The 50,629-nt window shown below is 50.0% G+C and overlaps 1 protein-coding gene across 1 annotated transcript; it reads right to left on the reverse strand.

The window, feature by feature from the left end:
• Positions 1 to 4,716: 4,716 nt before the first annotated feature.
• LOC140474391 (probable voltage-dependent R-type calcium channel subunit alpha-1E) lies at positions 4,717 to 42,725 on the reverse strand (the record flags this gene model as incomplete). The annotated part of the gene is made up of 5 exons (XM_072567691.1): positions 42,617 to 42,725; positions 40,314 to 40,418; positions 29,238 to 29,406; positions 15,000 to 15,193; positions 4,717 to 5,365 (listed from the first exon to the last, which is right to left on the reverse strand). Coding segments are annotated over exons 1-5 (1,180 nt in total), but the record flags the coding sequence as incomplete, so codon positions are not given.
• Positions 42,726 to 50,629: the final 7,904 nt, after the last annotated feature.

Consider the following 50,629-nt stretch of genomic DNA (forward strand, 5'->3'; position numbering starts at 1 on the left):
CTAACACTGACACCCCCTCTCCCCCTCCCCCAGTCTAACACTGACACCTCCTCTCCCCCTCTCCCCCTCCCCCAGTCTAACACTGACACCTCCTCTCCCCCTCTCCCCCTCCCCCAGTCTAACACTGACACCCCCCTCTCCCCTCTCCCCCGGTCTAACACTGACACCCCTCTCCCCCTCCCCCGGTCTAACAGTGACACCCCCTCTCCCCCTCCCCCGGTCTAACACTGACACCCCCCTCCCCCCCCTCCCCCGGTCTAACACTGACACCCCCTCTCCCCCTCCCCCGGTCTAACACTGACACCCCCTCTCCCCCTCCCCCCGGTCTAACACTGACACCCCCTCTCCCCCCTCCCCCGGTCTAACACTGACACCCCCTCTCCCCCTCCCCCCGGTCTAACACTGACACCCCCTCTCCCCTCTCCCCCGGTCTAACACTGACACCCCCTCTCCCCCTCCCCCGGTCTAACACTGACACCCCCTCTCCCCCTCCCCCGGTCTAACACTGACACCCCCTCTCCCCCTCCCCCAGTCTAACACCTGACACCCCCTCTCCCCCTCCCCCAGTCTAACACTGACACCCCCTCTCCCCCTCCCCCAGTCTAACACTGACACCCCCTCTCCCCCTCCCCCGGTCTAACACTGACACCCCCTCTCCCCCTCCCCCAGTCTAACACTGACCACCCCCTCTCCCCCTCCCCCAGTCTAACACTGACACCCCTCTCCCCCTCCCCCGGTCTAACACTGACACCCCCTCTCCCCCTCCCCCAGTCTAACACTGACACCTCCTCTCCCCCTCTCCCCCTCCCCCGGTCTAACACTGACACCCCCTCTCCCCCCCCTCCCCCCCCCAGTCTAACACCGACACCCCCTCTCCCCCTCCCCCAGTCTAACACTGACACCTCCTCTCCCCTCTCCCTCCCCCTCCCCCCGGTCTAACACTGACACCCCTCTCCCCCTCTCCCCCTCCCCCGGTCTAACACTGACACCCCCTCTCCCCCTCCCCCAGTCTAACACTGACACCTCCTCTCCCCCTCTCCCCCTCCCCCAGTCTAACACTGACACCCCCCTCTCCCCCTCCCCCGGTCTAACACTGACACCTCCTCTCCCCCTCCCCCGGTCTAACAGTGACACCCCTCTCCCCCCTCCCCCCGGTCTAACACTGACACCCCCTCTCCCCCTCCCCCAGTCTAACACTGACACCCCCTCTCCCCCTCCCCCGGTCTAACAGTGACACCTCCTCTCCCCCCTCTCCCCCTCCCCTGTCTAACACTGACACCTCCTCTCCCTCTCCCCTGGTCCTAACACTGACACCCCTCTCCCCCTCCCCCGGTCTAACAGTGACACCCCTCTCCCCCTCCCCCGGTCTAACAGTGACACCCCTCTCCCCCCTCCCCCCAGTCTAACACTGACACCCCCCTCTCCCCCTCCCCCGGTCTAACACTGACACCTCCTCTCCCTCTCCCCTGGTCTAACACTGACACCCCTCTCCCCCTCCCCCGGTCTAACAGTGACACCCCTCTCCCCCCTCCCCCGGTCTAACACTGACACCCCCTCTCCCCCCTCCCCCGGTCTAACACTGACACCCCCCTCTCCCCCTCCCCCGGTCTAACAGTGACACCCCCTCTCCCCCTCCCCCGGTCTAACACTGACACCTCCTCTCCCCCCTCCCCGGTCTAACACTGACACCCCCTCTCCCCCTCCCCCGGTCTACACCTGACACCCCCTCTCCCCCTCCCCCCGGTCTCCCACCCCCCCCCCCCCCCCCCCCCCCCCCGCCCCCCCCCCCCCCCCCCCCCCCCCCCCCCCCCTCTCCCCCTCCCCCGGTCTAACACTGACACCCCCTCTCCCCCTCCCCCGGTCTAACACCGACACCCCCCTCTCCCCCTCTCCCCCTCCCCCAGTCTAACACAGACACCCCCTCTCTCCCTCCCCCGGCCTAACAGTGACACCCCCTCTCCCCTCCCCCTCCCCCGGTCTAACACTGACACCCCCTCTCCCCCTCCCCCAGTCTAACACTGACACCCCCTCTCCCCCTCCCCCGGTCTAACAGTGACACCCCCTCTCCCCCTCCCCCAGTCTAACACTGACACCTCCTCTCCCCTCCCCCGGTCTAACAGTGACACCCCCTCTCCCCCTCCCCCAGTCTAACACTGACACCTCCTCTCCCCCTCTCCCCCTCCCCCGGTCTAACACTGACACCCCCTCTCCCCCCTCCCCCGGTCTAACACTGACACCCCCTCTCCCCCTCCCCCGGCCTAACAGTGACACCCCCTCTCCCCTCCCCCTCCCCCGGTCTAACACTGACACCCCCCTCTCCCCCTCCCCCGGCCTAACAGTGACACCCCCTCTCCCCCTCCCCCGGTCTAACACTGACACCTCCTCTCCCCCTCTCCCCCTCCCCCGGTCTAACACCGACACCCCCTCTCCCCCTCTCCCCCTCCCCCAGTCTAACACAGACACCCCCTCTCTCCCTCCCCCCCTCCCCCGGTCTAACACTGACACCCCCTCTGCCCTCCCCCTCCCCCGGTCTAACACTGACACCCCCCTCTCCCCCTCCCCCGGTCTAACAGTGACACCCCCTCTCCCCCTCCCCCGGCCTAACAGTGACACCCCCTCTCCCCCTCCCCCGGTCTAACACTGACACCTCCTCTCCCCCTCTCCCCCTCTCCCCCTCCCCCGGTCTAACACCGACACCCCCTCTCCCCCTCTCCCCCTCCCCCAGTCTAACACAGACACCCCCTCTCTCCCTCCCCCCCTCCCCGGTCTAACACTGACACCCCCTCTGCCCTCCCCCTCCCCCGGTCTAACACTGACACCCCCTCTCCCCCTCCCCCGGTCTAACAGTGACACCCCCTCTCCCCCTCCCCCGGTCTAACACTGACACCCCCTCTCCCCCTCCCCCAGTCTAACACTGACACCCCCTCTCCCCCTCCCCCGGTCTAACAGTGACACCCCCTCTCCCCTCCCCCCTCCCCCGGTCTAACACTGACACCCCCTCTCCCCCTCCCCCCCTCCCCCGGTCTAACACTGACACCCCCTCTCCCCCTCCCCCGGTCTAACAGTGACACCCCCTCTCCCCCTCCCCCGGTCTAACACTGACACCTCCTCTCCCCCTCTCTCCCTCCCCCGGTCTAACACTGACACCCCCTCTCCCCCTCCCCCGGTCTAACACTGACACCCCCTCTCCCCCTCCCCCGGTCTAACACTGACACCCCCTCTCCCCCTCCCCCGGTCTAACACTGACACCCCCTCTCCCCCTCCCCCGGTCTAACACTGACACCCCCTCTCCCCCGCCCCCGGTCTAACACCGACACCCCCTCTCCCCCTCCCCCGGTCTAACACTGACACCCCCTCTCCCCCTCCCCCGGTCTAACACTGACACCCCCTCTCCCCCTCCCCCGGTCTAACACTGACACCCCCTCTCCCCCGCCCCCGGTCTAACACCGACACCCCCTCTCCCCCTCCCCCGGTCTAACACCGACACCCCCCTCTCCCCCTCTCCCCCTCCCCCGGTCTAACACCGACACCCCCTCTCCCCCTCTCCCCCTCCCCCAGTCTAACACAGACACCCCCTCTCTCCGTCCCCCGGCCTAACAGTGACACCCCCTCTCCCCTCCCCCTCCCCCGGTCTAACACTGACACCCCCTCTCCCCCTCCCCCCCTCCCCCGGTCTAACACCGACACCCCCTCTCCCCCTCCCCCTGTCTAACACTGACAGCCCCTCTCCCCCTCCCCCGGTCTAACACTGACACCTCCTCTCCCCCTCCCCCCGGTCTAACACTGACACCCCCCTCTCCCCCTCCCCCGGTCTAACACTGACACCTCCTCTCCCCCTCCCCCGGTCTAACAGTGACACCCCCTCTCCCCCTCCCCCGGTCTAACACTGACACCTCCTCTCCCCCTCCCCCGGTCTAACAGTGACACCCCCTCTCCCCCTCCCCCGGTCTAACAGTGACACCCCCTCTCCCCCTCCCCCGGTCTAACACTGACACCTCCTCTCCCCCTCCCCCGGTCTAACACTGACACCTCCTCTCCCCCTCCCCCGGTCTAACACTGATACCCCCTCTCCCCCTCCCCCGGTCTAACAGTGACACCCCCTCTCCCCCTCCCCCGGTCTAACAGTGACACCCCCTCTCCCCCTCCCCTGGTCTAACACTGACACCTCCTCTCCCCCTCCCCCGGTCTAACAGTGACACCCCCTCTCCCCTCCCCCGGTCTAACACTGACACCCCCTCTCCCCCTCCCCGGTCTAACAGTGACACCCCCTCTCCCCCTCCCCCGGTCTAACAGTGACACCCCCCTCTCCCCCTCCCCTGGTCTAACACTGACACCCCCTCTCCCCCTCCCCCGGTCTAACAGTGACACCCCCTCTCCCCCTCCCCCGGTCTAACACTGACACCCCCTCTCCCCCTCCCCCGGTCTAACAGTGACACCCCCTCTCCCCCTCCCCCGGTCTAACACTGACACCCCCTCTCCCCCTCCCCCGGTCTAACACCGACACCTCCTCTCCCCCTCCCCCGGTCTAACACTGACACCTCCTCTCTCCCTGGACTAACACTGTGCCCCCTCCACTCCCCATATCTAACGCTGTCCCTCCTCTTGTTCCCGGTCATAGGCCTGCCCACCCCACCCTCTCTTCCTGGTCTAGCACTGCTCCCACCACCCCCCCCTTGCCCGACCTCCCAGTCAGAGACTGCACGCCCTCCCCCCCACTTCCCTTCCCAGTCTCACACTGCCCCGTCTCCTCTCCCCGGTCTCTAACACTGGTCGTCCTGGTCCTGCTCCTGGCCTTGGTCGGTGAGAGTGAGGGTGGTCCGATGCCGATGATCGTTGCCCCTGAGCCCGTGGCCCTTGGCCCGGCTGCCCCCACCCTGGCGCGGTAGCTGCCGTTGGGCAGCTGCCAGCTGTGGCGGAGTGGCGGTGCCGACGAGATGGTGTGCGAGCGGCCGAGGCTGGTGGCGACCGCGGCCTCGAAGGTGAGGGTCTCCTCCCTGGGGCCCTGCTCCTGGTCCAGGCTGCCCCCTTCCTCGTGCAGGCTCAGAGACGGCTCCGAGATGTAGCGCAGTGGCGTTGAGTGCTGGCTCTCGCTCTTGGTGCTCAGACCCGGCGACTCGCCCCACAGGGCCTTGCTGGGCCGCACTCTCAGGGACTGGTAGCGGCACTCGCCCTTGCCTCTCGGCGTGGCCTGCTCGCAGGAGGAGGACGGCGGCGGTGACCACGGCTCAGGCCGCTGGGCAACCGGAGAGTACGAGATGTGCGGCCGCGGTTTTGGGGGTGTCTGCGGGAGCTGCCGTCGCCCCTGTCTTGGCGTGTTGGTCCCAGACGTCGAAGGGATAGGGCTCTCACTGACTGGACTGCTGGCCTGCAAGAAACAAGATGGAGAAACATGACTGCCTGTTCCTCTCCTGGAGGTGGGATACGCAGGGGGAGGGAGGTTTAGAGGTGCAGAACCTCTCGGGTATGGGCATCACTGGCTGGCCAGCATTTATTGCCCACTCCGAGTTGCTCCTTCAAGGTGGGTGACGAGCTGACCCACAATACCATTAGGGAGGGAATTCCAGGAATTTGACCCAGTGAAGGAACGGTCATAACATTCCAAGTTAGGATGGTGAATGGCTTGGAGGGGAACCTGCAGGCGTTCCTGTGTATTTACTGCCCTTGTCCTTCTAGATGGGAGTGGTCGTGGGTTTGGAAGGTGCTGTCCGAGAATCTTTGATGAATTGCTGGAGTGCATTGAGATTCATGAAATGCAGCAGACCCCAGCTCTCCAAACGGCAGCATACAGCTTTTTGAGTGAGGATCATTGCACTGGGTGTGTCTATGTGTAAGTATGTGTTCTGCGTGTGTGTGTGTGTGTGTGTGTGTGTGTACACATATCTGTGAGAGAGGGAGAGTGTGAATCTGTGTGTGCCTCTGTGCACGTGACTGCGTGTGTGTCTATGTGTGAATTTGTGCATGAGTGTGTGTGTGTTGTGTATCTGTGAGTTGTATGGGTCTATCTTTTGTTTGTGTGTGTGTTTGGTGTGAATGTGATTGTGTGTGTGAATGCGTGCGACAGAGTGTGTGTATCTGTATGTGTGTATATGTGTGTCTGTGCAATTGTGAGTTGGTGTATAAGTGTCTTGGTGTGAGTGTGTGTCTGAGTGTGAATTTGACTGAGTGTGAATGTGAGTGAGTGTGAGAGAGAGTGTTGTGTGTCTGAGTTTGTGTTGTGGGTGTGCGTGTGAATGTGAGTGAATATGACAGCGTGTGTGTGTGTTGTATCTGCATGTGTGAGTCTGTGTGTTGTGTGCCTGTGTTGTACCTGTGTGTGAGTGTGAATGGAGTCCATGTGTCTGTGATGTGTGCATGCTGGAGCTGAATGAAGGAAGCTGGTACACACTGTCTGACCAGGACAATCAAATATTTTCCATCACCTTTCCATAGTAAGTCTGGGCTTTTATAAAGGGGATCTTATTTCTGTTTTCACTATCTTCCCCTTGCTACGTTTAAAAGACATGGAGCAATCGGTGAAGTTAGCAAATGTACAATGAAGGCCTTCGTTGTGTAATTGGTTCTGCTTCAATGAGCAAACTGTCCTGGTCGGACAGTGCATGCTGGCTTCCTTCATTCAGCTTCCAGCACCAATTTCTTCATCGCTGCCAAAGCCTTATTTATTTGACAGAGAATTGGAACAGTGAGCCCCATGCTCTACCAATTCTTTGATTGCATGAGCTCTGATGGAAGAGCTTGATTGCAGTGTTGGTGAATATTGAGGTGTTAGCTTGACAAAGATTCTCTGTTGTACTTTGATTCGTAAATGAGATGCTTCCTCTCAGCCACTCTTCTCATGTAATGTAATAGTTTTCGGGAAAATAGTGTGGTGCCATTCTCCAAGTGAAACAGTTTGTGGATGATTTCATGGCTTGAATTAGCAAGTGAATTTGAAGAATGATAAAACATACAAATAGTAAACAACAGGCACTGAGAATAAGTAAGGTAGTCCATGAGTGAAAATAGTCTTGAAGAGACATCAAAGCATATAATTATTTAGATTCGTAGAGTCATAGAGATGTACAGCATGGAAACAGACCCTTCGGTCCAACCCGTCCATGCCGACCAGATATCCCAACCCAATCTAGTCCCACCTGCCAGCACCCGGCCCATATCCCTCCAAACCCTTCCTATTCATATACCCATCCAGATGCCTTTTAAATGTTGTAATTGTACCAGCCTCCACCACATCCTCTGACAGCTCATTCCATACACACACCACCCTCTGTGTGAAAAAGTTGTCTGTTATGTCTCTTTTATATCTTTCCCCTCTCACCCTAAACCTATGCCCTCTAGTTCTGGACTCCCCCACCACAGGGAGAAGACCATGACTATTTACCCTATCCGCGCCCCTCATGATTTTATAAACCTCTATAAAGTCACCCCTCACCCTCCGAAACTCCAGGGAAAACAACTCTAGCCTATTCAATCTCTCTCTACAGCTCAAATCCTCCAACCTTGGCAACATCCTTATAAATCTATTCTGAATCTTTTCAAGTTTCACAACATCCTTCCGATAGGAGGGATACTGGAATTGCACGCAATATTCCAACAGTGTCCTGTACAGCAACAAAATGACCTCCCAACTCCAATAATCAATGCTCTGACCAATAAAGGAAAACATACCAAATGCCTTCTTCACTATCCTATCTACCTGTGACTCCACTTTCAAGGAGCTATGAACCTTCACTCCAAGGTCTCTTTGTTCAGCAACACCCCCAGGACTTTACCATTAAGTGTATAAGTTCTGCTAAGATTTGCTTTCCCAAAATGCAACACCTCATCTTTATCTAAATCAAATTCCATCTGTCACTCCTCAGCCCACTGGCCCATCTGGTCCAGATCCTGTTGTAATCTGAGGTAACCCTCTTCGCTGTCCATTACACCTCCAATTTTGGTGTCATCTGCAAACTTACTAACTGTATCTCTTATGCTCGCATCCAAATCATTTATGCAAATGACAAAAAGTACTGGACCCAGCACTGATCCTTGTGGCACTCCACTGGTCACAGGCCTCCAGTCTGAAAAACAACCCTCCACCACCACCCTCTGTCTTCTACCTTTGAGCCAGTTCTGTATCCAAATGGCTAGTTCTCCCTGTATTCCATGTGATCTAACCTTGCTAATCAGTCTCCCATGGGGAACTTTGTCGAACGCCTTACTAAAGTCCATATAAATCACATCTACTGCTCTGCCCTCATCAATCATCTTTGTTACTTCTTCAAAAAACTCAATCAAGTTTGTGAGACATGATTTCCCACGCACAAAACCATGTTGACCATCCCTAATCAGTCCTTGCCTTTCCAAATACATGTACATCCTGTCCCTCAGGATTCCCTCCAACAACTTGCCCACCACCGAGGTCAGGCTCACTGGTCTACAGTTCCCTGGCTTGTCCTTACACCCTTCTTAAACAGTGGCATCACGCTTGCCAACCTCCAGTCTTACGGCACCTCACCTGTGACTATTAATGATAGAAATATCTCAGGAAGGGGCACAGTAATCACTTCCCAAACTTCCCACAGCATTCCAGGGTGCACCTGATCAGGTCCTGGGGATTTTTCCACTTATATGCATTTCAAGACATCCAGCACTTCCTCGCCTGTAAATTGGACATTTTCCAAGATGTCACCATCTATTTCCCTACAGTCTATATCTTCCATATCCTTTTCCACAGTAAACACTGATGCAAAATATTCATTCAGTATCTCCCCCATTTCCTGCGGCTCCACACAAAGGCCACCTTGCTGATCTTTGAGGGGCACTATTCTCTCCCTAGTTACCCTTTTGTCCTTAATATATTTGTAAAAACCCTTTGGATTCTCCTTAATTCTATTTGCCAAAGCTATCTCATGTCCCCTTTTTGCCCTCCTGATTTCCCTCTTAAGTATACTCCTACTTCCTTTATACTCTTCTAAGGATTCACTCAATCTATCCTGTCTATACCTTACATATGCTTCCTTCTTTTTCTTAATCAAACCCCCAATTTCTTTAGTCATCCTCTGTACTTACCAGCCTGTCCTTTCACCCTGACAGGAATATACTTTCTCTGGATTCTTGTTCTCATTTCTGAAGGCTTCCCATTTTCCAGCCGTCCCTCTACCTGCAAACATCTGCCTCCAATCAGCTTTTGAAAGTTCTTGTCTAATATCATCAAAATTGGCCTTTCTCCAATTTAGAACTTCAACTTTTAGATCTGGTCTATCTTTATCCATCACTATTTTCAAACTAATAGAATTATGGTCGCTGGCCCCAAAGTGCTCCCCCACTGACACCTCAGTCACCTGCCCTGCCTTATTTCCCAAGAGTAGGTCAAGTTTTGCACCTTCTCTAGTAGGTACATCCAGATACTGAGTCAGAAAGTTGTCTTGTACTCACTTAAGAAATTCCTCTCCATCTAAACCTTTAACACTATGGCAGTCCCAGTTGATGTTTGGAAAGTTAAAATCCCCTACCATAACTACCCTATTATTCTTACTGATAACTGAAATCTCCTGACAAGTTTGTTTCTCAATTTCCCTCTGACTATTAGGGGGTCTATAGTTGGTCTACAATACCAGTAAGGTGATCATCCCCTTCTTATTTCCACCCAAATAACTTTCCTGGATGTATTTCCGGGAATGTCCTCCCTCAGCACAGCTGTAATGCTATCCCTTATCAAAAATGCCACTCCCCTTCCTCTCTTGCCTCCCTTTCTATCCTTCCTATACCATTTGTATCCTGGAACATTAAGCTTCCAGTCCTGCCCATCCCTGAGCCATATTTCTGTAATTGCTATGATATCGCAGTCCCATGTTCCTAACCACGCCCTGAGTTCATCTGCCTTCCTTGTTAGGCCCCTTGCATTGAAATAAATGCAGTTTAATTTATCAGTCCTACCTTGTCCCTGCCTGCCCTGACTGTTTGACTCACTTCTGTTCTCAGCTGTACCCGTCTCAGATTGATCTCTTTCCTCACTATCTCCCTGGGTCCCACCCAACCACCCACTCCGACCTTACTAGTTTAAACCCTCTCAAGCAGCTCTAGCAAATCTCCCTGCCAGTATATTAATCCCCTTCCGATTCAGGTGCAATGCATCATTCTTGTACAGGTCACTTCTACCCCAGAAGAGATTCCAAAAATGTGAATCCCTCTCCCATACACCAGCTCCTCAGCCATGCATTCATCTGCTCTATCCTCCTATTCCTATCCTTACTACTCTTGAGGACCTCCTTTTTAAATTCCTGCCTAACTCTCTGTAATCTCCCTTCAGAATCTCATTGTTTTCCTTTCCTATGTCGTTGGTTCCAATGTGGACAATGACCTCCTGCTGGCCCCTCTCCCCCGTGAGAACATTCTGCACCCTCTCTGGGACATCCTTGATCCTGGCACCAGGGAAGCAACACACCATTCTGATATTTCTCTGCTGGCCACAGAAACGTCTGTCTGTACCTCGGACTAGAGAATCCCCAACACATCGATCATTTGGAACTGACGTACCTCTTGTTATATTAGAGCCAGTTTCAATACCAGAAACTTGGCTGTTCATGTTACGTTTCCCAGAGAATCCATCACCCCCTACATGTTCCAAAACAGCATACCTGTTTTGAGCCGCAGAAGACTCCTGCACTATGTGCCTACCTCTCTTACCCTTTCTGGAGTTAACCCACCTATGTGACTGCATCTGCGACTTTTATCTCTTCCTGTAACTGCCATCCATCACACCCCCTTGCTCTTGTAAATGCCTCATTGCCTCTAACTGTCATTCTAACCGTTCCATTCGATCTGATATGATTTGCAACCAATGGCATTTATTGCAGATATAATCCTCAGTAACCCATAAACTCTCCCTAAACTCCCACATCCGACAAGAAGAGCATATCACTCGACTAAGGGCCATTTTTGCTTCTTCCAAACTGCAGACCCAGAAAATAGCCCCGTCTTATTCCTCTACAAAACACTGCTCCAGGCTAACTCAATACTTACGGCTTATATTTTTAAGTTTAGTCAAGAAGCATATCACAATAAGACATATAATCAAGAAAGAACCCACTCTACTCACTACTGCAGACTTACAGCAAGGCCCCAAGGCCGCACTTAAAACTATTCACTTATCTGTCTCTGGGCTGTGACCTCTCCCAAACAGATTTCTCCAAGATCATCATTGTTTGTTAATTTTCCTAGATGCACTCCGATATCCAGTGACACATGAATTCAACAGCAAAGGCAGTAATTGTGCAGGTTCACTACTGTGTCAGTTAGCAGTGTGGGTTAGCAGTTAGCAGTTCTCTCTCTCTCTCTCTCCCCTGCACTGACCTCACCTTGTGCTGCCTTTGGCTGTTCCTCTCCCTTTTAAAAGTGTCGTCGTTTTGCATTTTTTTCTCCCAAGTTCCAAAACAACGCAACAACATATAAAACAGTAACTGGTAGTTCAGAACTTGAGTATTGCTGAAAAAAAGAAAAGTTTTATCAAAACTTTTCATTTTTAATTTATCAGGACAATTTGCTGAGAAATACCAAGGCAAAGGGAAAAGTAACAGAATAACAGGAGAGTACTGATTGGTAGAGGTGTTGCCATAGGAAATGTGCCAGTTAATGCAGACTGACAGTTAACTGCCCAGGCTTTGTTTAAATATTAAACCTGGCACTTTGATTCTGAGCGTGGCCTTGCTCTGAGAAGTAAATCAGATCATAACTGTCACCTATTCTGCTCATTTGAAACAGCTGCAGTGCATGCACAATGGAAATGGCCATGTGTTTATCTAGGTAGCTTCAAGCCCGAGTGACAGCTTAACTCTTTGTACACTTGCTATTTAGCAAGTGTTTAATTGCATCCTCACATCTAATGCTGGACACTTTACGGTGAACTTTACAAACAGGCTGGTTTGTTATTGTCAGTACATTCCTTATTGATTATCTTGCAAATTGGCAATGCGGTATATAAATTATAGATGTTAGGTATGTCGCTGAAAATGTGTTGCTGGAAAAGCGCAGCAGGTCAGGCAGCATCCAAGGAGCAGGAGAATCGACGTTTCGGACATCAGCCCTTCTTCAGGATGGTAGGTGAGATATGGTTAGGTATGTTGGCCATATTTCCAAAGAACTATAGGATCAGATCAAATAGCATATTCTTTCAGTTGTCTACAATTGTGAATTGTTCTGGTGTGAACAGAAGATAAAAAGTGTTGAGAAAATTTGTCCTTTTTTCCAGCCACACTCAAGATATCAAAAGCATAGAGAGCCTGCAATTTTGACTCAATGTTAATGCCAGTTTGAGAAATAATTGTGAGAGAAGCATGATAGCTGGGCCATTTCCACTGGAGGAGAGAAGACTGGGAAGATATGCCAGGCCTTGAGAATTATTTAAGGTTTTGATCAAGTGAATAGAAAAAGACTGGGGAATTGCAGAGGAGTAGTACAATTTAGATTAAGTAACACTGGAGTTGCAGGTAGATAGGATAATGAAGAAGGTGCTTGGTATCTTGCCTTGGTCATTGAGTACAGGAGTTGGGAGGTCATGTTGTGGCTGTACAGGACGTTGGCTAGGCCACACGTGGAATATTGCACGCAATTCTGGTCTCCCTCCTATAGAAAGGATGTTGTGAAACTCGAAAGGGTGCAGAAAAGATTTACCAGGATGATGGCAGGGTTGGAGGGTTTGAGCTATAGGGAGAGGCTGAATTGACCGGGGCTGTTTTCCCTGGAGTGTCAGAGGCTGAGGGGTGACTTTGTAGAGGTTTATAAAATCATGAGGGGCATGTGTAGGATAAATAGACAAAGTCTTTTCCCTGGGGTGGGGGAGTCCAAAGGTTTAAGGTGAGAGGTCAGCGGCTCGCACTGCTGCCTCATAGCGCCAGGGACCCGGGTTCGGTTCCCGCCTCGGGTGATTGTCTGTGTGGAGTTTGCACATTCTCCCCGTGTCTACGTGGATTTCCTCCGGGTGCTCCGGTTTCCTCCCACAATCCAAAAATGTGCGGGTTAGGTAAATTAACCATGCTAAATTGACCATAGTGTTAGGTGCATTAGTCAGGGGGAAATATGGGGTCGGGGAATGGGTCTGGGTGGGTTACTCTTTGGTTGGGCTAAAGGATCTGTTTCCATATTGTAGGGAATCTAATCTCAGAGGGGCAAGATTTAAAAGGGACCTAAGGGAAACTTTTCAGGCAAAGGGTGGTACGTATATGGAATGAGCTGTCAGAGGAAGTGGTGGAGGCTGGTACAATTACAATAACTAAAAGGCATATAGATGGGTATATGAATAGGAAGGGTTTAGGGGGATATGGGCCAAATGCTGGCAAATGGGACTAGATTAATTTCGGATATTTGGTCGGCATGGACGAGTTGGACCGAAGGGTCTGTTTCCGGGCTGTACATCTCTGTGACTCCACGACTCCAAGTCATCGGCAATACTATGTTTGGGAAGTTCTGTAGCTGGGTGAAAGTGAGGACTGCAGATGCTGGAGATCAGAGTCGAAGATTGTGGCGCTGGAAACGCACAGCGGGGCAGGCAGCATCCGAGGAGCAGGAGAGTCGAAGTTTCGAGCATTCCTGATGACGGGCTTTTGCCCGAAACGTTGATTCTCCTGCTCCTCGGATGCTGCCTGACTGGCCGTCCACGACCTGTAGGGGGGAACATGAGATAAAAATACAAATGTTTGTACAATTCCACCCACAGGCTCACATCTGGATTTTCCTACCTTCTCCCATCACTGTGAGTTCCAATCACCTTCTGGCCTGTCCTGGCGTCAGACTGGAAGATGTCAGGCCACAAAACGTGGCAGCCCGAGGGAAACCATTCTGCCCATTGAGCTCTCGGCACCATTTAAATGAGATCATAGTTGATCTGATCATACTCGACTCCAGTCTCCTGCCTTTTCCCCATAACTCTTAACTCCCTTCCCAATTAAAAAATCAGTCTCAGCCTTGAATATACTTAATAGTCTAACCTCGACAGCCACTTGTGATAAAGAAATGCACAGATTCACTCCCCTCAGAGAAGGAATTTCTCCTCATCTCTACCTTAAACAGGAGCCCCCTTATTCTAAAAATCTGCCGTCTGGTTTTGAACTCTCCAACTGGAGGAAACAACCTTTCTGCAGCTGCTCTGTCAAGTCGCCTCAGAATAGAGTAGGTTTCAGTAAAGTCGCTTCACATTCCTCTATATTCCAGGCCCAACCTACTCAGCCTCTCCTCATAAGACAGTCTTTTCGTACCACAGATCAGCCTCCAATGTCAGTCTACCTCTCCTTGCAGAAGGGCCCCAAAACTGTCCACAGTATTCCAGCTGACTGGTGCCTTCTAGAGCTCTTACTTTCCAACACCTCCCTGTTTTTGTACTCAATTCCCTTTAAAATAAAATATTCCAGGTGTGGTCTGACTAGTGCTTTGCACAGTTTCACAAAACCTCCCTACTTTTATACTCCACTTCCTTTAGAATTTAGAATCAAGGAGAGATTAGGTTGAGGTGAACAGGATTATAATGGGTTTGGATAAGAGAGACAAGGAAAAACTGCTCCCATTGGCTGATGGTTCAGAGACGAGGGGACCTAGATTGAAGGTTTTTGGTCAGGCGATACAAGAAAGGCAGAGGAAGGGGTCATACGAGGAAGAACATTTCCTCACAGCGAGTGGTAATGACCTGGAACTTTGGATAAAGTGTGAATTTCTCTTTATCAACCAGCTCAGCCTCTGTGCTTCAATTTCCCACATTCTGAGCTCAGATCTGGTCTGACCGCAGCACATTGCATTTCAATGTTGAAATGAGGTATATTCCTTAGCTCACATCCAGATAGAATTCTACCCTTACCACCTACTCTTCTCAGTGAAAACCAGTAAGGTTTAATTCCTTGAAGTTTGACTAGTCGTAACTATTTAACACACTCGGACTCATTTGTTGAACTCTGCCCAATAAATATCAGCTCCCTCGTCTTCGTATTAAAGTACATACAGGAACCATCTGATATGTGTACAAGCCTGGGGCCTACCTGTCCCCGGTGGGAGTGAGACCTGCTGAGACTAGGGGACCGAGAGAGCCGCCCATCCCGGGGATGGTGCTGTGGATACTGAGCACGTTCCGCTGAGCTGCATAGGGATCGATCAGGTGACAGCAAGTGTTTCCTTTCCTTTGAACGGCCTCTGTCCAGGCTGTCTATATAAGGGATGTCCACTGTTCGCAGCCCTGTGAAAGCGAGACACATCTCTGAGAACATGCAACAAGCTCATTCCGTTCTTAAGACTGCGATTATAATAATAGTAAGTACATCAAGGCAAAGATAACTCAAAACAGTCCAAGCCAGCATGGATCAGAACGCTAAGCCCAGCTAAGGGAAGGAGTGTGGCGCAGAGGCCCAGCAATAATCGCATTAGTTGTCACAAAGCCTGGGGGAATTAAAACTGAAGCCTTTTTTTCTGGAGTGTTGGAGGCTGAGGGGGTGACCTTATAAAGGTTGATTAAATCATGGGGGACAAGGTAAGGTGAATAGCCAAGGTCTTTTTCCCAGTGGAGGGGAGTCTAAAACTCGAGGGCTAGCTTTAAGATGAGAGGAGAAAGATTTAAAAAGCACCTGAGGGATAACATTTTCACCTGGGGGGGGGGGATGGGGGAGGCAGTTCATGTATGGAATGAGTTGCCAGAGGAAGTGGTGGAGACAAGTACAATTGCAACAGTTAAAAAGCATCTGAATAAGTTGACGAAGGGTTTAGTGGGATATAGGCCAAATGCTGGCAAATGGAACAATATCAGATTGGAATGTCTGATTGGTGTGGATGAATTGGACCAAAGGGTCTGTTTCCATGCTGCATGATAGTATGCTCACCTTGTAAAGGCCTCGCATTTGTCAAAAGTATTCAGAGTAATACTTGGAACTGGCCTGATAATAGGCTCTGTTAGGTTTAACAACGTGTCAGAATGTTTTTCTCAAGCACATGCCTTTTGAATTTGTTTGAGATACCCTTGCCCTTTGTTCTCTCTTTAAGGACAAAAGGGTGAGGAGATCCTCTTTAGTGGTTACGTCTTTAAAAAACAACCAGCTGTGAGTTGTGTCATCCATGTCAAAGATTCATGGAACTGCAGTGAATGCATTCAGAGTCCTTCAGGTCCTGTGTAGTTGCTGACAGACCTCTTCAGATAAAGATTCCACCCATCTTGCTCCTGTGGGAGTACAACCCTCTGGATTGCCCTTATTATTCCTTCTTTGCTGTTAAAGTCTTTGAGGAAAGAGCCAGCAGCCATAGTCTTTGATTCCTCCATCATCCACGAATGATTTCCTGTGTTCTGCCAAAGTGCAAAATGAAGCTTTAGTGCAGGTTGGTTGAGAGAAAAATGACACTGAGTTTTCAAAATGGCCTTCAGCTCATCAATTCTCTTTGTCCGAAGCATGCTGGTCAAGGGAAAACTGTCCTTGAATTTAACGTGTACTGTTGTGCAGTGTCGTTCCAAATTCACCTTTTTACTTCTTGACACACCTTGGTGACACATCAGTCTTTTACAGTTGTGAACAGAATTCGCTTTCCCATTCTGTGTGGAGGTTGTAAATCTCTGATTTCCTTTCAGATGCTCCAGGTTCATCATTCATCATCGATAGCCAGGGACATGTTTTTATGTAGCTAAGATAAAGCCAAGGAAACACTAAGCCTAGAGCTGAGATCATATTTAGGATTAGAGACTTACATTATACGTGACAAACAAGCAAGAGCATAGGCTTTTTAACCAGCTGTTTAAACTAGTGATAGAGTCAGAGTCATACAGCACGGAAACACACCCTTCAGCCCAACATTTCCATGCTGAACAGGTATCCTAAACTGAACTCGTCCCATTTGGCCCCTTTGAACCTTTCCTATCCATGTACCTGTCCAAATGTCTTTTAAATATTGTACCGTACCAACCCCCACCCTTCCTCTGGCAGCTCCTTCACCACCCTCCGTGTGAAAAAGTGGCCCATCAAGTCCATTTCAATTCTCTCCCCGTCTCACCGGTTCTACCTCTGCTCCCTAGTTTTGGACCTTGGGGAAAGGACCTTGGCTATTACCTTATCTATGCCCTTCATCATTTTATAAAGCTGTCACCCCCTCAACCTCTTAACGTTCCCGAGGAAAATGTCCCGGTCTACCCAGCATCTCCACATAACTCGAACCCACCGGTCCTGGCGACATCCTTGCCAACCTTGTTTGCAGCCGTTCCAGTTCGACATGACGTTTCCTTTAACAAGCCAACCAGGATTGAACTCCAACAATAAATTTTGCACTTGCAGCCAACCATGACTATTTTTTTCAAAAAAAAAGGTCGAGAGGCTGCTTCCCCTTGTAGATTGTGCTGTCTCTCTGTTACTAGTCAGGCTGGAGGTAGGTACTTGGGTACACATCTCGTGAACACTGCTGACTACATTTACATGCGGAGGAACAGGAGCCAGTCACCATTGGTCAGTTTGTTTCCAGGTGAACTCATGTTGCTCAGATAATGGACGTGGAGTGCTGCAGCATTCCCAGTAGTTTTTCTTTGTTCTGCATGATGTTATGAAGTTGAACTACAGAATTAACTGTACCTTTAAGAGAGAGTGAATGCTGTTCGGCACGGAGAGCTTACAGAAGCAGTCTCAGAGTGTACTGGAAAACTGAAAATATGTAACATTTGGGTGTGAACTGGAAAGATGAGTTGGTTGCTGTTTTGACAACAGTTCGAATTTGACCAGTCCACATTATAGAGTACAGCACGGAAACAGACCCTTCGGTCCAACCCGTCCATGCCGACCAGATATCCCAACCCAACCTAGTCCCACCTGCCAGCACCCGGCCCATATCCCTCCAAACCCTTCCTATTCATATACCCATCAGATACTTTTTAAATAATGCAGGAGAAAACGAGGATGCTACAGATCTAAGTCGAGAGTGTGGTGCGGAAAAGCAGAGCTGTTCAGGTAAGCAGCCGAGGAGCAGGAGAATTGACGTTTCGGGTCCTGATGGAGGGTTTAGTACCCGAAATGTCGATTGTCCTGCTCCTCGAATGCTGCCTGACCTGCTGTGCTTTTCTAGCACCACCCTCTCAAGCTTAAATTATGCCCCAGGATATGAAAACCCAACTGAGTTTGAATTTATTGTTTTGCCAACATCGAACCAATGAGACAATTCGATGTTGGGGATATCAAAAAAGGTAGGGATTTTAAAAATCAGACAGAGCAACTACCATTAAGAGACAGAGACCCAAAACATTGAAACACTTTCTATTTTCTTTTTAGGTTAGATTGCCTACAGTGTGGAAACAGGCCCTTCAGCCCACATCTCCAAAGAGAAGCCCACCCAGACCCATTTCCCCTACTCTATATATGTACCTGACTCACGCACCTCACACTATGGGCAATTGAGCATGGCCAATTCACCTGACCTGCACATCTTTGGATTGTGGGAGGAAACCCACACAGATACCGGGAGAATGTGCAAACTCCACACTGATGGTCGCCCGAGGCTGGAATCAAACTCAGATCCCTGATGCTGTGAGGCAGCAGTGCTAACCACTGAGCCACTGTGCCATCCATAATGGTACCTTTCCACAGTAAAAAGAAAGTGGACGACCCAGGGAGAACTTCAGCCGGAAGAAGAAAGACACCGAAGATGACAACGGCTGTGTGGTTTCGAAGTTAAGGTGAGGTAATAAGTGTCTGATTGGAACTGCATATTGTTATGGGGTTGGAGGCAAGTAATACACATTTCAGAGAAAGGGGTGCTCAGAGTTGTGAACAGCTGTTCAATGTTCACTTTTAGAATTAAGGAAAAAATTGATATTATTTTCTTTAAATAGTGGAATTTGGGAGTTCTCTGTCACTCATACGTTAATAGATGACGGGGCGGGGTCAGCTATTCTGGGTGTTTGGTTTAATTAGCAGATGGGTCCACTGCCATGTTGGAACAATGGAGCTCCGAGTTTCGTGTATGGGAGTATTTTCAGGAAGCAGAAATTACGTTACAGCGTTACAATTTTCGTGTGCTCAGTTTAGTGTAACATAGGCAGTGCATGAGGGATTGAGATTGACCAATAGACTCAGTGATTGATGGCTTGAATTAGAAAAACAAGGGCAGTGTGCAATAACCCAGCCCATGGGTGGGGAATAACTTATCCCTCATTACTTCAAAGCTTACCGAATTAACATTTAAAATTTTGTCTCGTAACTCTCTCCCTCCTCCCGTTTTAAACTTAATATTGAATTAATTTACATTGCCATCACTGTTTGCAAGATTGTACCATTCGGCCATGTTTTATTTTATTCACTGACAGGGAGATTTCAGTTATCAGTAGGAATAATAGGGTGATTATGGTAGAGGATTTTAACTTTCCAAACAGAGACTGGGACTGCCATGGTGTTCAGGGTTTAGATGGAGAGGAATTTGTCAAGTGTGAACAAGAAAGTTTTCTGACTCAGTATGTGGATGAACCTACTAGAGAAGGTGTAAAACTAGACCTACTCTTGGGAAATAAGGCAGGGCAGGAGACTGAGGTGTCAGTGGGGGGAGCACTTTGGGGCCAACGACCAAAATTCTACTAGTTTTAAAATAGTGATGGAAAAGGATAGATTGGATCTAAAAGTTGGAGTTTTAAATTGGAGAAAGACCAATTTTGACGGTATTAGGCAAGAACTTTCAAAAGCTGACTGGGGGCAGATGTTCGCAGGTAAATGGATGGTGGGAAATGGGAAGCCTTCAGAAATGAGATAACGAGACTCCAGAGAAAGTATATTCCTGTCAGGGTGAAAGGAAAGGCTGGTAGGTATAGGGAATGCTGGATGAGTAAAGAAATTGAGGGCTTGGTTCAGAAAAAGAAGGAAGCATATGTCAGGTATAGACAGGATAGATCGAGTGAATCCTTAGAAGAGTATAAAGGCAGTAGGAGTATACTTAAGAGGGAAATCAGGAGGGCAAAAAGGGGACATGAGATAGCTTTGGCAAATAGAATTAAGGAGAATCCAAAGGGTTTTTACAAATACATTAAGGACAAAAGGGTAACTGGGGAGAGAATAGGGCATTTCAAAGATCAGCAAGGCAGCCTATGTGTGGGACCGCAGGAGATGGGGGAGATACTAAATGAATATTTTGCATCAGTGGAAAAGGACATGGCAGATATAGAATGTGGGGAAATAAATGGTGACATCTTGAAAAATGTCCATATTACAGAGGAGAAAGTGCTGGATGTCTTGAAACAGGTAAAAGTGGATAAATCCCCAGGACCTGATCAGGTGTACCCTAGAACTCTGTGGGAAGCTAGGGAAGTGATTGCTGGGCCTCTTGCTGAGAAATTTGTATCATCGATAGTCGCAGGTGAGGTGCTGAAAGATTGGAGGTTGGCTAACGTGGTGGTAGGTAAGGGTGGTAAGGACAAGCCAGGGAACTAAAGGCCAGTGAGCCTGATGTCGGTGGTGGGCAAGTTGTTGGAGGGAATCCTGAGGGACAGGATTTGAATCTGTTTGGAAAGGCAAGGACTGATTAGGGATCGACAACATGGCTTTTCCTTGTGGAAAATCATGTCTCACAAACTTGACTGAGTTTTTGAAAGAAGTAACAAAGAGGATTGATGAGGCTAGAGTGGTAGACGTGATCTATATGGACTTCAGTAAGGTGTTTGACAAGGTTCCCCATGGGAAACTGGTTAGCAAGGTAAATCTTATGGAATACAGGGAGAATTAACCATTTGGATACAGAATTGACTCAAAGGTAGAAGACAGAGGGTGGTGGTGGAGGGTTGTTTTTTCAGACTGAGGCCAGTGACCAGTGGAGTGCCACAAGGATCGGTGCTGGGTCCTCTACTTTTTGTCATTTACATAAATGATTTGGATGCGAGCATAAGAGGTACAGTTAGTAAGTTTGTAGATGACACCAAAATTGGAGGTGTAGTGGACAGCGAAGAAGGTTACCTCAGATTACAACGGGATCTTCACCAGATGGGCCAATGGGCTGAGAAGTGGCAGATGAAGTTTAATTTAAATAATTGTGAGGTGCTGCATTTTGGGAAAGCAAATCTTAGCAAGATTTAATGGTAAGGTTCTATGGAGTGTTGTTGAACAAAGAGACCTTGGAGTGCAGGTTCATAGCTCCTTGAAAGTGGAGTTGCAGGAAGATAGGATAGTGAAGAAGGCGTTTGGTATGCTTTCCTTTATTGGTCAGAGTATTGAGTACAGGAGTTGGGAGGTCATGTTGTGGCTATACAGGACATTGGTTAGGCCACTGTTGGAATATTACGTGCAATTTTGGTCTCCTTCCTATCGGAAAGATGTTGTGAAACTTGAAAGTGTTCAGAAAAGACTTACAAAGGTGTTGCCAGGGTCAGAGGATTTGAGCTACAGGGAGAGGCTGAATAGTCTGGGGCTGTTTTCCTGGAGCGTTGGAGGCTGAGGGGTGACTTTGTAGAGGTTTACAAAATTATGAGGGGCATGGATATGGTGAATAGATAAGATCTTTTCTCTGGAGTGGGGATTCCAGAATTAGATGGCATAAGTTTAGGGTGAGAGGGGAAAGATATAAAAGGGATCTAAGGGGCAACTTTTTCACGCAGAGTGTGGTACGTTTATGGAATGAGCTGCCAGAGGAAATGGTGGAGGCTGGTAAAATTGCAACATTTAAGAGGCATCTGGATGGGTATATGAATAGGAAGGGTTTGGAGGGATAAGGGCCGGGTGCTGGCAAATGAGACTAGATTATGATTCGGAGATGCCGGTGTTGGGCTGGGGTGTCCAAAGTTAAAAATCACACAACACCAGGTTATAGTCCAACAGGTTTAATTGGAAGCACACTAGCTTTCGGAGCGATGCTCCTTCATCAGGTGATAATGGAGGGCTCAATCGTAATACAGAATTTATAGCAAAAATTTACAGTGTGATGTAACTGAAATTATACATTGAAAAATTGATTGTCTGTTAAGCCTTTCATCTGTTAGAATACAGTGATAGTTTTACTTCTTTCATGTGTAAATCACAAAACCCTTTTTTTAAAGTTGCGTTCTCGGGTTAGCTGTTAACAATGGTGATAGCTAGACAATATGTTGAAGGTGTTGGCCCCCTGTGTTCTCTGTCTATGTCCTGATGTTTAGATTGATTCTAATCTAAAAAGTGAGATAACGGAGTTTTACATAAATTCATGCAGTTTTTGAGCTCAGAGTTCTACATGAATGTATGCAGTTTTTGAGCAAAGTACAATGTAACTCTGCAAGTACAAATTCACCCCACAAGATATATGTGTGCATGTGGGTCTTTGTCCGTGAGTGTGTCTGGGGTGGGGGTGTGAGTGTGAGAATATGTGTGTGTGTGTGTGTGTGTGTGTGTGTGTGTGGTGAGTGCAGAGTGACTTAAGTCTGTGAGGGGCTGCATGTGAGAGTGTGGGAGTGTGTGTGTCTATAAGGGTGTGTGTGGGTGTCTGTGTGCGCGTCTGTGTGTACCTGTGTCCATGCGTATGTGAGAGTGTGAGTGTATGTGTGTGTGTGTGTATGTAGTGCAATGGTGATCACCTGTAATGTGACATGAACCCAAGGTCCCGGTTGAGGCCCTCCCTATGGGTACCGAACTTAGCTATCAGCCTCTGCTCGGCCACTTTCCACTGCTGCCTGTCCCACGGACCAGTCGAACCGGGAGCATTCCTTGTCACAATGGACGTTTCCGCACTCTACACCAGCATCCCCCACAAGGATGGCATCGCAGCAACAGCCTCAGTACTCAACACCAACAACTGCCAGTCTCCAAACACCATCCTACAACTCATCCACTTTATCCTCGATCACGTCTTCACCTTTGACAACCAATTCTTCATCCAGACACACGGAACAGCCATGGGGACCAAATTTCCACCCCAATATGCCAACATTTTTATGTACAGGTTTGAACAAGATTTCTTCTCAATGCAGGATCTCCAACCAACATTGTACACCAGGTACATTGATGACATTTTCTTCCTCTGGACCCATGGCGAGGAGTCACTGATAAAACTACACAGTGACATCAACAAGTTTCATCCCACCATCAAACTCACCATGGATTACTCTCGACTGTCTGTCTCATTCTTGGACACGTGCATCTCCATCAAGGATGGACACCTTAGCACCACACTCTACCGCAAACCCACAGATAACCTCACAATGCTACACTTCTCCAGCTTCCACCCAAAACATATTAAAACAGTCATTCCCTATGGACAAGCCCTACACATACACCGGATCTGCCCAGATGAGGAGGAACTTGACAGGCACCTGGAAGTACTCAGGGATGCCCTCACAAGAACGGGGTACGATGCTCAACTCATCGACCGCCAGTTCCGACGTGCCACAGCAAGGAACCGTAATGACCTCCTCAGGAGACAGACACGGGCTGCAACCGACAGGGTACCCTTCGTTGTTCAGTACTTCCCAGGGGCTGAAAAATTACGCCATGTTCTTCGTGATCTGCAACACATTATCAGTGAGGATGAGCACTCACCAAGACCTTCCCCACACCTCCACTACTTGCCTTTAAACAACCGCCAAACCTCAAACAGATCATTGTTCGTAGCAAACTGCCCGGCTCTCAGGACAACTCCATACAACCCTGTCACGGTGGACGCTGAAAAACGTGTCAGATTGTGGACATAGATAACACCATTACGCGTGGGAACACCTCCCATCTTGTACATGGCAGGTACTCATGTGACTCAGCCAACATTGTCTATCTTATACGTTGAAGGCAAGGATGCCCGGAGACATGGTACATTGAGGAAACCGAGCAAAGGCTACGACAACAGATGAATGGGTACCGCACAACAATCAACAGACAGGAGGGTTCCCTCCCAGTTGGGGAACACTTCAGTGGTCCAGGACATTCAGCCTTGGACCTTCGGGTGACCATCCTCCAAGGCGGACTTCGGGACAGGCAGCAGCGAAAAGTGGCCGAGCAGAGGGTGATAGCTAAGTTTGGTACCCATAGGGAGGGTCTCAACTGGGACCTTGGGTTCATGTCACATTACAGGTGATCACCATTGCACTACACACACACACACACACACACACACACACACACACACACACACACACACACACACACACACACACACACACACACAGATATTCCTACACACACACACTCTCACATACACACGGACACAGACACTCACACACACCCTTATAGACACACACACTCCCACACTCACACATGCACCCCCTCACAGACTTAAGACACTCTGCACTCACTACACACACACACACACACACTTTCTCACACTCACAACCCCCACCCCAGACACACACACACACACACACACACACACACAGACAAAGACCCACATGCACACATATATCTTGTGGGGTGAATTTGTACTTGCAGAGTTACATTGTACTTTGCTCAAAAACTGCATGCATTCATGTAGAACTCTGAGCTCAAAAACTGCATGAATTTATGTAAAACTCTGTGATCTCACTTTTTAGATTGGAATCAATCTAAACATCATGGCATAGACAGAGAACACAGGGGGCCAACACCTTCAACATATTGTCTAGCTATCACTATTGTTAACAGCTAACCCGAGAATGAAACTTTAAAAAAAGGGTTTTGTGATTTACACATGAAAGAAGTGAAACTATCACTGTATTCTAACAGATGAAAGGCTTAACAGACAATCAATTTTTCAATGTATAATTTCAGTTACATCACACTATAAATCTTTGCTATAAATTCTGTGTTATGATCGAACCCTCCACAATCACCTGATGAAGGAGCATCGCTCCGAAAGCTAGTGTGCTTCCAATTAAACCTGTTGGACTATAACCTGGTGTTGTGTGATTTGAGACTAGATTAGTTTAGGATATCCTGATAAAGAGCTTATGCTGGAACCAACGACTCTCCCGCTCCTCGGAAGCTGCCTGACTGGCTGTGTTTTTCCGGCAGCACACTTTTTGACTCTGATCCCTAGGATCTGCAATCCTCACTTTCTCCTAGTACATCTGGACGAGTTGGGCTGAAGGGTCTGTTTCCTGTGCTGTACATCTCTACGACTCTGTATGTTGAGCGTCTTGTGTGCTGTTGGAGCTGCACTATTTTACATCAAGACTTGCCTGGGCAACTTTCCACATTGTCAGGCAGATGCCACTGTTCCATATAACACGATGACCTTCCCCAGTCAAAAACTAACTTTCTTAATCTGACATTTTTCTGACGGAACAACCCCCACAATGTGTTTTCTGGGGAGGGGTGTTGTGCTCAGTGGAATAGAGATGGGGGGTGTGGGGATGGGACATAGTTTCTGATTCCTACAATCTTATTGGGAAGCAGCCTTTTCTGAGTCCACTCCTGACAGACCTTCAGTATGGGATCCCCCTGTTCTGCATACCCACCCACCTTCCCTAGTAACTCCCCTCCACGATACCTCTGTTATCTCCACATTTCAGTTAGATCACCATGCAATCATCCGAAGGCAAGGCAGGTTGATGAACTGCCTTAGTTAAACTCGGGATCCTTCTGGTGAACGTGTGCTGTACCCCATACCTCCAGTATCTCTCTCCTGAGGTGCAGAGGTCAGAACTGTTACCCAGATTTCCAGGTGGAGTCAAACCCGAGCTTTCTGCGTTGGAAACAGACACTTTTTGATTACAGCCACCTTGAGATCCACACCAACTTTCCTTTCAACTTCATCAATTGGTTTGGAGCTGTCTTGTGAGCTTTTCATGCTTTCTGAACTTGGAGGCCTCAAATCTCTCTGTCTGTCCACAGTTCCTAAATTCTCCCTGTTTCGGAATGACTCGGATCAATCTTTCTTCGGACCAAACTGGGTGAGCTCCCAGTCCATGATATACGCTCGGATAGGACCTGGGGGGTGACTCTCTGTCCAATTCCCTGTCACTAATCTTTCGAAGATCGGGCGGCAGGACAAAAGGCTGGGCACTCAGCCGAGTCTTGCCTGCCAAACACGCACACCCAAACTTAGGCAGGCATAATGGAGATTAGCTTGGTCACCACTCACCAAAGCATGGAGTGCGCGGGTCTGAGGCGCACTCGCAGAATGGTTAAAGGAAGCGTGGTGAGCGCATTCTGAACATTTCACTTTGGGTTTTTTTATATCAGTTGCCAATCCCGGGAAGGGGGGCTGGCTCAGGATCACTGTTTACAGCATAAGCATCCAAACAAAAATGCAGAAAGCAAAGGCAGAGAAGACAACAAAGGGGGGCTGGAAATCCCGAGACAGCAACTCAGCCAAAGCTCCATCGTCTGCAGTATCCTAGCCTGTTTGCAGCATGACCTCTGGGCACTGGTTGGTCTCAATACGCATTGGAACCCCCAGAGGAGGAATGTGCTCATCTTCCCCTTGAGGGAAAGTGTGGAAGAGAATGATAAAGCTGATGCCTTGGTATGAACCCCTTCTGTCTCCTTCTATCACCAAACATTATCCCTACTCTCCGTCTCCTACTTCCAATCCAATTCCTCACCCAAATTCCATACGGCTTCCATGTTGATGAAAAGTCTCTTGTATGGAACGTTCTTCGGAAAGATCACATAGAGTAGAGTAGCTTTGTATTTGTCATTTCTGCCGTATACGACTCATACAATAAAAACGAGACAGTGTTCCTCCAGGACCGAGGGTGCTACACGGACAGCACAAACTACACAATCATACATGGCATAAAGTGCATAGGAAGTGCAAAACATGAAAGTTGCAGTGTAATAAAAGAATGATAAATAATAGACATTCTTCTCACAGCAAATCAAAGTTGTGCAAAGAATTTCTGATGGGAAAGAGTCCGATCATACAGTGTTCAGGAGCCTGATGGCTTGGGGAAAGAAACTCTGGCCATGAGAAACCGTATGTTCTAATATCTTCTGCCTGAAGGCAGGAGGGAGTTTGAGTGAGGGGTGTGTGGGGGTCTTCCACAATGCCCTTAGCCTTTCAGTTGCAGCATGTAGTGTAAATATCTGTAATGGAGGAAAGAGAGACCCCGATGATCTTCTCAGGTAACCTCACTCTCCGTTGTAGGGTTGTACGATCCTAGATGGTGCAAGTCCCAAACCAGGTACTGGTGGTAGCAGCTCAGGGTACTCTCATTGAACAATATCCATCGACATTCCCTTATCTCTCACATTAGGGAGGTCTTTAAAGAAAGTTACCATCTTGATCAAAGATGTCTTAGCCTTTGTAAATCCAGGGTGAAAGTGAGGACTGCAGATGCTGGGGATCAGAGTCAAGATTGGTGTGGTGCTGGAAAAGCACAGCAGGTCAGGCAGCATCCGAGGAGCAGGAAAATCGATGTTTCGGGCAGGAGCCCTTCATCTTTGTAAATCCACTCTAACTCTCTCTGTTCAGGAGATATGTTCAGTCATTTTATTTGCATTTGCCTGCAAAACTTTGGTATTCCTTGCAAGTTCTCTTTTATATCCTCTTCTCAATGTTGTGCTGCTACTTATCTTTGTATCTCTACCAGTTTGGGGGAATCTTTACTGCTTTATATCTTCATATAAACCTCTAGTTATAATTTCGTGCCATTTCACATGTCCCTATATTGTTTAATGACACAAATAGAGTTCTTGCCCTTTAAGAGTATGTGTACAAGTATTAATTACAGGTATTAAATTCTTCTTTCGACACCTCCCGTTTCTCACCTGTAGACACCTCCCGTTTCTCACTTGTAGACACCTCCCATTTCTCACCTGTAGACACCTCTCGTTTCTCACCTGTAGACACCTCCCATTTCTCACCTGTAGACACCTCCCGTTTCTCACCTGTAGACACCCCCCATTTCTCACCTGTAGACACCTCTCGTTTCTCACCTGTAGACACCTCCCATTTCTCACCTGTAGACACCTCCCATTTCTCACCTGTAGACACCTCCCGTTTCTCACCTGTAGACACCTCCCGTTTCTCACCTGTAGACACCCCCCATTTCTCACCTGTAGACACCTCTCGTTTCTCACCTGTAGACACCTCCCATTTCTCACTTGTGGACACCCCCCCATTTCTCAACTGTAATTCCTGTCATCAATCAGTGGGAGTTGGTGGTGTAGTGGACCAGTAATCCACAGGCGAGAGTGTTTCCAGGGGGCTTCTGTCCTTGTTGCGTTGGGAGGGGTGGGGTTCAAGGGTGGTGGTGTGTGAAGTGGAGGAGATGCGCTGGACGGCATCGTCAACCACGTGGGAAGGGAAGTTGTGATCATGGAAGAGGGAGGCCATCTGGGACTTTCTGAGGTGGAATAGGTCATCCAGGGAACAATGTTCTGGGAATAGGGGTTCAAATCCCTCCACGGCACCTGGGTTTAAATTCAATGAATATTGGCGGAATTGGAAGCAAGTCTCGGTAATAGCAACCATTAAATGATCGTTGATTGGGCATAAATACCCATTTGGCTTGCTAATGCCCTTGCGGGCAACAAAACCAGCTGGCCCTACTGCTCTGGTTTCCATGTGACTCCAGACCCGCAGCAATATGATCGATTCTGAAAATGGTCGAGCAAAGCAGTTAGCGATGGACAACAAACGAATTGAACTGAATTAGCTTCATTGTCACCTGTACTCAAATGAATACAGTGGAAAGTTTACAAGTCCCCACTTTTGGCACCATCTTAGGTACAGATTCTTCAGTACATGTTCGTAGGAAAAACAATGAGAAAAACAAAAAAAAGTCCAGTATTGCTGTCCTGGCCTGTGATGCCCACATCCCATGTAAGAATATAGAAAATTAGTTATGTCCTGCTTATTATGGTGAACTTTACCTTCTAGCACTTGGTTCATGAGAGAAAGTGAGGACTGCAGATGCTGGAGGTCAGAGTCAAAACGTGTGGTGCTGGAAAAGCACAACCGGTCAGGAAGCATCCGAGGAGCAGGAGAGTCGATGTTTCAGGCGTAAGCCCTTCATGAGCAACCTCATTCCTGATGAAGGGCTTATGCTCAAAACATCGACTCTCCTGCTCCTCGATGCTTCCTGACAGGCTGTTCTTTTCCAGCGCCACACTTTTTAAACACTTGGCTCATGACTCATCCTCATAAACCACACGGCCATTGTTCACCCCTTTCCCATGATCAAGGGACCTTGAATTATTTCACCAAAGTGACACCCTTTTACCTCAATAACCATTTGCACGAGCCGCATCCAGCTGCAGGTGCTACCCCCCCCCAGCTAAAACACGAGCAAGGAACTTTAACCCAATGACTCCTCTGCCAACCCAGGCCAAAGCAGTAACCTTTTTAAATCCGGCATTCACAGGCGCAAGACCCTTGCCGTCCTCAGTCGTGCCTGAGCGTACCTGCAGCTGAAGACCTGCCAGATGACCTCAGTGGTCTGCGGCCCTGTTTCTGGTACTGGTCCTCTGGGCTGGTTCTCTCCAGTGAGTACTCATTGAGCCAGGTCCCACTCGAGTGGTGGCCAGCAAACGTGGAGAACGAGCGTTTCATTGGACTGATGTCTTCTGTCGACTTCCGGGTCACACAGGAACAACACACATCAGAGAAGAAGGATCAGCAGCACTGAAATTACACACATACTAACACAAAGTGTTTTAATAACAAAGACGTTATTATTATTTGGCCGTGAAGTACCTTTAGGTTTTGACTGGGCTCTCTCTGTCCTTGTATGTAGTGAGGATTAGCACTGCCCACTTTCCCGACATCCTACCTGTGTGCTGCTATTTTATCGCCTACTCTCACTCAATCCCTTTGTTCCTGCCCCCGGTGTTTCCCTCTTCCAGGATATAAGAGGGGATCCTCTGCTTTGGTCTTTTAAAATCAATTTTGAAGCATTTCCAACGCTTATAGCCACCATTGGATCGATACCTATACTCAAACAGCCTGCCACAAAGTGAGACCAGTCCTATCATCCCATCAGATACAAAACTGAAACCAATCCTCAGCACCCCCCCCCCCTCTAATTCGGGATCAGTTTCTGAACCCAGAGGAGATAGTTAAGTGGACGAACAATGTTAGTGAAGAGAGAAAGACAGAAAGAGATCCAATGCAATTGCCAGCGGAGAAAGTCATTATTTTGATTTGATTTATTATTGTCACATGGACCGAGATACAGTGAAAAGTACTGTTTGCCTGCTATAGAACATATGCACAGCACAGGAATGGGCCCTTCAGCCAACGGTGTTGTACTGAACAGGACGTCAACTCCCTTCTGCCTGCCCTTGGTCCACATCTCTCCATTCCTTGCATGTGCTTATCTAAAAACCCCTTAATCCCCCCAATTGTAGCTGCCTCCACTACCTCCCCTGGCAGAGTTCCAGGGCCTGCTCCACCGCCGTTCCCTCACCACCCGACGCCTGGAGGAAGAAAACGCCTTATCTTCCGCCTCGGAACACTTCAACCTTAGGGCATCAATGTGGATTTCACCAGTTTCCTCATTTCCCCTTCCCCCACCTCACCCCAGCTCCAACCTTCCAGCTCAGCACCGTCCTCATGACCTGTCCTACCTGCCTATCTTCCTTTCCACTTACCCACTCCACCCTCCTCTCTGACCTATCACCTTCATCCCCACCCCCATTCACCTACTGTAATCTTTGCTACTTTCCCTCACCCTCCTCTCTGACCTATCACCTCCATCCCCACCCCCATTCACCTATTATACTCTATGCTACTTTCTCCCCACTCCCACCCCCCCTCTCATTTATCTCTATCCTGCAGGCACCCTGCCTCTATTCCTGATGGAGGGCTTTTGCCTGAAACATTGATTTTCCTGCTCCTCGGATGCTGCCTGACCTGCTGTGCTTTTCCAGCACCACACTAATCTGGAGTGTTCAAGACTCTGTATAAAAAAAATTGCCCCTTACATCTGCTTTTAACTGCCCCTTCACCTTAAATGCCTGCCCCCTAGCATTAGACATTTCAACGCTGGGAAGAAGATTCTGACCGTCAATTTATCTACGTATCTCCTAATTTTATCACATAGTTTGCCATTAGACACGACCTTTTGTTCGACACTAACAGTCTCCATTAACTAGTCAGATCGTTATCAACTCCTTTGTCTGTCCAACTGTTCTTCTCTCTCTTTGGGCTCTGAGCCCCACCTTACTCCTTACCCTCCCCCTATTTTCTGCAATATAAACCACCATTTTGTTCGCGACATCAATTCTGAGGAAGGGTCATAATAACTCTGATTCCTCTTCACAGATTCTGCCAGACCTGCTGAGCTTCTCTCGCGACTTCTGTTTTTGTTCATAAATTTATAGACTTCTGTCAAGTTTCCCCTCAGCCTCCCCTGCTCCAGAGAAAACAACCCAAATTTTTCTAGCGTCTCCTTATAGCTCATACCCTCTAATCCAGGCAGCATCCTGATAAACCTCTTTTGCATCCTCTCTAAAGCCTTCACATCCTTCCTGTAATGTGGTGACCAGAATTGAACACAATACTTGAAGTGTGGCCTAATCAAAGTCTTAAAAACTGCAAGTCCTGACTCTTGGACTCTATTCCCTGTCCAATAAAGGCAAGCAGGCCATCTGGTTACTTTACCATCTTATTGACTTGCTTGGCCATTTTCAGGGAGTTGTGTATTTGTTTAGGGTTCTGCCATTATCTGTATACTTTTCCTTAGGATTTGATCTTCCAAAGTGCAGGACCTCACACTTACTCAGATGAAATTCCATCCACCATTTCTCCGCCCACAACTCGGCCAATCTTTGTATCATCTGCAAACTTACTCAGCCACCCAGCCACATTTTCATCCAAGTCACTCACATATGTCACAAACAGCAGTGGCCCCAGGATGGATCCCTGCAGAATTCCACTAGTCATGGACCTCCAGCCAGAAAAATAACTTTCCAACTCTGCCCTTTGCCTTCTATGGGCAAGTCAATTCTGAATCCACGTGGCCAATTATATGTTGATCCCATGCATCTTAATCTTCTAGGTGAGCCTCCTCTGAGGGACCTTACTAAAAACCCATGTGGACAACATCCACTGCTCTACCCTCATCGATCACCTTTGTCATCTCCTCGAAAAACTTAATCAGGTTACTCGGACATGACCTGCCCTGCACAAAGCCATGCTGACCATCCCTAATTAGGCCATGACTTTCCAAATGCACGTAAACACCGAGAACTCTCTACAATAGCTCCCCAACCACTGATGTGAAACTCACCGGTCTACCATTCCCTGAATTATCCCTATTTCCCTTCCTGAACTTCTTTCTTGATCTCAAAATGCCCTCGCGTATTAGCATGCTCTGCACGTTCCATACCCTTCTCGTGGGGGAATACCGAGGCAAAGTACTCATTTAGGACCCTGTCTCCCATATCGTCTGCCTCCAAACACAAGTTCCCTCCTTTATCCTTGAGTGGTTCTCCCTTCTCCCTCATTAGCCTTTTGCTTTTACTGTATGTATAGAATACCTTGGGATTTTCTTTAACCCTTCTTGCCCAGGTCAATTCATAGCCCCTTCTTGCTCTCTGAATTTCCTGTTTGAGTGCTTTCCTCCTTTCATTTATACTCCTCAGTGGCCCTGTCCGATTTTAGCTTCCTTAACCTTATATCTGCTTCTTTTTACCTTTTGACTAAAGTCACAACCTCCCTCGTTATGCAAGGGTTGTCATCCTAGTCCTTCCTCCTTACTACAACATACTGGTCCTGAACCCTGATCAGTAGGTCTTTAAACAGCTCCCACATAACAAACGTGGACTTGCCCAATTACAGCTCCTCAGCTCCTGCCTAATATTTATGTAATTTGCTTGCCCCCAATTTGGTAACTTCCTGCAAGGTCCTGAGTATCCAGGCAAAATGATGTCTGACATAGGCACACCAGGATAACAGAACCAAATGCAGAGTTTAGTGTTACTACTACAGAGAAGGTGCAGACAAAAGTCAACTCTAATAAATAAGAGGTGCATTCAGAAGTCTGATAACAGTGGGGAAGAAGCTGTTCTTGAATCTGTTGGTATGTGTTTTCAAATTTTTGTATCTTCTATATGATGGGAGAGTGTGGAAGACAGTGTAACTAGGGTAGGAGGGGTCTTCGGTTATGTTGGGTGCTTTCCTGAGGCAGGGTCATTGAAGGTTTGTGTATTATAAATGGGGATACAGAGTACAGGACATCAGACATTGTTTTAGGATGTTTTTAAATGTTTAAATGTTGTTAATGTACCTGCGTCAACCACTTCCACTGGCAGCTCATTCCATATCTGTACCACCCTCTGTGTAAAAATGTTGGCCCTCAGGTTCGCTTTTCCTCTTTCCCTCTAACCTTAAACTGATGCACTTCAGCTCTCAATTCCCCAACCCTGGGAAAAAGACTGAGTGTATTTACCCTATCCATGTCTCTCATGATGTTATACACCTCTATAAGATCCTCCTCAGTCTCCTACATTCTAAAGAAAAATGTTGTGGCTTGTCCAATCTGTCTATAAAACTCAGACCCTTGAGTTCTGGCAACATCCTTGTAGAATAAAGAACATTACAGCACAGGAACAGGCCCTTCGGCCCTCTAAGCCTGTGCCAATCTAGATTCTCTACCTAAACCTGTTGCCTTTTTTCTAAGGATCTGTATCCCTCTGCTCCCTGCCCATTCATGTATCTGTCTAGATACATCTTAAATGACGCTGTTGTGCCCACCTCTTCTGGCAATGCGTTCCAGGCAGCCACCACCCTCTGCGTGAAGAAATTTCCACGCATATCTCCCTTAAACGTTTCCCCTCTCACCTTGAACTCGTGACTTTTAATTTTCTTCAGCACTCTTTCCAGTTTAATATCATCCTTTCTATAGCAAGGTGACCAAAACTGAACACAATACTCGAAGTGCAGCCTCACCAACATCCTGCATAACTGCAACATAACTTCCCAACTTCTATACTCAATGCCCTGCCTGATGAAGGCCAGTGTGCCAAAAACCTTCTTCACTGCACTGTCTATCTGTGACCCCACTTTCAGAGAATCATGCACCTGAACTCCAACATCCCAATGTTCTTAACTACACTCGTTAAGGCCCCACCATTCACCATGAAACTCCTAACTTGATTTGACTTTCCAAAATGCAAGACCTCACACTTATTTATATTAAACTCCATTAAACTTCTCGGCCCACTCCCCCAGCTGATCAAAGTCCTAATGCAATTTCCTCTGTCCACGATACCACCTATTTTAGTGTCTTCAACAAACTTACTAATCATGCCTTGTACATTCTCATCCAAATCATTGATATAGATAACAAACAGCAATGGATCCAGCACTGACCGTGAGGCACTCCACAAGTCACAGGCCTCCAGTCTGACAAGCACCCTTCCACTGTTGCCCCCTGCTTCCTACCATCAAGCCAATTTTGTAACCAATTACCCAGCTCCCCCCTGGATTCCATGCGACCTAATCTTCCAGAGCAGGAGAAAGTGAGGACTGCAGATGCTGGAGATCTGAGCTGGAAAATGTTTCTTTAAGAAGGGCTTATGCCCGAAACATCGATTCTCCTGTTCCTCGGATGCTGCCTGACCTGCTGCGCTTTTCCAGCAACACATTGTTCAGCTCTAATCTTCCAGAGCAACCTACCATGTGGAACCTTATCAAAGGCCTTACGAAAATCCAAATGATTACATCTCTGCCCTGCCCTCATCAACCTTCCTGGTCACTTTATCAAAGAACTCTAACAAATTTGTGAGGCATGATCTCCCACTCACAAAGCTGTACTCCTAATCAAACCCAGTCTTTCCAAATGCATGTATATATTATCCCTCAGAATCTACTCAAATAACTTAGTTCCCAGGTTTTCTTTGCAGCCCTTCTTGAATAACGGGACAACATTCACTACCCTCTCGTCTTCTGGGACCTCAACCGTGGCTTACGATGATGCAAAAGTATTAGCCAGGGCTCCCACTATTTCTTCTCTCGCAGGGTTCTTGGATATATCTAGTCAGCACCAGGAGATTTATCCACCTTCATATATTTTAATACATCCAACACCTCCTCTACTGTGATATGGACTGTTCCCCAAGATATGACTACTAACTTCTCCAAGACTTCATGTCTTTCTCCATGATAATCACAGGGGAGAAATATTCATTGAGGGCCTCATCACCTCCTGCGGTTCCACACATAAATGTCCACTATGGACCTTGAGTGGTTCTATTCTCTCTCTTTAGTTATTCCTCCTTTTTTCAGGTCAAAGTCTCAATATTTCTTGCCATCCAGTGTTCCCTATTCCTGCCAATCTTGCCCTTCACCCTCACACGAGATTACAGACCTTGAACTCTTGCTATCTCACTTCTAAAGGCCTCCCACTGGCCAGAGGTCCCTTTGCCTGCAAACAAACTACTCCAATTAACCCCTGCAAGCCCCACTCTCCTTGCCCCAATTTAGAACTTAAACCTTTGGACCAGTTTTGTCCCACTCCATCACTATTTTAAAACGTGGTCCCAAAGTGCTCCCTCACTGTCACCTCAGTTACCTGCCCTGCCCTATTTCCCAAGAGGAGGTCGAGTTTTGCTCCTTCCCAAGTAGGGCCCTCTATACACTGCTTGAGGAAACATTCCTAATGCACAAAACAAATTCCACCCCATCTAAGCCTTTAATGCTCTGGCAGTCCCAGTCTTTGTTTGGAAAATTAAAATGCCCCACTATGACAACGCTCCTGCTCCCAATCTCCCTCTATATTTGTTTCTCTAATTCCCATTGACTCTATTTGGGGGCCTATAGTATAACCCCAATAATGTCGCTATCCCCTTCTAATTTCTTAGCTCCACCCTCAAAGCCTCACTGAACGATCCTTCAGTTATTTCATCTCTGACTACTTGCTGTGATATTCGTCTTAATCAAAAATACAACTCCCCCTCCCCTCTTTCCAGCACCTCTGTCCCACCTAAAAGTACCTGCACCCTGGCACATCAAGCTGCCAATCCTGTCCCTCTCTTAGCCAAGTTTCTGTAATAGCTGTAATATCCCAGTCCCACGTACCTATCCACGCCCTGAGTTCATCCAACATACCTGTCAGCCCTCTTGCATTGAAATAGATGCAATTTAATCCAAAAGGCATCCCTCGCTCAGTGTTCCAGCTGCCCTGTCTCTTTAATTTCTGATACTCTATTTCCTTCTAGCCTCACACTTATCTCCCGACTGTTAAGAATCTCACTTCCCTGTCAATCTACTTTAACCCCTCTGTAGTAAACTTGGCCACCAAGATATTGGTCCCCCTCCAGTTCAGGTGCAACCCAACCCTCTTGAACAGGTCACCACTGCCCCAGAAAAGATCCCAATGTTCTTAAAACCTGAATCCCTGCATCCTGCACCAGTTCTTTAGCCACACATTTATCTGCCATACCCTCCTACTCTTACCCTCACTAGCATGTGGCACTGGAAGTAATCCACAGATTACCACCGTCGAGGTCCTGGATTTTAAAGGATTTTCTGAGCTCACTATAATCACTCTGCAGGACCTCATCCCTATTTCTACCAATGTCATCAGTGCCAATGTGCACAATGACGTCTGGCCCTTAAGAATGTTCTTCCAGAGGTGACCTCATAGTGGTTTATAAAATCATGAGGGGCATAGATAAGGTGAATAGCAAAGGCCTTTTCTCCACATTAAGGGGTGTCCAAAATGAGAGGACATCGGTTTAAATGTGAGATGGGTAAGATTTAAAAGGGGCAACATTTTCTCACCAAGCGTGGCACCTATGTACAGCAAGCTTCCAGAGGGTGTGGTAGATGCAGTTACACCATTTAAAAGATATTTCGACAGGTACGTGAACAGGAAAAATTTAGAGGGATGGGGGCCGAATGCAGACAAATGATACTAGTTTAGTTTGGAAAGCCTGGTTGGCATGGGTGCATTGGATCAGAGGGTGTGTTTCCGTGCTGTATGACTCCATGTCTATGACTTACTGGCTAACTACATTCTGGAAGCCTCGGCAATGAAGTGACAAAAGGACACGGCTAGTCGGATCAGCCTGGTGGAAGTTTGCAATTGTTGGTACACCAGCAAGACAAAGAAAGCACAGATCGTTAGTCTCAGAGACTGCAACATTAACAAAAGCAACATATCAAAGTGATTAAAAGTAATTAACTTTCTCTTAAGGTGTTCAGTGGGTATTAACCAGAAAGGTAGAAACTTCTCCATTAACCATTACGTTTGGACCAGAAGTCGGCCAATCAGCCCAACAAGTCTGTTCTGCCATTCAATGAGATCATGTCTGCTCTGAAAATCCTCAATTCTGCTTTCCAGATTCTCTTATTGATAGAAATATCTATCGCAACCTTGAAAATACTTTCTGACCCAATCTCAACAGCGCTCTGCAGTCACTACTGTCTGGGAGAAGAAATTCCCCCTCATCTCTGTCTTAAATATGTGACTTCTCTGGTCCTGAACTCTCCCACAACGGGAAGTAACTTCTTTGCATCTGCTCTGTCATGTCTCTGCAGATTCTTGTATGTTTCAATAAGGTTTGATTATCTACAGTGTGGAAACAGGCCCTTCGGCCCAACTAGTCCACACCGACCCTCCGAAGAGTAACCCATTTCCCTCTGACTAATGCACCTAACACTATGGGCAATTTAGCGTGGCCAATTCACCCTGACCTGCACATCTTAGGACTGTGGGAGGAAACCCACACAGACGTGGGGAGAATGTGCAAACTCCACACTGTCGCCCGAGGCTGGAATCGAACCTGGGATCCTAGTGTTGTCAGGGAGCAGTGCTAACCACTGAGCCACTGTGCCACCCCATTAATTTGCCTGTCATTCATTTAAATTTAAATGAGTACTGCCCCGACCTACTCAACATCTCCCCATAAGACAGTCCCTCCACATCTGGGATCAGTCCAATGAACCTTAACTGACAATGAATGCCAGGGTATTTTCTAAACCCTCCCCACCGCACCTTGAACCTGTGCCTCCCAGTAATTGACCCCTCCACCCTGTGAATAAGCCTCGTACTTTCCACTCTATCTATACCATTCACAATCTTATAAACTCCTATGAGGTCATCCCATAACCTCCTATGTTCCAGTGAAAACAAACCCCAGTCGAGCCAACCTTTCTTCCGAGCTAAAAATCCCCCATATCAGGCAACGTCCTGGTAAATCTTTTCTGTATCCTCTCGAAAGCAACAACGTCCTTTTGGTAGTGAGGTGACCAGAGCTGGACACAAGTCAGGTTTTTGCTTTACACAATGTTGAAGGTTTCCCGACAGTAAATGGCCATTTCCTGGAAGTAATTTACTTGGTAATCCCTCTTCACCACTTTGCCTGCCCAGGAGAAACTACTCATAGCATTCCAGCCGAGTTCTGACCAGTGCCTTGCACAAGAGCAAGACATCCCTATTTTGATGACCCATTCCCTTTGGAATAAAGGCCAACATTCCATTTTTGCCTTCTCTATGACTCATTGAACCTGTTGTGAGCTTTTTGGGGATTCATATATTAGATCTCCCAGATCCCCCTGTTCTGTAGATTTCTGCAGTGTTACTCTATTGCTTTTCCTACCAAAGTCCCTAGCCTCACATTAAATCATTGCTCACTGGGCAGCATTACGTGATCGAAGCCCCTCTGCTATTTGAAGAGTTTAAATCCTGACCTTATGAAATAGTCCGTCTGAAACATCAACGCCACAACAGCAGCAAGAGAAAATAAAACTCCAGCCCGACACTCGGATTTGCATAAACCAAATGAAAAGTATGAAGTATACGTTTCCCCAAAATCTGAGGTTTTTGTGTTTGTCTGAAAAGCATGTCCAAAACTGCTGTCAACTCTCAGCCTGCTGTACTCATGTAGATTTTGACTTATGATTGCAGGAGGCCTCCTGCGCCCTCCCCCCCCCAGCTACCCCTCCAGCCTGGCTCTGCACTTGACCCCTCACTCTGCTCCTGCTCTTGCACCCCTCTAACCCCTTTACTGGACCCTGAATGCTAACACTCATGAATTACTGAGCCTATTTTACACCACTCCAGGACTGAATGCAAGAATAAATAACTCTTGGACAACATTTTCACAGAGGACTTGCTGAGCCCCACTTTAACGACTGACTTCACACAAACGGCAACAGGGTTTGGGGGAAAAAGAGTTTCTTAAAGTTAAATTTGACCTGCTTATGGACAGAAGGCTTGGGAAATGAAGGGGCCTTGTCTATCTTTCTCTCTCTCAGTGGCTGTAACAATGGGTGAAATAGGATTGAGAAAAAGGTTACAAAGAAAGATTCAGCAATGCTGGAATTGCCAATAAGACCATGAAGGTGTTTTCTTTTTAAAATGATGTGTAGTTCTGATGTCGAGCTGGCAGAGTCACAGAGTCATAGGGATGTACCGCATGGAAACAGACCCTTCGGTCCAACCCGTCCATGCCGACCAGATATCCCAACCCAATCTAGTCCCACCTGCCAGTACCCGGCCCATATCCCTCCAAATCCTTCCTATTCATATACCCATCCAAATGCCTCTTAAATGTTGCAATTGTACCAGCCTCCACCACTTCCTCTGGCAGCTCATTCCATACACGTACCACCCTCTGTGTGAAAAAGTTGCCCCTTAGGTCTCTTTTATATCTTTCCCCTCTCACCTTAAACCTATGCCCTCTAGTTCTGGACTCCCTGACCTCAGGGAAAAGACTTTGTCTATTTATCCTATCCATGCACGTCATGATTTTATAAACCTCTATAAGTTCACCCCTCAGCCTCTGACACTCCAGGGAAAACAGCCCCAGCCCATTCAACCTCTCCCTATAGCTCAAATCCTCCAACCCTGGGAACAGCCTTCCAACTATTTTCTGAATCCTTTCAAGTTTCACAAAATCTTTCCAATAGGAAGGAGACCAGAATTGCACACAATATTCCAACAGTGGCCTAACCAATGTCCTGTACAGCTGCAACATGATCTCCCAACTCCTGTACTCAGTACTCTGACCAATAAAGGAAAGCATAACAAACGCCTTCTTCACTATCCTATCTACCTGCGACTCCACTTTCAAGGAGCTATGAACTTGCACTCCAAGGTCTCTTTGTTCAGCAACACTCCCAAGGACCTTACCATTAAGTGTATAAGTCCTGCTAAGATTTGCTTTCCCAAAATGCAGCACCTCGCATTTATCTGAATTAAACTCCATCTGCCACTTCTCAGCCCATTGGCCCAACTGGTCCAGATCCTGTTGTAATCTGAGGTTAACCCTCTTCGCTGTCCACTACACCTCCAATTTTGGTGTCATCTGCAAATTTACTAACTGTACCTGTTATGCTCGCATCCAAATCATTTATGTAAATGACAAAAAGTAGAGGGTTTGCTCAGGTTATGGAAAGGAAATGATGAAGGAAATCAGGAATTTACTAGCAGGGGGATCGAGAACAGGAGACATACCTTTACGTCACTGTGTGAACCGGAGAAAGAAGCAGAGACATTAGTTTAGACAAAGACAGGAAAGAGGAGTTACCTCAGACTCCAGCTCCAGTCGTGGCATTGACACAGCTCGTCCTTGGTTTTCGATGGGGAGGTAATGGCTGTTGTGGGGATACCGCAGTCTGCCTTTTTCTAGCTCCTAGTACGTCACAAATTAAAGATGCACAGCCCAGATTAGTGCAATATACTCCACTAACAATCGAAATGTACCTTTCCAAATCAGTAGTCTGGCCACAATTGAAGTATTGGGTTCACTTCTGAGCACCTTGTTCAAGGAAGGATGTTAAAATCCTGTAGAGACTTCAAAGGAGATTTAAGGAATGATACCAGGAATGAGGGATTTTAGATACAAGGAAAGATTAGACTTATTCTCCTCTAGATTAGATGAGATTCCCTACAGTGTGGAAACAGGCCCTTCGGCCCAACAAGTCCACACCGACCCTCTGAAGAGTAACCCACACAGACCCATTTCCCCCTGACTAATGCACCTAACACTATGGGAATTTAGCATGGCCAATTCACCTGACCGGCATATTTTTTGGAACGTGGGAGGAAACCGGAGCACCCGGAGGAAACCCACGCAGACACGGGGAGAATGTACAAACTCCACACGGACAGTTGCCCGAGGCTGGAATCGAGCCTGGGTCCCTGGCGCTGTGAGGCAGTAGTGCTGACCACTGAGCCACTGTGCCGCCCAGAGAAGGTGAATTGGTGATTTTATTGAGGTGTTCAAAACTATAGACAATTTTTATTGATATTCTGTTTCCATTCATTGGTCTATCACTAATATGGGCTCACACGATTTCAAGATTGTCAGCAAGACAGCTAGGAGTGAGATGAGGAGAAACTTGTTTACTTAGACAGTTGGAAAGTTTTGGAAGGTGCTGCCTGGGAGAGTAGTGGAGGTGGATTCCAAAAGAAAGCTGGATATATATTTGAAGGTCATGAAGTTCGAAGGCTGTGGAAATCGGACTGGAGAATGGGACCACTGGCTAGCTCTTTCTGGAGCCGGTGCAGGCATGGTGGTTCAAATGACCACCTTCTGTGCTGTCAAATGCCATGATTCCCTGACCACAAACCTTACTTCCTATTCTCCCGTCTTTTGGTCACATTTCTGTTGCCAGAGGCTGAAACCGAACCCAAACACAAAGCCATCGTGCCAGAAATGAAAAATGAATGTTTTACGTAGTGAATTAACCAGACAATCATCACCTGTGAATTGCACTGTGCTTGAATCTAGATAGAACATAGAACATTGAACAATACAGCACAGAACAGGCCCTTCGGCCCACGATGTTGTGCCGAACTTCTATCCTAGATTAAGCACCCACCCATGTACCTATCCAAATGCCGCTTAAAGGTCGCCAATGACTCTGACTCTACCACTCCCACGGGCAGCGCATTCCATGCCCCCACCACTCTCTGGGTAAAGAACCCACCCCTGACATCTCCCCTATACCTTCCACCCTTCACCTTAAATTTATGTCCCCTAGATATAGGACAAGTTAACATAGAAAGGTTTGTTGATGTAATTATCAAAAGGTTCTCTGAGCAATTTATTGACTTTAAGGAATTTTTGTTTTAACACTCAGCAAATTGCACATTTATACACGTCAGAGCATTGTTGGTCAATTTTGATTTGCTTTTGAAATGTCGGGCAGCAAATTCATGAAAGGTGCTTTTTTTGCTGGTGGACTCATGACTTGCGACTTGCCTGAGCATGAAGCCAGCAAATACATCCCCCTGTATTTCATTTTAAATGATTCTGGGGGGGGAATGAATAAAATGGACAGTGGGGAAGGGGAGAGAGGCAGCTGAATGTACACTAGGGCTATGGAGAGTGAGGTGGGAGAACAGATAATGGCTTTTCCTTCCCACTGTCCCCTGACCTCTCTCTCTTCTCATCGCAACCACCCATCTCCCCTCAAACACCTCCCCAAGCACCCCCCGCCGACTCGTCACTTCCCCTTCCTGGTCCTACCCTCCATCCCTCACCTGAACTGGAAGTGGCACCGTGTCTCTTTACCACCTCCACACCCCCAAACTGTCATTTCTTTTCCCTCCACTCACTCTAAATCCAACCCACCCCCCTCCCCACCCCACCCGATTGCTCCAATGCTCCACACCCCCCAGCCCCTTCCCACCTCGGTGACTCAGCAGAGTCAGCAACACAGTCTAATCTTCAATACGGCCAGCCCTCGCGGCAGCAATGGTGCATCTATCAGACCCAACGGACATTCAAGAATCCTGTCTTGGCCCTGTGGAATACACAGCCTTTTCCAGACACGCACCTTGATCTGCTCTGATCCCGAGTTCGGATACAAGCTGATTCCTTACCTTTAGCCGCTGGTCACGGAATTCCTCGGCTTGCCGTGTTGACATCCTACTATGCTGGAACATAATCGATGGGGGCAAGGGCACCAGAGGGGCAAACTCACTTCGGCTATCCCTGCGAGGGGCATTGGAATGAAAGACAGAATCCACATAAGCGCCACTCGCAACCGCAGCTTGTTCCGAATCGTTTGACAGACATTGAACTTCTTTGGAGGACTGGTCGCGATCGCCTGGTGAGGAACTGTTTAGGACACTTCCCGACAAGGATGATTCCCAAAAGCAGCAATATCAGAATAACTGGGCAACCTGCTGTTTGGGGAATTAAAGACATGGAGCAGCGTGCACATGTCAGTGATTGGAATTTGCCACTGGATCGCTTCCCTGAGAGGATAGAGGGGCGCTCAGTTTGACATCTCATCTGAGAGACGTCTCTACAACAGTGCAGCATTCTCTCATCACTGACCCTCCGACAGTGCAGCACTCCCTCATCACTGACCCTCTGACAGTGCGGCACTCCCTCATCACTGACCCTCTGACAGTGCGGCACTCCCTCATCACTGACCCACCAACAGTGCGGGAATCCCTCAGTACTGACCCACCAACAGTGCAGCACTCCCTCAGTACTGACCCACCAACAGTGCAGCACTCCCTCAGCACTGACCCACCAACAGTGCAGCACTCCCTCAGCACTGACCCACCAACAGTGCAGCACTCCCTCAGCACTGACCCACCAACAGTGCGGCACTCCCTCATCACCGACCCACCAACAGTGCTGCACTCCCTCAGCACTGACCCACCAACAGTGCAGCATTCTCTCATCACTGACCCACCAACAGTGTGGGACTCCCTCATCACCGACCCACTAACAGTGCAGCACTCCCTCAGCACTGACCCACCAACAGTGCAGCACTCCCTCAGCACTGACCCAACAACAGTGTGGGACTCCCTCAGCACTGACCCACAAACAGTGTGGCACTCCCTCAGCACTGAACCACCAACAGTGTGGCACTCCCTCAGCACTGAACAACCAACAGTGCAGCACTCCCTCAGCACTGACCCACCAACAGTGCGGCACTCCCTCAGCACTGACCCACCAACAGTGCTGCACTCCCTCATCACTGACCCACCAGCAGTGCTGCACTCCCTCATCACTGACCCACCAACAGTGCAGCACTCCCTCAGCACTGACCCACCAACAGTGTGGCACTCCCTCAGCACTGACCCACCAACAGTGCTGCACTCCCTCAGCACTGACCCACCAACAGTGCGGCACTCCCTCAGCACTGACCCACCAACAGTGCGGCACTCCCTCAGCACTGACCCACCAACAGTGCTGCACTCCCACAGCACTGACCCACCAACAGTGCGGCACTCCCTCATCACTGACCCACCAACAGTGTGGCACTCCCTCAGCACTGACCCACCAACAGTGTGGCACTCCCTCAGCACTGACCCACCAACAGTGTGGCACTCCCTCAGCACTGACCCACCAACAGTGCGGCACTCCCTCAGCACTGACCCACCAACATTGCGGCACTCCCTCAGTACTGACCCACCAACAGTGCGGCACTCCCTCATCACTGACCCACCAACAGTGCGGCACTCCCTCAGCAATGACCCACCAACAGTGTGGCACTCCCTCAGCACTGGCCCACCAACAGTGTGGCACTCCCTCAGTACTGACCCACCAACAGTGTGGCACTCCAACATCACTGACCCACCAACAGTGTGGCACTCCCTCAGCACTGGCCCACCAACAGTGTGGCACTCCCTCAGCACTGGCCCACCAACAGTGTGGCACTCCCTCACTACTGACCCGCCAACAGTGCAGCATTCTCTCATCACTGACCCACCAACAGTGTGGCACTCCCTCATCACTGACCCACCAACAGTGCGGCATTCTCTCATCACTGACCCACCAACAGTGCGGCACTCCCTCAGCACTGACCCACCAACATTGCGGCACTCCCTCAGTACTGACCCACCAACAGTGCGGCACTCCCTCATCACTGACCCACCAACAGTGCGGCATTCTCTCATCACTGACCCACCAACAGTGCGGCACTCCCTCAGCAATGACCCACCAACAGTGTGGCACTCCCTCAGCACTGGCCCACCAACAGTGTGGCACTCCCTCAGTACTGACCCACCAACATTGCGGCACTCCCTCAGTACTGACCCACCAACAGTGTGGCACTCCCTCAGCACTGACCCACCAACAGTGCGGCATTCTCTCATCACTGACCCACCAACAGTGCGGCACTCCCTCAGCACTGACCCACCAACAGTGCGGCACTCCCTCAGCACTGACCCACCAACAGTGTGGCACTCCCTCAGCACTGACCCACCAACAGTGAGGCACTCTCTCATCACTGACCCACCAACAGTGCGGCACTCCCTCAGCACTGACCCACCAACAGTGCGGCATTCCCTCAGCACTGACCCACCAACAGTGCGGCACTCCCTCAGCATTGACCCACAAACAGTGAGGTACTCCCACAGCACTGACCCACCAACAGTGCTGTGCTCCCTCATCACTGACCCATCAACAGTGCGGCACTCCCTCAGCACTGACCCACCGACAGTGCCGCACTCCCACAGCACTGACCCACCGACAGTGCCGCACTCCCACAGCACTGGCCATCCGATACTGCGGCATTACCTGAGCACAGACCAGTTGACAGTGCAGCACTCCCTGAGCCCTGCACTGCACTCTCAGTCTAGATGATGTGCTCATGTCTCTGGAGTGGGAAGTGAAGGAACAACATTGTGACTCCCAGGGCAGAGCTGCTCCCACTGAGGCCCAGCTGATGGTCCAATACATTATCGGGTTTTGCTGATTTTGTTTTTGCATTCATCCACAAGATGGGGGTGTATCTGTCTAGGCCAGCATTTATTGCCCATTCCTAACTGCCCAGAGGATAATTAAGAATCAACCACCTTGTTTGGATCTGGAATCACATGTAGGCCAGGCCAGGCAAGGACAGCAGTTTCCCATCTTAAAGGACATTAATGAAGTAGATGGGTGTTTTCCAACAATTGACACCAGTTTCATGGCCATCATTAGACACTTAAACGCCACATGTTTTTTATCACTACATTCAAATTCCACCTCCTGCCCATGACAGAATTTGAACCCATGACCTGGGTTTCACAATCAACAGACCAGCAATAATACCGCTAGGCCATCGTCACCCCTTATAAGGTAAGCAGCTTCTCCACACACTCACAAGTGGGGAGATTGACCAAGACGGTCACAGCGACAAGAGATTGGCTTGCAGCAATTCTTAAAGAGAACATAGTTCCGAGCCAGAAGCCCATCTGACAACGGGCTCAACTGGAACAGGCCGAGCGTCCGGCCGCTGCGGAGGGGCGAGCAAGCTCAGGAACGACTGGGAAAGGGCGTGGAGGGCCTGGAGTAGGTTAGGGGGTGATCAGGAGTTAATAAAGAGATGGACGGTCACCAGTGAGTGAATGGTGTGGAGGGTCAGGAGTGGGGCAAAGGGATATTGGGGGGGTTAAGTAAGTGGGCAATCGAATATAACCTGGGAAAATGCTTTTTCAGTTGGGAGGGGGTGTCAAGGGGCGGGGGACAGAGTATTTCGAAATGGACAGAAATTGCAGACCAGCTACAACACAAAGATACTTGAGAGCATTTGTGCACCGATCACCAAAAGGGTAGGGCAGTGGATTCTGTCTCCAAGAACTTTACAAAAGCATTTGACAAGGTCCCTCACAGTGGACTGGTCCAGAAGGTTAAGTCACATGAGATGATTGGTGAGTTGGCAAGTTGGATGTAAAATAGGCTTGGTCTTAGAAGATAGGGAGTAGTTATGAAGAGTGACCAGTGACCAGTGGTTTTCCAAAGATCAGTGCTAGGACCTCTGGGGTTCTTCATAATTATGTAAATAACTTGGATACAAATGTAGGTGTTTTGATGTTTGCAGATGGCATGAGAATTGGTGGAGCTGTGGATGGTGAAGAAGGTTATGAAAGAATACAGCAGGGTCTGGGTCAGTCCGAAAGTTGGGCAAAGAAATGGCAGACGGAGTTTAATCTGGACAAGTGTGAATTGTATTTCAAGAGGTCAATTGCAAGAAGGAAGTATACAGTTAATAGCAGGACCCTTACGAGCATTGACATACAGAGGGTCCTTGGGCTGCAAGTCTGGAGCTCACTTAAAGTGACAACACAAGTGGACAAGGGGGTTAAAGTAAGCCTATGCCATGGTGGTCTGCAGCAGGTGGGGCATCGAGTGAAAAAGCTGGCAAGCCATGTTACAGATGTTAAAAAAAACGTTCGGCACATTTTAGAGTTTTGTGTGGAGTTCTGGTTGCCATACTATAGGAAGGATATAAGGATTTGCAGAGGGTTGCAAAGAGATTAACCAGGATGTTGCCTGGTTTGGAGCATTTAAGCAACAAGGAGAGGTTGGACAAACTTGGATTGTTTTCGCGACAGCATTACAGTCGGAGGGGTAACCTGACACAATTATACAAAATTATTGATAGGGTGGATAGTCAGAGCTTTTTCTCAGGATGGAAATGTCAAAGACGAGGGGGCTTAGGGTTAAGGGGAGAGGGGAAAAGCTCAAGAGAGATGTGCAAGGTTACAAAGTGGGTGGTTAAGTGCCTGGAATACGCTATCAAGTGAGGTAGCAATGTTTCAGAAGTACTTAGACGGAGACATGAAGAGGGCAGGCGGTGGAAGGATAGGGACCCTGTGCAGGCAGATGGGATTAATTTAAGATGGCATCATGGTTGGCACAGGCGTGGTGGGCAGAAGGACCTGTTCCTGTGCTGGCGAATGTTCTACGCCTTACTGCAATTATACAGGTGATGGTGAAGCAACACCTGGAGTACTGTGAGCAGTTTCGGTTCCTTATTTCAGGAAAGATATCACTTCAGTGGTGGCAGAGAAGTTTCAGAGGTTCAGACAAGGTTCGCTCGGCTGGTCCCTGGTCTGGAGGGGGCTGGGACTCTACTCATTGGAGTATAGCAGAATGAGAGGTGATTTCATTGAAACATCACCAGTTATTAAGGGGCTTGATCGGGTCAATGCTGAGACAATCTTTCCCCTAATGTGAGAGCCTAGCACCAAAGAGCATAGTCACAACAGAAAGGGGTGCCAAACTCAGACTGAGATGAAGAAGGATTTCTTTACTCAGCGGATTGATTGCCATGGAACTCCTTGCCACACAGGACAGCTCTTGCACATAGTTAAGGCTGAGATCGATAGACTCTTGATTAGTCAGGGAATCAACAGCTCTGGGGGTAGGGCATGAAAGTGGACGTGAGGAATGTCATATCAGCCCATGATCCTGTGGAATGGGGGAGCAGGTCTGAGGGGCTGAACAGCTTCACACTGTTCCTATTTTTTGTGGTTTCATAATCAGGATTGGGGCAGTGGGTCAGGAGTCGGTGAATGGGGTAGAGGATCAGGACTAATGACTGGATGGAGGGTGGGGAGTGGGAGAGTGTGGTGGAGGGTGAGGAGTGGGGGAGGGTGAGGAGTGGGGGAGTGTGGGGGAGGGTGAGGAGTGGGGGAGTGTGGGGGAGGGTGAGGATTGGGGGAGTGTGGAGGAGGGTGAGGAGTGGGGGAGTGTGGTGGAGGGTGAGGAGTGGGGGAGGGTGGGGGAGGGTGAGGAGTGGTGACGGAGTGGGGGAGGGTGGGGGAGGGTGAGGAGTGGGGGAGTGTGGGGGAGGGTGAGGAGTGGTGACGGAGTGGGGGAGTGTGGGGGAGGGTGAGGAGTGGGGAAGGGTGAGGAGTGGGGGAGTGTGGGGGAGGGTGAGGAGTGGGGGAGTGTGGGGGAGGGTGAGGAGTGGGGGAGTGTGGGGGAGGGTGAGGAGTGGGGAAGGGTGAGGAGTGGGGGAGTGTGGGGGAGGGTGAGGAGTGGGGGAGTGTGGGGGAGGGTGAGGAGTGGGGGAGTGTGGGGGAGGGTGAGGAGTGGGGGAGTGTGGGGGGAGGGTGAGGAGTGGGAGAGTGTGGGGGAGGGTGGGGGAGGGTGAGGAGTGGGGGAGTGGGGGGGAGTGTGGGGGAGGGTGGGGGAGGGTGAGGAGTGGGGGAGTGTGGGGGAGGGTGAGGAGTGGGGGAGGGTGAGGAGTGGGAGAGTGTGGGGGAGGGTGAGGAGTGGGGGAGTGTGGGGGAGGGTGAGGAGTGGGGGAGTGTGGGGGAGTGTGGGGGAGGGTGGGGGAGGGTGAGGAGTGGGGGAGGGTGGGGGAGGGTGAGGAGTGGGGGAGTGTGGGGGAGGGTGAGGAGTGGGAGAGTGTGGGGGAGGGTGAGGAGTGGGGCAGTGTGGAGGAGTGTGGAGGAGAGTGAGGAGTGGGAGAGTGTGGGGAGGGTGAGGAGTGGGAGAGTGGGGTGGAGGGTGAGGAGTGGGGGAGTGTGGGGGAGGGTGAGGAGTGGGGGAGTGTGGGGGAGGGTGAGGAGTGGGGGAGTGTGGGGGAGTGTGAGGAGTGGGGGAGTGTTGGGGAGGGTGAGGAGTGGGGGAGTGTGGGGGAGGGTGAGGAGTGGGGGAGGGTGAGGAGTGGGGGGTGGGGGGAGGGTGGGGGGGGGGGGAGGGGGGGGGGTGGGGGAGGGGGGGGGAGTGGGGGGGAGGGTGGGGGGGGGAGGGTGGGGAGTGGGGGGGGGGGGGGAGTGGGGGAGGGGAGGTGGGGGGGAGGGGGAGGTGTGGGGGGGTGGGGGGGGGAGGTGGGGGGGGGGGGGGTGGGGAGGTGGGGGGTGGGGGGGGTGGGGTGGGGGGAGGGGGGGGGGGTGGGTGGTGGGGGTGGGGGGGAGTGGGGGGGGGGGTGGTGGGGGGGGGGGGGGGGGTGTGGGGGGGGGGGTGGGGGGTGGGGTGGGGGGTGGGGGGTGGGGGGAGTGTGGGGGAGGGTGAGGAGTGGGGGGAGTGTGGGGGTGGGTGAGGAGTGGGGGAGTGTGGGGGAGGGTGGGGTGGGGGTGGGGTGGGGGTGGGGGGAGGGTGGGGTGGGGGGGGTGGGGGTGTGGGGGTGGGTGGGAGTGGGGGGGGGGGGAGTGGGGGGGTGTGGGGGGGGTGAGGTGTGGGGGGGTGGGGGGGTGTGGGGGGGGTGAGGGGGGGGAGTGTGGGGGAGGGTGGGTGTGGGGGAGGTGGGGGGGGTGGGTGGGGGGGTGGGGTGGGGGGGTGGGGTGGTGGGGGGAGGGTGGGGGTGGGTGGGGTGGGGGAGTGGGGGGGGGGTGTGGGGGGGTGAGGGTGGGGGGGTGGTGGGGGGGGGTGGGGTGGGGGGGTGGGGGGTGTGGGGGGTGGGTGGGGGTGGGGGGTGTGGGGGGGGTGGGGTGGGGTGGGTGTGGGGGGTGTGGGGGGGGGTGGGGTGGGGGGGTGTGGGGGGGGGGTGGGGGGGGGGGGGTGTGGGGGGGGTGGGGTGGGGGGGGGGGGGGGGGGGGGTGGGGTGGGGGGGTGTGGGGGGGTGTGGGGGTGGGGGGGTGGGGTGGGGGGAGTGTGGGGGGGGGTGGGGGGTGGGGGGGGGTGTGGGGGAGTGTGGGGGGGAGGGTGGGGAGTGGGGGGGGGTGGGGGGGGGGGGTGTGGGGGGGGTGGGGGGTGGGTGAGGAGTGGGGGGGTGGGGGGGGGTGGGGTGGGGGAGTGTGGGGGAGTGTGGGGGTGGGTGGGGTGGGGGAGTGGGGGGTGGGTGAGGAGTGGGGGTGGAGTGGGTGGGGGGAGGGTGTGGAGTGGGGGGGTGGGGGGGTGTGGGGGAGGGTGGGAGTGGGGGGAGTGTGGGGGGGTGGGGTGGGAGTGGGGGGTGTGGGGGGGGGGGGTGTGGGGGAGGGTGAGGTGTGGGGGAGTGTGGGGGAGGGTGAGGGTGGGGGGAGTGTGGGGGAGGGTGAGGAGTGGGGGGTGGGGGGGAGTGTGGGGGAGGGTGAGGAGTGGGGGAGGGTGGGGGAGTGGGGGGAGGGGTGAGGAGTGGGGGGAGTGGGGGGGAGGGGAGGAGTGGGGAGTGTGGGGGAGTGTGGGGGAGGGAGGAGTGGGGGAGTGTGGGGGAGGGTGAGGGAGTGGGGGAGTGGGGG

This window comes from Chiloscyllium punctatum, unplaced genomic scaffold (genome assembly GCF_047496795.1).
Source record: "Chiloscyllium punctatum isolate Juve2018m unplaced genomic scaffold, sChiPun1.3 scaffold_981, whole genome shotgun sequence".
In the NCBI taxonomy this organism is placed as follows: Eukaryota; Metazoa; Chordata; class Chondrichthyes; order Orectolobiformes; family Hemiscylliidae; genus Chiloscyllium; species Chiloscyllium punctatum.